This window comes from Diadema antillarum, unplaced genomic scaffold, assembly GCF_040938485.1.
Source record: "Diadema antillarum isolate AM-2024a unplaced genomic scaffold, OU_Dant_1.0 seq00001122_RagTag, whole genome shotgun sequence".
In the NCBI taxonomy this organism is placed as follows: domain Eukaryota; kingdom Metazoa; phylum Echinodermata; class Echinoidea; order Diadematoida; family Diadematidae; genus Diadema; species Diadema antillarum.
In genome coordinates, this window is record NW_027271936.1 from 351,558 (window position 1) to 423,646 (window position 72,089).

A 72,089-nucleotide genomic window follows, 5' to 3' on the forward strand; every position below is an offset into this window, starting at 1 on the left:
GTGATTGTGAATTTTGTGAACATCGGTGAGCTGCTTATAAGACATCATTTTGTGCATCACAAGCAATGAAATGCATCAAACAGTCGCCGATGATAGTCATTTAGGTTTCATCGACCCATGTAAGTATTCCTAGTAGTTTCTGTTGAAAAATTAAGGAAATATAGCGCCGCAAAGGCACCCGTTTGTTCAACATGAAGATCTTTTATGGGAGCACGGCGCAGCCGCCACACGCAGTGTGTGCGTGTGGCGGCTGTCGCAGTTAACTGGTGTGGTGCTATATAGAGCCTATTTTGATGACTGTACTGATGTAGTCTAGAGGTGTCTAGACTCTAGTCGTGTAGACATATCAATACTAATTAGACTCTACAAACGTCATGTAGATCGGGGGGGGGGGGGGGGGGCTTACCTATATCCTATAATAACACTCTGGATCAAGATAACTATACACTGTACATGTACAGTTGTACACAGCCCAGTCGCTGTATAAATAGTGACAGTGACAGGGCGCACGCATAATTTGCTGAGTGGTCAACGCGCTATTTTGAATTCTGCAACGATGAACCCCGACGGTCGGGGATTGCGCTAGAAAGTGCCATTTTTTTTGTTCAATGGACTTATCGTGAGGGCTCTCTATGGATTTATGACAGTATGTACCTTCTGTAATATAAGCATGCACTTTACTAGCCCCGGAGACCGCGCCGCTATGATGCGGCGGGGTCCTGGCGGCTACCTCGCAGTTTCGCTAAAGTGAGAATCACGAACAACTCCCTATTGCCACATACGGCGACTTCACGAATAAATCATGGGTAAATTTCTATCATAAACACAGTGACAATAAAAAATGAAATATACATTACCCCATGCCTTGGTTCTTTTCACCAATTTATCTGGAAACTGCAAAATTTTCCACATTTTTTAGGAGTAAGCGGCCTGCCCTAGTGGGAGAGCCGTGCTACCATTTTGAACGTGTATATCCATTAGTAAGCATCTACGCATGTAGCGAGTAATACATAGCTTTTGTCAAGGCCCTCTCGCTGTATGGTGTAGAGAGCCCAGCCGAGTAAGGTAGCGCAAATCGCTTCGCTCGTCCCTTCGCTCGTCCGTTACAGCGAGAGGGCCTTGACAAAAGGCTAGCATGCAACGTTAGTGAGCATCGGTGAGCTGAAGATAATTCGCCTTATAAGACAACATTTTCTGCATCATAAAGTAACGAAATGCATCAAACAGTCGCCGATTTGAATCATTGAGGTTTAATCGACCCATGTAAGTATTCCTAGTAGTTTTTGTTGAAAAATAAAGGAAATATAGTGCCGGAACGGCACCCGTTTTGTACAACATTAAGATCTGAATGCAAAAACGGCACAGCCCCAACACGCTGCGCTGCACGTTGGGGCTGGTCGCAGTTAGCACTTTACGTGAGTAACGTACAAATGTCTATATAAGTAATGTATAAATTGATATGTTCTGTAGTTGCGTTGTGATTCCCCACTTTGATGGCGAGGCTCCGACTTTGGATCAGGATATTTTTGAATGACAAATGTTTTTTTTTTTAAAACACATCTAGGTATGTAGAAGGGTCTAGACATCCATAGACATCCTATTCAGATCCAGACCAGAGTTAGTTGATGCTTGAAGTAGACCCGGTCCGGTGCTTGGTCATTGCCAGACATACATGTAGGGTGTCAAACTTTAAAAAGTAAACTTAATACAATATGTAGGTTAATATTTCCTCTGAAACTTAACTAGAACTAGGGTGAAATTTCTAAACCAATTTTAAAGACCTGTGTATATACACTGGATTTTTTTTTTTTAAACTCGATGTATGCATGTATAACCCAATAGAGATTCTCTGGGATTTTTTTTTTTTGCCAAGAACGTCAAAGGTCAAAAGGTCAAAGATCAAGTGAAAGCGCTGAACTTCTTTCTCCATATCTCGGAAGTGGCTCAAGTTATCTTGAAACCTAGTACATGCTGAATTAATATATGTTCTGCCTGACAGTGATTCTCTTATAAATCAAAGGCCAGATGAAAATGATAACAATTTACTGTTCAATACAGAAATTGCGCTTTTTCTCCATACCTTGAAAATTACTCAGTGCATAAACTTATGAAATGGTCAATGTCAAGTTAAAGTTCTTAAATCCCCAAATACATGCTCTCCTATTCATCCAATTAAACATAGGTCAAGGAAGGTAAACATTCAATACATTTGTGACAAACATGTCATTTTAATATTTTGCTAATTTTGTGAAAATGTAATCACACATTGTCCACATGTACTATAGACCTATTAGGAGAATCATGCATTATGGCGGAGGCATACCAGTCGCCATAGCGACATTTCTAGTTTGTTTTTGTTTTTTTGTCAAGCAATTTAAAGGTTTCCTTATTACATGCATATAAAACAATTTGTGTTTGAGTGTGTGTGTGTGTGTGTGTGTATGTATGTGTATATGTATATTAGTAATCTAAAAATACATGTATACTACTTTATTTCACGAAGTATACATTGTAGACACATTCAAGGAAAATAACATACTGGTAATATACAATTTAGATATCACGGTACACTTTACAACATGGCCAGGTAGTTGAGTATTGCGGAGGTGTACCATGTCCTCTTATGTCTACAAGCATGTGTCTGTTTTGATTCCAGAAGTTCTAGAAAGGAGTTAGTCACCTGGAGTGATGGGTCTTCTCTCCCAAGGCACCCCCTTGACATGGGAAGAGACCAAGAAGTACACAGACCACGTTCGCAAGCATGGCATCCAGCAGTTCATCAACCTCTACCACCGGCTCAAGGATCGTCCCTGTGACACCCTCAAGTGGGGAGATGAGGTACGAACTGGTGGTACATATACTGTTAAAGGGGAAATCCAGTTCAAATAAAAGTTAGTCTGTAAAAAAGAGTAAAATATTACGAGTTTAACGGTGAAAATTTGAATGAAATTGGATGAAAAGTAAGGAAGTTATGAAGTTTTCATAATTTCTCCAAAACAGATCATGTACAGTGTTGGATAGGAATATGCATATGAGTGAGCTGACCATGTCATACTCTCACAATTTTCCATTGATCGTGTAAAAAAAAAAATGACAAAAATTGAATGTTTCTGACATTGAAGTCTGAAACATGACTTTTTCCTGGTTGAATAACTTTAGAATAGTGATCAGTTATATGAGGATTTGAGCCTCGAGCATAATTGCGTTTGGATGAAAAACTGGAAATTTCAAAATGACATGCTCACTTTGCCATTTGCATATCATATTGACTGTTCAAAAACTGTTTCCCCCAAAGTAGCGAAATTTCAGAATATCATAACTTCCTTATTTCTCATCTGATTTTGATCAAATTCATACTGTTGAAGTAAGAACTTGTAATATTTTACTCTTTCTTATCAGACTAACTTATATTTGGACTGAAGTGATATTATTATGCAAATGACAACTTAAAGGTGAAAAGGGAATTGAACGACATCCATACAGTTACTCTGATATGCATACTTAGACATGATGGGCAACCTGCTTTACAACGTTGTGTCTGCTCTCTAATACATTCTCATAGATTGAGTACATCCTTGTAAAGCTGGACCACGAGGAAAAGAAGGCTCGAGTTCTCCTTGCTGCCGAGCGTCTGCTCCCGGTTCTGCAGGAGAAAGAGAAGCAGCAACCAAGGTAGGTGTCTTTACCTTTCTGTTTCCATGGCGATGCTCATTTTATCCTGATCAATGAAAAGTGTGCTTGCATCAAATGTTGGAGCTGGAAAGTTTCCCTGATGAACCATTATCCTATGGAGTGTCACGATTCTCAGCGTGTCGCAAAAAGCAGAATGTGTGGATGCCCACATACAACTGTATATTGCTTTTTAGAGCAAATAGGTACTGAACTCTATGTACAAATGTAGGTAACAAACTGGGGCAATAGTGACATTTTCATTGTTGTAGTGTTTGCTTGTGGCAGTGTCATCAAGAAATTCATTTCAGTCTACTGCATATAATGTGAAAAGCACACTTTTGAAAACATAGAAGAATTAAATCTTCTTCCCATTTCTGTGGCAAAACACATTTTTCTTCTTTTTTTTTCAGATCAGTAATGGTTTGCAGTAGATTATGATAACTGTCTTCATGCATTCTAATTTTCCCAGATGGATCTTTAGAACTGTGTAGAAGTCTGTCTGTGTCTTGTGACACAAATTTATGACTGCCTCGCTAATACTGAGGGCAACTTAAGATCAAGAAACAACAACAACACACACACACACACACACACACACACACACACACACACAAAATGACATTAGAGGTGTTTAATTGAATCCTTTGCTGTAAATCCTATCCACCCTATTTTTCTTAGGCCACATTAGCTGGTACACTCTGTGTTTATAAATTCGATAAAGTATTGAAAGTGGCATTGGAAGGATTTCACTGCGTAGCAACCAGAGGTTTCTTGCATTATCAATCTCTTCCAATTAAAGGGGACAGAAAATTTCACACTCACCAGTACACTTGTAATATACAGTTGTACTCTGTGACACTGCACTTTACAAATAAGTTGATCATGTATTCTTATGAGAATGAATTTCAGTATGAAATGAAAGTGTGATGACACAGCTTCTGTCATAAAACCCATGCATGGGAAGACATTGTCAGACGGTGTCAGACCTCCTAACCATTCTGGATTTGAAGGAAAGAATCTGAATTGTGATCATTCCTAGCTCTTGTTTTGATAGAAGTTTACTATTTTTCTTGATAATTTTAGCATGCACTGCTTGAGGAACTGCTCTTTCTTTCCTACTTTTGAGCCAAAATCATTCATATTTTTCAGTCAGAAGGGTGGGGAGGCCTGTGTCCATTGTTTTCACAACCCAACACCTTACACGGGTGTAAATACTTTGCACATAATAAAGGCCACTTGCAGCCAGCTCCAGTGGTTTTCAAGAGGATGGCTCTGGATGGTTATAATAGGAGCTGAAGGGCTAAAGTAGTACACATTAACTCCTTCAGGATTGCAGGAATTTAGCTCCAGAATTTGATAGGCTTTGTTATTTTGTCTTGCTTGAACAAACTAATCTTTTGACATTATGTAAAAATGTTTTTCATCCTCTGTACAGCCCTACAAAGGGTAATTAAAGCAAAGCCTAGGAGAGAGCTGTATGCATTCATTCATTTTATGCCATTTAAAATGTTTAATATCACAGCACAACTAGGGTGTTTCTTTCAACCAGAAAGCTTTGGAGCTTGCCCATCAAAACAAATCAACCCATCCCATACTGAATTCTGAAATCCCCATAGTGTTAATACATTATAGACTATCAGGTTCCCGTTTGAAATGGGTTAACCTGTTCCTCCTGCAATTCTCTGAGAGCCTTCCTTGCCCCCAAACAAGATTCTTTACCTTGTTCCTGGGTCCTAAGTGTAAAAAATAAAGAAAGTCAGGAGTATCAATACATTTCTTCATTATTGTAGCCCTTTTGTTTCATCTTGAAGATAATTAGCGAATGTGTACTGTTAGGAGAAAAAGAAACAGCCAGCTGTACAGTGTGCAGTGTCGTGTTGTACACATAGACTGTGAGATGGAAGGAAGTACCTTGATCCCACCTACAATCATCAGTCAAAAAGACTTGTTCATGTTTATAGATTGATTAAACCATTTCTCACGAAGGGGTTTGGATGTAAACAAATAGAAATCAGCATTTTTCGGATGCTCTCAAGCATTAAAGTGCATTATACTGTGTCAATGGTGGGAATAAAATGGATCATGAATCAGCAAAATTCCGGGTTAAAAAGTCAAGTCCATTTTTTCCCCCTTTTTTTTTTCTGCTAGCTGTCAGAAAGGTGTAGCAATGTTGTTTCCTGATAATAGTTTGCCGCATGCTACTTGAATGTTTTCATGGGTATCTTCAGACGTACGTAGTTGGTATACAAATGTGCATCATGTTCATTGTAATTGTCCATCAGACCCCTACACTGTTTACATGTTTGTTCAGCCAGTCGGGAAGTACAAAGTACAATGTATTTGCTGTTGTTGTTGTTGTTGTTGTGATGTGTTTTCCATGTATTTTTAATGTTTGAGATACCGGCGGTACCGACTTCTTATTGTATCACAGGTCTTTTGAAGGAATTGAAAATGTTCAAATTTGCACACGTCTCTCTAGATACGTATGCATTGCATACTTGTAGCATTTTAGATCTACAAGCCTGTATCATCATATTTGTTGTGGGCATTACACCAGTAGTAGATTGTGCTATAGAAACATTGTTGACTCTTGGCTGTCTTTCTACACTCTATGCAATGAGTGTTGTTAATTTTTTGCCTAGTCATGAGTTCTGCATTGAAATGGTAGTGAAGGATCTGGCAACACTAGTCCTTGTCATTATTAGCAATGATCACCACAAAGCGTTATCTACAGAGCTTTGCATGACATGATGCAAAGTTTACTAACCCTACCTGCACTTTGTCCGCCAATTAACACACATGCTGGCTTCACTGATTGGCATGAATTTAGAGTAGATGTCTGGAAACTAGCAGTGATTATCAATAAAAAAAAGAGATTAGCTGTGTAATTCCCTTAGTCCCTACTACATCGCCGCACAGTCTTCCTCTTGGATTGAGATACATTGCAACACCCAAGTGGGATTTGCTAGCATGTTCTAAAATCATGTTGGTCAAATTAATGGATTACACTGTACTTTACTGAGCACTGATGATTTAAAAAACAAACAAACAAACAAACAAACAAACAAAACAATGCGTGGCATGATAAGCTACACAAGTTCCTGGGAGCACAGGTTGCAAGTGTGTGTACCTGGAAGGGATAATTTGAAATGTAGGTACAATTGTAGATTGTATCCTGTGCTTGTGCCACTATTAGAGGTGATTTTGATATTATGCGGGGTGCAAAGCAATCTTGGATCCATTGTGATAACTGTACAATGTATGTAGGGCCTATGGTGTATTATAAGCAATGGTTTTATAGTTGAAAAAGAAAAAAATTAGGAGCTGTTGTTGCTCAGTCGATATGACCACAAACTATTAATCATGAAGTCCCTACTAGTTCAAGCCTGTTTTAATAGTGGCTCAACAGTTGCCCTTCTGCAAGATACTCTCTCCTCATTGCCTAAAAAGCTGTCAGTCCAGTGGTTGCTTGCTTTCAGTACCGGTACTGTAGTACAGCAAGCATCTAGTGCTTCTCATGTGGTCATTTGAAGCAGATTTTATATCCTAACATAAAGTTAATCTGACCAGAAATATTAATGACAGTGCTCAAGCAAAGAAAATAGGATTAAATCAGAAATTAGATCAGAAGGCAAATCTTGATTCAGTTCAGTACATCTGTAGATTGTTCCTCCTACAATAGCTTGTGCTGGCAGTGATTCATTCTGAATAGTGCTCTACTTCAGCTATAGAGTGATGTCCTCATGGAAGAATGCTTTCAAGTTTTGCTAACATTACATAACCACTGTTTGCTTTGTCCGCCCCCTGCTGAACCTCAAAGGGAGTGGATGAGGGTGGAACCTGCCTTGTGATGTCAGCCCAGCCATGACTTGGCACATTCTGTAATGGCAAAATACTCGGTACCGTTAATAGTTCCTAGTACTACAATTCAAAATTGGTCTGCTGTTGAACTTCTTTAAGATTATGAAGTGGACTTTCCTCTTTATGTAATATTTGTGTTGGTTGCAACTTGAAGAAGTTTGTAGCTTGCAATGTGTGTCATTTACATACATGTACATACAATTGTCATTTTCTTTTCTTTTTTTGATGGTTTTTAAGCAAATACATATAGTTCTGCTTGTATTAAGTTTTTACAACTTGTACTTCTTCAAACTGTGGTGTGTGTCAAGATGAAAATACATGTATGTGTCCCACACTTGCTCTGTAAGAAAAAAGAAAAAGGAAATTGAGAACTTATGAATTTTTAAATTTGGCATTCATTGGTATTTGCTTTGTAAAAACTCATATGATACCTATACATTTTGTAGATTGATCATGCATAATCCATGTACCAATAGAAGTGTAGGCCAACTCACAGGATTTACACGTTGGTGTACCATACATATGTTATGTACAAGCTGTACATTGTACACTGTGCTGTACACAAACATTTCCACATTAATAGCCCATACAGGAAATACAAGTTAATTATATGATGTATGTATGTTTCATTTGATCTGTTTTTCAGGTCAGTAAACATTCATTTTTGACCAGGAAATTTGTGTAGAATGAAGTACAGAGCTTCATGGTTTAATGATTACAATGTAGAGTCTATTGAAATCATACCAGTGTCCTTTGCCGATTTTTTTTTTCTTCAAACCTCTCAAATGAAAAGAAAAAGAAAAAGAAAAAATGACAAAAACAAACACACCCTACATAATTGTAAGTTGCCCTTTGCACTACATTATGAGAACTCTAAAAACAGAACATGTGTTTGTGAAAGGAAGAAAGAGAAACAACCGGAGAGGAAAAAAAGGCTCAAGGTTGTTACAATGAATGACCTGACCCAGAATACTTCCATGACAGGCATATTGACTTCACGTTACATGTATTTGCCATACAATACATTATGTGCTGTTTTCAGGCCTATTTAACAAGTCACTGGACATAAGTACGAGCAAAATTAAGAGGTACTTTCGCTATATAAATTTAGAATTGCCTCCCATGACAGAAACAGAGTCTATCCTGGTTTATTGTCTCCATGTTGACAAATAACTTTTTTTTTCTTTCTGTCTTGAAAAAGTAGTCTGTATTGTTTTTAATAAATCAGACAGTTTGATTCTGCAACTGCGGACATAATTTGTGTACAAATGTGCATACACTGTACACCATGAAAAGCATAAATTTCTATCTTTTTTCAAATCAGTAAAGGTACAGAGATACCAATACGCTGTTATTTTTGCGTACAGATATTTTCGCAAATGAAGAAGACATTTAAACATTTTGCGAATTGACACCGACACTAATTAATGTGAATGCAATATCACTCAAAGATTTCACTTGACCCATTTTCTTTGCCATCTTCCCCTGCAGTGAAACCAAAACGACATGGGCCCCGGAGTATGCCAGCTACATGGTGGAAGGCGTGCCAGGCAAGCCATACGGCGGGCTGATGGCGCACTTCAATACGGTCGAGGCGAATATGCGACTGCGGTAAGTCTGATTATTGAACATACAGTAGTGTCTCCTTTGTGCTCAGGCAGTAGAAATATGCAAACCTGTAGTCATCCATCACTCATCAACAGAAGGAGATGAAAATATAATTTGTGATAATCCACGTCAAGTATGGAGAAAAGTTTTTCGTTCTTTTCTTTTCGTGATCACTGCTGTGGCACTTGAACAATTGATGTGTTAAAAGTTATTGTAAGTTGCAATGACCCAATGATGTCTAGACAGATATACAATCTGCCAGATGGTACTGCTTTTATAATAGAAATGATTTGTATTTGAACATTTAACCCTTTAGCAACTGAAGATCCTTTATAATGGCCTGTGGTTTCCTTGAAGGAACGCTCGATATTGCTCCCATTTCCTCAATTTTCTAAATGATGTAAAATAGCTCACTGCATCATGTTTATTTCTATTGTCTATTAAAAGTAATCAATGTTTATTTGAAAGCCTCATAAGGCTTTACCGAGAGAGCAGTGTGTCACAGAAATAATTCTGACATACAATGTACTTTTCTTGACCTTTGACCTCTTCCAAATTACGTGGTTATACTGTATATATGAAGAAAAAAAATATAGAGCTTTAAATAGAACTATCCAAAAAGTGGACCGGCGATTTTGGGTGGCATTTCAGTTACAAATGGGTTATAGTAAAACTGGTCTTGTGTGTGACAAAAGAAAATACGGACACAAAAGGGTTTTGGCTGAATATTGTTAAGCCGAATATTTCGCGAGGTTTTTACTTTCGCGAATTTCGTGACTCGGGTGCTCTTCGCGAAATTAAAGACACGTGAAAATATTGACTCTGATCCTGATGTGAATGTGATGTACATGTACCTGTGCACACTTCTCTGTTCATTATAGGACTCCATGATCGCAAATTTAACCACTCGCGAAATCGTCGGGCATTCCCGATTCGCGAAAATTTCGACTCACGAAATATACATGTATGGCGTATAGGCCTACAGTATTGTCAGGAATGAATGAAAGTATAGAGTAAAAGTGGATGTTATTTATGTCATCTGTTACTGCTGTATTTTCGTGAAATAAAAGAAATGTTTTGAAACTGCTACAATTGTCTGAATTTCACACCCACACACCCACACACCTACACAACCACACACCCACACACCTACACAACCACACACCCACACAAAGTCTATATTAAGCCATACAGGTTGTACATGTATGTTGTAGCAAGTGATGTTAATGTAATGTGTGTATGGACTTCTTCCGAGCATATTTTTATGGCTGCACCATTTCTGCTGGTTCTGTGCATTCATTATTTTGTAACACTGATCATGTGTGCATCTAACCATTATTTATAATGTACCTTGTACATTGTACATTGTAGTTTGCTGTTTGGCGAGCTTTTTCATATAAAGAAACCACACTTTTCTGTATCTAACCACAAATTTTTGTATCTTTTGTGTGATTTTTATGAAGCTTCCTCTGTCCTTGTTGGTTTGCTCCCCTTTTGTTATAAAAATTGTACGGATTTTTTTTTCCAGCATTGTACAAATCGGATAGCAACCTCCCCCATAATTGCTTCACGGAAACCTGCTTCAGCCAATGGCTGTTCTTCAGCTGGTCTGTGCCCGATAATCATCATACATTGTACAATAACAAGCATATCAAACAAACAAAACAAAAATACAATACATGGATTAAAATAAAAAAAAATAATACAAAAATACAAGAAAGTACCAAAAAAAAAAAAGCCAAATGTTTACTCTCTCCCATCCCCCCGCCCATTCTTAACATAATACTGAATATTCACATGATATTTTATCCATATGTTTCATAAATTAAATCCATTTCAGTCTTACACCCAAAGGAATCTCACCTGGCTACAAATTTTGCTTGTTTTCATCTCATTATTAAAATTAAAAATTTTTGCATGCATGAAACTTTTGTGATATTCACAAGGAGCCAAGATTCACAAAAGTGAAACAGACACAAAAATGTTTATCTTCTCAATGCATTGAATGCCAGTGGCAGTTTGTGAAGTTTTTATGCAGGGAAAAAGTCTGTCAGCTCCAGTTTGCACAAAGGTGTCATGCCACATATGTTTCTAGTTTTACTCTGTCTCATTTTCTCTGTCTGTTTGTGTTTGTTTGTCTGTTTGTTTTTTAATCTCCCAAGGAGACAGCAAGTTCTTAGCACCTTGGACAGCGCCAACGGGGAATCGTGTCTTAGCATCACTGTCTTTCCCAGGTATGGTATCTTTCCCATTCCTTCATTCGATGCAGACACTCTGTCAAATGTGCCCCACCCTCCTCAAGCCCTGAAATAAATGTGACACACGAAGAGAGTGCAAGGAAAGGCCTTTCTTGATTTCTTGACTTCACAGTGATGTGTACACTGGTATCTTTAACTACAGTAGTTTGCTGATTTACTTTGATACCAGTACAATATTTACAGATCACATGGCATTTTCATTATGAAAGTTCTTAGTGTTTCTGATTTTTTGCCTAATTTCATGTTTTTTTTTTCTTTAGATGTTTGTGCTATGCTCTACATACATGTATGTACATAGATCTATCTAGAATGGTACATGTGTACTGCCAATAAGGAGATGCCAAGTACACTGTTTAGACACTTGTACATTGTATCATTCTGAATTCTCAGGATATTCTTTAAATATATTGCTTTATATTATTGCATTGATCCATATTCAGTGACTTTGCTCCAAAGTTGCAGCTATCTCTGATATATGTAAGTTTTTGTTTTTGTTTTTTTACTTTGTTGTGCTTATCTTTTACTCTCTGTTCATTGTAAGAAAATCACTTTTCCCATGATTCATTCTCATTTCCCCTCCTACTCCTCCCGTGCAATAAACCTATCTTCAGTTTTTTCTTTCTTTCTTTCCCATGGTACTATAAAGTAATTTTGTTTCATGTTTAATAGCTCTTTGTCTGCCTGTATTCCTCTGTGAATTAGACTTGGCTGCCCAGACTTTTCGGTGCCGTCTCATATTCCCAACCCTGTGGATGAAGGAGTGAGCAAGAGTATTTTTCTTCCTGATGAAATTATCCATAATTCTCATCCAAGATTCAGGTAAGCAGTGAGGATGTCATCTAGTTTTCCTTTTTTTTTGTTCTTTTTCTTTTTTTTCAAAGGATTTTTTTATTGTTGGTGATGATTCAAAGCTGTTTTATATTTTTCCACTTGTATTGCTAATATGTATTATAGTTCTCTCTTTTTTTTTTCAGCGATATTTAGTATTTCATATCTGGGATTATCCAGCAATTCATATCTACAACATGTATGACCATCCACATTACATACAACAGTGTACACTGCAGTGTTAAACATCAACTAATGCCTGAAGATTACCTGCAATATCATAAGCTTCGTCTCTCTGTGTTCTATAATCGTTGGTATTGGAACAAAGAGTTATTGATATGAAGCAAACAAATGTATTAAAGCAAAGTGTAAAACATTGGCATTATGATAGTATGATGGTGATTAATATTCTTGTGATTATTGCACATTGATACTGCGCATTGAAGCGGAAGAAATCATCTAGAAGCATTACGGCCGACAACCTTGCACCTGTTGTGTGTTGTTGAATCTCAAAGTGGTATATACACATGTGTGAATCATTAAATTTAGAAGATAAAACAGATGTGATATTAAATGTTGCCTGTCTTCTTACAGAACACTCACAAAGAATATCAGGAAGCGAAAAGGAGAAAAAGTGGCAATCAATGTTCCAAGTAAGTCAACAGCTGACAATGTAAAAGATTACTAGTATTTTAACGATCATTGTAACTTACTCCACATTATTAACATTTAATAAAACAAGCAGAAAAAAAGTAAAAACATGCCTTACATTTATCACAGTTAGTCAAACAAAATATGATGCATTCAAAAAGATTTTATTTTCATTTATTCTTTTGTTATGTTTGATAATGGAAATGGCCATCTACTTGGCATAAAAATGGGGAGGGGGGGGGGGGGGTGAGAGAAAACCCAAAGAACTACGTAGCTGTTGTAGCCTATGTTAGGTCACAGATGCTATAAGCAGTAACTTGAAAGTATGTCTGTGTGAGGTTGCCAAAATTTTGTTGATGTGTTTCAGCCTGACACTTCCAAACCTGTGTTTATGTCTTCACTAAGTATGTAAATCGAAAGTAAAGTTTTGTATTTTTATTTGTTGCAACCGACAAAAGACAGATACAACGCAACAGTTTTATGAATGAATCCGGGAGGAAATAATGTCACATTAACGTGCATGAAGACTTTATCCAGAATCATATTTCTCTGAGAATAGAAATTTTCACAGGAGCAATTTTTTTCACATTCTACCAAGTAAAATTCATTTTGTGTGTTTTCAATTCTGCCTATTAACCAAAACATTAGAAAGTGTTACATATGGCAACCAGAAATATTTGTGTGCTTTTATTTTCACAATATTTTCTGGTTGGGTGAAATATACAAAAATTTCCACACTGCAAAAATTCTGATCTTACAGTAAGCCGTAATATTGCAAAGGAATTGAAGAGTTTGTTTGCAAAAACCGATAAGTCCACATTTGCCAAATGGAGATATTTGCAATTAAAGGTCAAGAAAAATAAAGAGAATAATGAGAATTTTTTTGCTTCTTTTGACCATACATTGTAACTTCAAAAATGTACCTTTATATGTAGTGATCAATATATCATTTAAAAGGTATTATTTTGTACTTTATGACAGAGACCGTACTTCAAAATCTTCAAAAATGGACTTATCGGTTTTTGCGACCAAACTCTTCAATTCTTAAACAATTTCTAGGGGTAGTGATGCCTTTTTAATAGTTGTTGCCAGCAAATGCACGAGGGCCCTGTTTCATAAAGCTGTTCGTAAAGTTACACATTACTGTACAAACGACTTACTGTAAAACACAATGTTTTCGCTGCATGAAATTTTCGTGGGTTGCCTGTCACATTCAATGCATGATAGTCCAGACAAGATCTTTAGTGTGCATTTTAATTTTGCCAAACTCAGCTCCCGCGAGTCATTAAAGTAAAATTCACACAAACATTTCTTGTTTTACAGTAAATATGGCAAGCCTAGTTGGTTTCCTAATCATTGTAAATTTCAGTAGCTAAAGTTGAAATTTGCAAATAATTATTGACATTTGCAATAATGATGATTCTTACAGTTTAACACACATTTTAATTGAAAGTGTATATTTGCCCCAATGTAGATGAAATATTGACATACCGTCGTACTTTGTTAAATTGTAAGGAAACAAATATGGGCACACATATTGGCACTTCATATTCCAGTCGTTCGTAAAGTCATGCATAACTTTGTGACGAGCTTTATGAAACAGAGTCCAGCTCACGTTTCTGTTTCTTGACCTGCAGTCTACATGGACAAGAACACGCCGAACCCGTTTGTGGAGACGTTCGGCAATGACCACGACGGCGAGTCGGCACGGGCAGCCAAGGAAGACCATATCTACATGGACTGTATGGGGTTTGGGATGGGCAACTGTTGCCTGCAGACCACCTTCCAAGCCTGCAACATCAAGGAGGCCAGAGAACTCTACGACCAGCTGACACCACTCACACCCATCATAGTAAGACACCTGAACACTTTACAACCCCTCATAGCAAGACACCTGAACACTTTAACACCCCTCATAGTAAGACACCTGAACACTTTAACACCCCCTCATAGGAAGACACTGGTATTAACCCTTTATACAATTGTAATGATAGACATGTGAACATTTTACACCTCTCATAGCAACACATCTCAACACTTTACACTTTATATCTCAGTAACACATTAGAAGACTTTGCACCCATCTGAAGACACTTGACTGCATTGCACCTGTCACACTAAGACAGTGAAACACTTAACACCCCTCATAAGAAGACACTTGAACACTTTACACCCTCATAGATACCTGAATACATACGTTGTAACACCCCTCCTAGTATTAAAGATGCTTGAACTTTTATTGCCCATCATAGTATACATGTATGTCACCTCAAGACTATACACCCCTCATAGTAACTTAAAGACACCTGAATACTGAGCACCCCTGACAGTAAGACACTTGAACACTTTACACCCCTCACATGTTATCTTTGTACAACTGTTTCAGCTATTTTAACATTTCTCCCTCCCATTATAATTGAACACAATACACCTCATATTCCAAAATAGGACACTTGGAACACTTTACACCCTATAAAAGACTCTTGAACAACTAACAACCTCACTGTCAACATTGGACACCCAGATATACAACCTGTACTATTTAAACACCGCTATAAGACACAAAGAACACTCTACACCCTACATTCTTTAACACATTATGACTCTTGAACAATTAACACCCCTCACTGTCATACACTGTAATTGGACACAATACACCCTGTATGTATTCCCGCCACTATAGGACACTTGAAACACTTTTATACCCCCTGCAGTCTAAACACAGTATAGACTCTTGAACTCCTAACACCCTCATAATCATAATTGGACACCAATACACTCCATGCATACTGTCACAACTACAGGACGCTTGGAACACTTTACATTTTACCGAATTATGTTTTCTCATGCCAGAGTGATTATTTAAACATGAGATAAATCAGTAAAGCAATTACCATGATGGCAATCTTTCCCCTTTCAGATGGCACTTAGCGCTGCATCTCCCATCTTCCGTGGCTACCTCGCAGACGTCGATTGTCGCTGGAACATCATCTCAGCTTCCGTTGACGACCGGACCAGAGAAGAGCGGGGTCTCGAGGTACAGTTCTACTCCTGGTCACAAATGAAATGTTTGGTGGCACTATGATTTGTCTGCAGCTGAAGAGTTTGATTGCAGTACAGATCAAGCAACCATTTTTTAAACATCTAAAAACATTTTGAAACATTTTTAAGCACATACCCAATGCATCACCTCTCCTATTCTTTCGTGGTCCATATTCAATATTCATTAATCTCCAGTAAGGAAAGTTGACATGAAGGAAGTGCATTGTCAATTGTGGAGGGAATATAGAAGTTAATCGTAAAAGGAAATATTTTCGCGTTCGTAATTTTTCGTGCCCGGCAGGGTAAGGCTTTCATGTTTTTAGTTCCACGGAATCAGGACATTGACAACTGTAAGTATTGGAATATATGGCGTGCTTTTATTATATGTGACCGTGCACCTCAAAATGAACATAAAGTCGCACACACTGATTTTGCGTGAGGACTGAAAATAAGTGAAATGGGTCAACCTAGCCGAACTTGACTTTTTCATATTTTCTGAAAGAGCGGGTCTTCTTTTACATCATGCTAAAATTTGGTATCATAAAATGGGAAGGAAAGTGTGTTTTTTTTAGCAGTTTATCTCGAACATTTTTGATAGAATAGTGTGATTAGGTGTGTCTTTAGAATCCCTTTTTCATTTCTGAAAAACCATGTCCACACTCTTAACTCTAATAACTTTTGAAACGGTAGGGCTACTGCTTTGAAAGTTGGCATTGATAATGGACAGAATGTGTTAATGAGGCATGCTTAATTTCAGTTTAATCTGATAATCCCTTCATTGTTATTAGTCTGGAGGTTTACTTCCTGTTTTTGTCCCATTCATCGCACAGCCAGCACGGTTTGGTAAAGATTAAGCGCTTGAATAGACACTGTACTTCAGAGCCTCTTTTCTCAGTTCACACTTTTCCTGAGTTTATGCTTTCTTTACAATATTTAGATAGGTTAGGAGAGTCCATTTGATTTGAGTTATACATCATTTTAAAGCTTAAAGTCTGCTCTTTCAGAATATGGTCTTAACTAAAAATTCATGTCTGGCGACATTTTGTTTGTTTTGAGGTGCAGGGTCACATATATTCTATAGTAAGCAAATTGCCTTCATACAAGCTAAAAAAATGTGTTTTTCCGCACTATTTTGGATCAAACAGGAGCTGAAGACGAATCGCTTCAAGATACCAAAGTCACGTTACGACAGCGTGGACAGTTACCTGTCACCACAGGGCGAGAGGTACAACGACACCGATCTCATTCTGGACGAGGAGCTCCTACAAGATATGCTCGATGCAGGTGAGGATAATCAGAAAATTCTGTCTTTCATGTTGAGCAATTTTCTGTGTTCTTTAAAATGTTGATCAGCAGTAACTGTTGTGATCTTACAAATAAATTCCTACAGAGGGTGACTAATTGATAACAAATCTGCCATAGCACATCTTCACCAATCTGCATTTATAATGACGTCCTCTTTCTTTCAACCTTCTTCTTTGTTTCTGATTGCTTGCTGCTGGGGGGGGGGGGGGGGGGGGGGGGGGACTGGGCATCAGCCAGTCCCGGGGTATTGCTTCAGCAGGTTTTATAACACCTTGCTTTTTGTGATGAATGAATGAAGTGGGATCTTTTACGTGCCTAAGTTGTGACTCCCTCACACATGGATCCTCCATTTTATGTCCTTTATGTACTACAGGGTAGTACAGAGTACTTTGCCTCGTACTAAAGGGGACAGGTGCAGAATTACACACCACATAATACTTGGCTTCATGTAGGCTTGATGAGAATCAAACCTGAGCTATATGATGTGCTACAAACAGAGCCACATTACCCTCGTATGGAGCAGGAAAAGGGGGGAAGGGGGGGGGGGGGAAGGGGGGGGGGGCAATGGTTCCTGTATGATAAGTTACATAGTATTCGGAAGAAAATGTTTTATACAGGGAACTTTATCCCGTTGAAGACGAGTCCCGAGAATACTCGGGCACGCGTCTGTGGGAAATGTATGTTATAGCAAAATCAGTCCGTTCTCAATGGGTTAATCAGATGGGGAAAGACTGTAAGTATAAAGAATATCACAACAAAATTAGGCTGCCACCGGCTTGACTTGCTAGCTTTTGTCTGCTACTGTGGAATTTGTCAAGTCTACTGATTCCTACACCACCTTCCCTGCCCCTCGGATGATGCTTTAAGGATCAGTGAAGCATAGATGTTGGATCAAGATGAGTAAATCTGCTTTGAATAGGGACTCTGGATACACATTGTCAGCTGTGTGCTCTAGTGATCCCAAAGCATTTTGTTGTTTTGTGTGTATGTGTGGTCTATATATTTTCCTATTTTTGTAAGAAGTAAAAAGCTTCAAGAACGTGCTTTGTCTTGGTAAAAAGTACCATTGCTACAGTGACACAACACAACAGTGGTATGCAACTGCCATATAGATACAAGTTTTTTCCTTGTTTGTTTGTTTTTTATTAGACAGTGTGCAAGATTTGTATGTCAGGTTGTAGGGGGAGACATATTTAATGGGTGAGACCATTGTCAACTCATTTGTTTTACATTCATATGTTGTAAAAACTGACACTGAATTACTCGCTCCTGAAAACGTTTGGATCTGAAGTAAAGGAACGGCTCTCATTGGTTTCTGTGACTTGCATAGGGTATCTGATCATTGTCTGAAGCCTACTCATGCATCAAAATTCGACAGAGCATTTTTTTTTTTTTTTTGCTTAATGCAAGCCTGAGGAACCTTTTGGTAAGAGCTCTTAAAGTTCATGTACATATATCTCAGACAGGTGGCTTACGATCACAGTCTGAGCCCATTAATTTCAACCCAATATTTTGAATGCCTGTCTGATATCAACCAATATGTCATCCCCTGTCACTACACTTTGGCTTTGTTTGCTTTATACCACAGTCAACTTTTTGTACGTACCTGTATGCATAATCTTTTTTCTGAGCCCTAAGGTAAAGATAAGTGCCCAGGGTTTATCTTTATCAATAGTGGCCATTTTTCAGTGATCTACCCAAACTGAAGCAATAAAATGCAATTCTGTATTGGCTTTTATTGTGAAGAATTTTGCAATTTACTAGATTGGACGAAAAATGTACATAACAACATTAAAAAATGTTGCCAGAGGTAAATTGTGGTCATGTAGGTACTAAATAAATATGTTATATAATTATTATTTTTATTATTATTCCTAATTACGGATGACAAAGATTTGACGAGTCAAGATAGTGTGCATTTGTGTGCCAGGGCATGTAAAGGGTTGATTTGAGTATAACACTACTGTATCAATGAAAGAAGAAGAAGAAAAAAAACAAAACATAGCAACAGAGCTGGAGCGCTTGAGCACTGGGTATTATTGGGAGATAAAGAACATCAATCAGTCTGCACTTCTTGTCTGTAATACCTCTACATAATGAGATATTTTGATACCATGTTGACAAGGTGCGGGCAAAGGTTATTGTCATTTCTGTCTGACGTTTTTGTCAATTCATCCGAGACGACGGAGGTCATTAGCTGCTAAAAGTGGCACCAAGACGGTGCAGAGTCCAAACGTGGCTTCAGAAATTGTTTGAATGGGAATGATACAATATGATATGATGCAGGTTTGCTTTGTAGTTTGAAGTATTAAAATCAAATGTAGCAAACGGACCCTCTGTTATGTATGGGTATGTGTTTACAATAGGCTCGTGTAAACAGCATTCCTGTAATCCTTAGTGTGCTCAGGCTCTTGGCTTTAAAGGGATGGTGAAGTTTAAGTTGAGATGGGGTTTGAGGTTTCCAACATTTTGATGATTTTTTTGTTGTTGTTGTTGACATAATGAGAAACCTCTTATGAAGTATGAAAGAACATAAATTCTATGAGGAATTTGATGTTTATTTCATGAAAAAATGGTTTTTGAAATGTCTTGAGATATCCAAAACAATTAAAGGTGGGACCCACCTTTAATAGCGTGATTGCCTCATTTTACTTTGCTTTTAGATATCTCAGACATTTCAAACCTGATTTTCATCAAATAAACATTGAATTCCTCTCAGAATTAGAACATTTGTAACATTTTTAACACTTTAGAAAGTGGTTTCTATTAAAGTATATTTGCACAAAGTTAAAAGCCAAATTCTCACCTCAACCAATACTATACCATCCTTTTAACTTTCAAAGCTTTTTCATCAAAATTCAGTAATTCAAGTAATTAGGGATCCCACTCAGGCACAGGATTGCACCTTATTCCAGCATCGAACCATGGTGACACAATAGGGATTAGGAAGATTAGGTAATCTCTATTCATTGACAGTTAGATTTCAGACATCTGTATGATTCGGTGAAGACAGCACTCCAACATGCGTGCCATTAGGTAAACAAAGCACAGTGTGGGTTGATACAATGCTCTGTGTAAACTTAAAGCCCACAGAGAAATGCAGTGTCATGATTACTGTGATCAGATTTTTACTTCTGAGTACCTTCCCCCTTCTCTAGGTGACATGCAGTTTTCACGTAGTTATTAAGTTTTATACAGTGGAGCTGTACATGAACAGTACAAACAAGTACGAGAAAATAATATAACAAAAGCATGTACATTGATGAGGCAAATTTGTGCTGTGTTCGCAGTAATCATTACTGCATTTTGTGGCACGCATGAACATACATACGGTGTATCACTTTTGTAAAGTTATTTAAATCATTTGCTAGTTATTGACAACATGATTGCACAAGTTTTTCCCCCTTTGTAATTTTCTGAATACAATACCTCTTGATTCCATTTTTTCCCCATATTGCCATGATTCCTGAATAATCGGTCTAGTTCACAGATATTAAACAAATGAAAAATTACATTGCTTTATCACTTTGATCATAAATTATGTTTACAGTCTTTTGAACAAGCCCTTATGTGACCAGAATTATTTTTGATACTAAAATAGTATTTGTGAGAATGCATCAATGTCCATTTTTTATGCCTCCGCCACAAAGTGGTGCCGGAGGCATTATGTTTTCGGGTTGTCCGTCCGTCCGTACGTCCGTACGTACGTCCGTACGTCCGTACGTCCGTCCGTCCGCTTTCGTTTACGCGATAACTTGAGTAATATTCACTGGAATTTTACCAAACTTGGTCAAAGTATGAAGTATGATGGGGCAATTATTTGATTAGATTTTGGGTGAAATCGGCTAAAGGTCAAAGGTCAAGGTCAAATCATGAAATTGTATCCGTTTACCAGATAACTCGAGACTGGATGGAGTAAATTTCACCAAACTTTGTTGGAGGATGATGTATGATGGGACAATTACTTGATTAGTTTTTCAGTGAAATCGGACAGAGGTCAAAGGTCAAAGATCAAGGTCAAATCCTAAAATTTATCTGTTTACGTGATAACTCAAAACTGGATGAAGCAACTTTCACCAAACTTGGTCCAAGGATGATGTATGATCGGACAATTAGTTGATATGATTTTTAATAGTGACATTGGCAAGAGGTCAAAGGTCAAAAGGTCAAGGTCAAATGCTACAAATGTTGCAATTTCCCCCATATCTATGCAATGCCCAAAGGTATTTTCTTGAAACTTGGTGTGGACATGCACTACTGTGTAAAGATTCTCCAGAGAGAGTTTCATGTCATAAGGTCAAAGGTCAAAAGGTCAAAGATTAGGTGAAAATGTTGCAATATCACTTTTCTTGCAAATGGTTCAATGTATCTTCATGGAACTTGGTACATACGCATGTACTGACTGGCAGGGATTATCTAGGGAATTTAGGGGTCATGGGTCAATAGTCAGGGGTCAAAGGTCAAGGTCAACTCCTCAAAATTTTACTATTTCCCTCATATACTAGTATATGCAATGCTTGCATTATTAGTTTCAAAACTTATTACATGCATTACCTAATGGAGATTCTCTTGGAAATTTCCAGCCAGAAGGTCAAAGGTCAAAGGTTAAGGGTCAAAGGCCAGGTTTCAATGCCCCCCCCCCCAAAAAAAAAAAAAAAAAAAAAAAAAAAATCCATTTTGTACCGTCATTACACTCTTTCTTCATACCTTGGAAATTACTCAATGCATAAACTTATAAAAAGGTGTGTCAGAATTCAAGTAAAAATTCTCAATTCCCCAAATATGTGTACCTGCACTCTTAGAAAATTAAAGCAAACCCAGTTGAAGACATTTCTGACAAACCTGTCATTTCAATATTTTGCCAGTTACGTGAAACTGTCATGGATCACACATTGTGAAGACATTGTACTATACGCCTATTGGGAGAATCATGCATTATGGCGGAGGCATCAGTCGCCATAGCGACATTTCTAGTTTTTCCATGGATCAGCGTACACATTGTGAACCGGTCTGAGTACACCAGTAGTAATTGTGTGCATATTGTAATTATGGAATTGTTAATCCACGAGGCACACCTATCAGAAAGTGTGTGTGTGTGTGTTTTTTTTTTTAAAAGAAATTCTGTAGTTACTGCAAGCATACTTTTCATACTGATGCACAAAACAACACTGGCATTGTTAATTTCATATCGAATGGTGGAAAAAACAAAATTGCCAGAAATCCATTGTATGTAATTGTTTTCCCAATGATTACTAGCACTTTGCAAATTGCTTTTCCTTCTTGCTTGCTGTACATGCAACTGTGCATAAAGTAGTTACTGGATGCACTAATTAATTGAAGGAATGGGTAAGGCATTGACGCATGGCTAGCTATCTCTGGCTATTAAAAGTGTGTGAACTCTTGCTGCTTTATATTACTAAATGCGGGAACTCTTATGCTGCAAGTGTGCGATAGTGTGTTTACAGTGTCTATCGCCAGTGATTGCAAGGATTATTTGCTATCATTCTACAATATGATGCTAATCTTTGACTTGCTTCTGACAGATTGCAGAGGCATCAACTTCCTTACTGCTACTCATGGCATTATTTTTTTCGAATAATAATCAAGGTACTTAATACTGCGGCTGTAAGAAAATATATTTCCAAAGATGCTTTTAATTTGCAGTTAACAGATGGAGAAGAGGTAGGAAAATTGTACTTCAGATAATATAAAATGGATCTTTGACTTTGTCTAGGAAGTTGAGATGTCTGGAAATTTAGCCAATGATAATTCCTTGCATGTAAAATTATTGAATGAGGATACAGGCATAATGATATACCAGGCCCAACATAAAGTCATTTAACCCTAAGAGGTCCGGGGAGGGGGGTGGAATCAACCCCCCCCCTCCCCCCCCCCCCCCGACATTTTCCGCGACCATTCTGCCATGCAAATTTTTTTGACCGCGCTGCTCTCTGACTTTTTACTTTCAAATCTCGCACATCTGATGACACCATTTGCGCGTAAATCAGACATGCCGTTACGATGCTGCACGACCTTTTATACATGCTTGTCGGACCGAAAATGGCTCAAAAAAACGTGATTTTGTGTACAAAATCTATGCAAATAGAGTTTTCTCTCCTTATTCAAAAAGATATGATTATTTTCACTTTCAATGGCTGAAATCAATTAATTTCATCATAATTATTTTTGAAATAGGTTCTGTAATAAATTTTGTGGAAAAAAAACCCGAAAAACACAAAAGGTTGAAAAACAGAAATACATAAAAAATTCATAAAACAATAGAATAGATAAGAAATTAATTTTGATTCCAGATTTTTTTTCAAGTACATTGTTAGGAATCCTACAAGGAATAATATTACCAAAAATTAGGATGCCATTAGCTTTACTTTCTGAATTAGAGCAAAATTTATGATGTCACGCATATTAAATATTAAAAACATGTGAAATATAAAAAAATGAAAAATTCAATTTTTTTCTTTTATGGTAGATTACGCGATATGTATGTATGTGCCATATTTTAGGGCGATTGTGCGATCAACGGCGGAGATTTCGGAGGGGGAGGGGGTTGAATCAACCCTCCCCTGGCCAAAGAATAGGCCAAAAATCCCTGCCTGGTTAGGGTTAGCAATCTAAAGTTTTGATCATTGTCTGAATGAAGAATTCTCAGCTTTATGAGGGTATGAATTAACTCATTAAATTTTGACTTACCAAACCATTAGAAAAAAATGAATAAAAGCATATCAGCTGTAGACGGCAAACAGATTAAAACCGTAAAACGAGGAATGTTCGTGTGCATGTTAATTTCGCAAATTTTGTGAGAGCCAAGATTCGCGAAATTATAATGCATGCAAGAGTTCTTGTCTACACTATATGCATTGAATGTCAGACATTGGTGGACAGCAAACGGATTTAAAACCGTAAAACAAGGAATGTTCGCTTGCATGTTAATTTTGTGAATTTTGCGAGAGCCAAGATTCGCGAAATTATAATGCATGCAAGAGTTCTTGTCTACATTATTTGCACTGAATGTCAGAGGCAACTTGCGAAAATTTCATGCCACAAAACAGGCCGTCAGCTCCAATTTGCAAAAATTTCATGCCACAACAATATTGTGTTTTACAGTTAGTAGACCTCCCAGCAAAATGACCTGTGTGACTCTGTGGCTTTTGTGATGAAAGGTCACCAAATGTTTGCCTTGTACGGACATTGGAGTATGTTGCCTGAGCTCAGGCGTCATGGCACAAGTAGAAGATGAGTGCACTATGGGTAAAATGAGGACAAATACAATATTTATATGTATGTCATTTAAAAAGAGAAAAAAAATGGCCAGCTATTATCTGATTCATAAATTGATATCAATCATTTGCATGTACGTGTACATGTTTTGATGCCCAAATAAACTGTAGATGTATGAACACTTGGGGATACTTATATTGTACAAAACTACTTTCAGGTATGTTGCTTTTTCCTCAAGTCAATATTCAGGCCAAAACGATACTCTGTAAACTGACCGTGCTCATGAGACTGTCGATTATTTCCCATGTCCAGGTATTGACCGCCAGCTGGCCAGACACATAGCCCATCTTTTCATTAGGGACCCGGTCTCTCTTTTCAGCGAGAGGATCAACCAAGATGACCGCAACGACTCGGACCATTTTGAGGTAAGAACACTTGACTCTATGTCACAACATACTGACCCCAAACTATGACTTTCTAATTTTTAGTGATGTCAATTTTCACTGTTGCACTGTGGCGTGGATAAGACTCCTAGCGTTCATTGTGAAGGTCTCAAGTTCAAATTCTGTCAAGTACCTACATCCATGGACAAAACATCCTCTGGTTAATAAGTGGCCACTCAGAAGAGGTTACCCTAGATAAAGAAGACCATATCATCATTATTATAATGTGTGTCATGCTTCACTTCGCTATGAACCAGTAAATCTATGGGGGGGGGGGGGGGGGGGGGGGCAGATCTATCAAAGATCAAATCTTGGGAGAAGTTGCCTTGTACCATGATGTCCCTCTTGACCCAGGTGTACAAATGGGTACCTGGCAACACTAAGATAATGATACTGGCAGGGCCCTCTGGTTGATAAGTGGGAACTCTGAAGAGGCTACCCTAGATAAAGAAGACCATATCATCATTATACCCCCGCCAAACGAAGTTTGAAGGGGGTATATAGGAATCAGCGGACGGTCGGTCGGGCGGTCGGTCGGGTGGTCGGGCGGTCGGGCGGTCGGGCGGTCGGGCGGTCGGTCGGGCGGTCGGGCGGTCGGTCGGGCGGTCGGGCGGTCGGTCGGGCGGTCGGTCCGTTGCAAATCTTGCGTCGCGAACTACTTCCTCAGTTTTCAACCGATTCCCATAAAACTTGGCACAGATGTGTGCCTTGGGTTGTAGATGTGCAAGACGTATTTTTTGACAGTACCCAAAAGTATGTTGCCATGGTAACGGCATATTATGGGCAAAAATGGGTACAAATCTTGCGTCGCGAACTACTTCCTCAGTTTTCAACCGATTCCCATAAAACTTGGCACAGATGTGTGCCTTGGGTTGTAGATGTGCAAGACGTATTTTTTGACAGTACCCAAAAGTACGTTGCCATGGTAACGGCATATTATGGGCAAAAATGGGTACAAATCTTGCGTCGCGAACTCCTCCCACAGTTTTTGATCAATTTTTATGAAATTAGGTACAGATGTTCATCTGAATATGTTAATGTGCAAGACACATATTTCCGCAGTGGCAAAAAGTGCGTTGCCATGGTAACGGCATGTTATTGGTAAAATATAGGGCAAAATGCTTCATGGCAAAACTGCTTCATCAGTGTTCTTCCAATTCTCATGGAATTCATATTGAATGTTTGTCTTAGGATGTAGGTCAGCATGACACATTTCTTGACAGTGACAAAAAGTATGTTGCCATGGTAACAGCTCACATATTATGAGCCAAAATGATGGAAAATTTTGTGTTGCAAACTACTTCCTCAGTTTTTGCCCAATTTCCATGAAACTTGGTACAGACGTGTGCCTTTGGTTGTAGATGTGCAAGACGCATTTTTCGACAGTACCCGAAAGTACGTTGCCATGGTAACGGCATATTAATGGCAGAAGATCAAGGAAAGATCTTGCGGATTTAACTACTTCCTCAGTTTTTTGACCTAAGCTTATCAAATGTTGTTTTGACCAAAGCTTATGAAATGTTGTTTGACGGGGGTATAACCAGTCGCTGTAGCGACATTTCTAGTTATTATTAGATAAAGAAGACCGTACCATCATTATTATTACGTTTGCTATATTTCACTATGAACCAGTAAACCTCTCTGTTAAAGATCAAATTCTGGGAGAAGTTGGCTTGTACCATGTCCCTCTTGAACCAGGTGTATATAAGATATTAAAGTGGGTACCTGACAACGCTAAAGATAACGGTATTGGCAGGGCCCTCTGGTTAATAAGTGGCCACTCAGAAGAGGTTACCCTAGATAAAGAAGACCATATCATCATCATTATAATGTGTGTCATGCTTCACTTCGCTATGAACCAGTAAATCTATGGGGGGGGGGGGCAGATCTATCAAAGATCAAATCTTGGGAGAAGTTGCCTTGTACCATGATGTCCCTCTTGACCCAGGTGTACAAATGGGTACCTGGCAACACTAAGATAATGATACTGGCAGGGCCCTCTGGTTAATAAGTGGGAACTCTGAAGAGGCTACCCTAGATAAAGAAGACCTTATCATCATTATTATTAGATAAAGAAGACCGTATCATCATTATTATTATGTTTGCTATATTTCACTATGAATCAGTAAACCTCTGTATTAAAGATCAAATTCTGGGAGAAGTTGGCTTGTACCATGTCCCTCTTGACTCAGGTGTACAAATGGGTACCTGACAACGCTAGAATAATGATATTGATGGGGCCCTCTGGTTAATAAGTGGGAACTCTGAAGAGGCTACCCTAGATAAAGAAGACCTTATCATCATTATTATTAGATAAAGAAGACTGTATCATCATTATTTATGTGTGTTATACATGTATTTCACTATGAACCAGTGAACCTCTCTATTAAAGATCAAATCCTGGGAGAAGTTGGCTTGTACCATGTTCCTCTTGAACCAGGTGTATATAAGATAAAGTGGGTACCTGACAACGCTAAAGATAACGGTATTGGCAGGGCCCTCTGGTTATTTAAAGTGGCAACTCAGAAGGGGCTACCCTAGATAGAGAAGACCATATCATAATTACCGCCGCCAAGGGAGGAGGTTAAATGTTTTCATTACTGTTGGTTTGTGTGTTTGGTTGTCCTTGTGCAAAATAACTCAAAAAGTAGTCAACGGATTTGGATGAAACTTGCAGGAAAGATTTAGAATGATACAAGTAACAGATGATTAAATTTGGGTAGTGATCCAAGAATTTGGGGGAATTTATGAATGATTTCTGATATTTTGGCAGGTAGGGTCAGTGAACTTGGGGGTTCAGGCTGCGCGTATTTGAGATTTGCATGCGCGCACTAAAGTGGATTGTGCCATGTCCCTCTTGACCCGGGTGTATATCAATATGAGTACCTGACAACGCGAAGATAATTATATTGGCAGGGCCCTCTGGTTTATAAGTGGCAACTCTGAAGGGGCTACCCTAGATAAAGAAGACCATATCATCATTATTATTATGTGTGTCATTTTTCACCATGAACCAGTGAACCTCTCTATTACAAATCAAATCCTGGTAGAAGTTGGCCTGTACCATGTCCCTCTTGACCCAGGTGTATATCAATATGGGTACCTGACAACGCGAAGATAATTATATTGGCAGGGCCCTCTGGTTTATAAGTGGCAACTCTGAAGAGGCTACCCTAGATAAAGAAGACCATATCAAAGATAAAGAAGACCATATCATCATTATTATTATGTGTGTCATTTTGCACTATGAACCAATGACCCTCAGATCAAATCCTTGGTGAAGTTGGCTTGAATGAATAAAATAAAATTAAACCAACACAATGACAGAGGTGTGATCCTGCCCATATTCTGCTCATTTGCTTATATGCTTCCTACCAGTAACTTTACTTGTTGAAAACATTTTAGTACTGCAAAATACCATAATTTTCTCTTGTCCAATTTCATTGAAAGTCTTATAATCCATGTCTTCTGACTGATTTTAGTTTCTGTGTTGTATTATTAAAATCAATATGGATATTATATATGAATTGTTCTTCAGAACTAAATGCAAAAGAATTCCCAGCAAGAATCACATCTTCAATAGGCTTTATATGAAGGAAAGTCTCATGATTACTTTTTGTACTCTGAACCTTTATAGCATTTCATATGGTTGATGCATACCATGCCCTCATTTTGAAATCTTTACTTTGGCATGTTTCATTTCTCCATAATGTTTAAAACCACCAGAGTGTATGACATAATTATAAGTTTTCTAAATTTCACCATGCAGCAAATTAAAGCCAATAATGTATTGAATAAGAGAAATTGTTGATAAAGTGAAGGTCTTGTATGTGTGGTATTCTGTCCCTCTTTCTTCCTCACTACCGTATCTATTTCTCTATAGTTGCGGTCAGACTGGCTAAAGATCGAGAAGTTCAAAATCTTGAAGTTTTGCCAGTGTGACAGCAAACTGACCCCAAACTTCCCGTGAAACTTCTCGATCTATTTACGCGCGGTGTCTCTGAAGCGCGAGGCCATTGTCATGTACAGATATGCATTGTTACAAACGTCACAATCACTGGCTATCGGACAGCGCACTCTTTCTTGCGTGCGTACCAATGGCTCAAACTCCGTGATCTTAAACTTCTCGATCTTTTGCCAGTCTGACCGTGCCTTATGTCTCTCTCTATAAAAATAATATCTATCTCTGATATCACTCCCTTATCCTTTGTAATAGCTTGTGTCAAAACTTGAGCTTTAATTCCAGTGCCTCTCTTCCTCTTTTTCCGATACATGACAGAACATCCAGTCAACCAATTGGCAGTCGATGAGATTCAAACCACCACCAGTCAACTCCAAGATTGGCTGGAGAGTGGAGTTCAGGCCCATTGAGGTGAGAATGATGACTACATTGTAGTCTGAGATGTGACCCTGCATCACACAACTAACAAAAAGTCGCCAGACATAGATATTTCATTAAAGGTAGATTCTGAGAGAGCAGACTCTAAGCTTTAAAATAATGTATAACACTGTTCAAATGGACTCTTCTAACTAAATCATGGAAAGAAAGCACACAATCTAAAAACCTGTTTACTGAGCAGAGAGATGAGAAAATTGACTTGGTTGACCCATTTCATTTATTTTGAGTCCTTATAAATGTAAGATATCTGCATGTTTTTTTTTTTGTTCGTTTTGTGATGTGCAGTCACATACGTGTATCAGCTACAGTCTCTGTTTAACTGTGGTCCAGTTTCAACCCGTTACAAAATTGAGTCATGTAAAAATACTGACAGGTAGGCATGTATTTATTGAAAAAAGTGTTCATTCTTTGAGAAAAATGATCTGATGTACACGTAGTAGACGTATGGTGTAAGACAGAGATTTGCTAGTCTTGGATTAGGATGTTCTGAACAGGTGACTCCCATTGAAATGAAGTCCACAGGACTGGCGGTTTGGTTTTGTTCCACCAAAATGTTGTTAAAATCAACCAGACAATAAAGTCTGTTGTGATTTATTGGTACGGGTAATCATCGGGATCTAAACTTTTTACTTTGTTAAAGTGAAATTTTGTTTTAAGTGTGTTTTCTATATAACGGGAATGAACTGTGTTTTCATATCTTCCCATGATGACAGGTGCAATTGACTGACTTTGAGAATGCAGCCTTCGTGGTATTCCTCGTCCTCCTCACCCGTGCAATCTTGACATTCAAGCTTAACTTCCTTATTCCAATCTCAAAGGTACGTGAGGAGCGAGCAAGCCATATCGGCTCGCCAAGAATATTGTCAATCTTTTTGAAGATACATTTTGATTGCAAGTGTCCAAATTATGTAAACAGCTCGGTAAAAGTTTGCATGATAAATGACAAGTAATGATTTTGCTCAAATGGCAAAAGTGGTGTTGGTCAGTGAAATCATCTTAAAGATATATTGTCAAAGTGGTAGCTGGGTGTTGGGACAGTGATATTAATGTCACCCAAAGAAGAGTTGTGTCTCTGTGTTCACCCTCTAGCAAATGTGATCCCCCATCACCGTGCTACCTTTGATGGAATCACAAACTTTGAAGCCAAGGAGTCTACAAAAATATTTGTTGTTGTAAAAAATAAAGAGAAAAGAAAAAATGTACGCCAGCATACATTGAAGGTGAAAGTTTGGTAGCTTAAATATGTCTTTTCATGATGTTAAAGTTTATGAATGTTTTCATATTCAAAAGTTTTTGTTTTGTTATGATACATGTTAGAGTATTTTTAGAGGACTTTAGAAAATAGTCAGTTTCATGATTGTGTTGCTAACAAGCATTCATTTCTTTTTTTTAAGGGATCATGTAAAACAGATCAGCAAAACTCAATTTCAAGGAAAATCAGGAAAATCATTTCGTTGTGAGCAATGACGTCAGGGTTTAAGTTGTACACTAGTTCTGCCCTGTACACAGTGTTGATAGATCTCATGCCTTCCTGTGCCAATGGTTCACTTGGGCACAATCTTTAGTAGACTGTAGTCAGCATTGTTTCTGTTTATTTTGCCTTTTGTGTATTTTACATACATGTATGTATATTGTTCCTGTGGTATTTAAAGTTTGACAAGAAGTTTGTTTCACTGTCCTACAGTATATGTTTAGTAATGTGCATATTTTTTTTTGAAGAAAATTGCATGCTGATGACACGCCTATGTATATTCCCATTCTGCCTTTAGGTTGATGAAAACATGAAAAGGGCTCAGAAGAAAGATGCGGTCCTGAACGAAAAATTCTACTTCAGAAAAGACATCCATTCATGTGAGTATGACTGCACAGTTACTCGTTAGTCACATTTTACAGAATCATTGAAAGTGAAATGCCACTTCATGTCCAAATAATACTGTAAAACATAATATATTCGCGGCACGAAATTTTCGCGAATTGGAGCCGACGGCATTTTTCGTGGCAAGAAATTTTCGCGAATTGCCTCTTGCGTTCAATGCATATATAGTGTAGATAAGAAATTTCGCGTGCATTTTAATTTCGCGAATCTTGGCGCTCGCGAAATTCGCGAAATTAAAATGCACGCGAACATTTCTCGTTTTACAGTAAACAAAAGGGATTAAAGAAGTGGAATTCAATCAGGTGTAAAATAAGAAATAAAGACTTACTTTAATCCTTGTTTGTGACAGGGTCCAGGGGCAGTTTCATTCATGAATGAAACAGCTATAGAGCGTTGAGCGGGCGTAATAGTCCCACTAATAGAGCAAAAGCGGGAGTTACTTGAATTATGTTATGGGAAGTGAGAGTACTCTCACACCTGATTGGGCAGTTTCATCGATGAAACTGCCCCTGATGCTATCAGGGAAAATTAGTCTGTATGATGTCAAAATTTGGCTTGTTTTCATGAAGCAATGATTTCATACAAAATGGTCACAGGGGTGAAATCTTGTTTCATTGTAGTGTATCAGAGTAAACACCATGTACCATTAATTTGTTTTATGAAACAACTCTGGGCATCAACAAAATGTGGTCCACAGCAAGCTTTCATTTTCTATTGATGAGAAGATTGCTGGATAGCCCATTTTCAGTTGTATATATAACTGGTCTTCTGTGGGGTCCAGTTGGATGTGAGGTGGGACTACTTCACTGGGTTATGCATCCTGCTGTTTGATACAAAATCTAGACATTTTTTTTTTTTTTTCAGTCACAATTCTCACCGCACAATTTCACGTCTTTTTGCCAAAATTTGCACAAATTTGTGCAACTTGGGTTGCGACCCAAATTTTGCAAAAAACACAAAACAAAACATGCAACCCCCCCCCAAAAAAAAAACACACAAACCCCCCCCCCCCAAAAAAAAAAAAACAAAAAAAAAAAACAAAAAAACAAACAAAAAAACAAAAAAAAACATGCGTAGCTACAGCCTTTCAACTTTTACCATTCACAGTATCCAGTGTATGGGACCACTGAAAACAAAAACTGCCGAATAATAACATGACAAAAAATTTATTGTGTGCCCGGTAAGTAGGACAGAATTGTATGAAAGTGACAGACCACTAATACGGGAACGAAAGAGTGAGACCAAGCTCAGCGCATTCATGGAGTGTACACCCAAGTAGGAACAACAAGTATGGCAGCTTTAAAAAGGTTTACAAACAGAAAAAGATATCTCATTATCAGGAATAAAAATACATCAATATAACAGGAATAAGATCTGCAGAATTGCCTCGTTATATCAGGTACATTGTATCTCAACTTCTGTATATGCCATCCTTTTATAAAGAGATTCCACTCTGAAAGAAAGAAAGATATTATTCGGAGGGGTGAAGGTTCAGGTGCGAGTTTCTTCACTTTGTCTCCCTCTACAAATTAAATTTGTTAAGATCGCAACTGCTGATCTGTAAATTAACAAACATGTCGGAAAAAAGGTACCAGCGGGACTCGAACCTGTCATCTATGTACTGCTTTCCGGGCAGTGACACTACCACCAGGCTGTCCCTGGTAGCTGGCAGTGATGCGATGAACATGGAACAAATACCCAAGCTCCGAAATTCCGACATTGTATGTTAAGTAGCCCAAGGCAGACAAGGCATATTAAATGAAAGAAAGAAAGATGATATTCAGAAAGAAAGAATAAATATTAAAGGACAAGTCCACCTTCATATACATAAGGATTGTGATAATGCAACAATATTAGTAGAACACATCAGTGAAGATTTGAGGAAAATCGGACTATCCTTCCAAAAGTTATGAATTTTTTAAGTATCTGCACAGTCACTGCTGGATAAGAAGACTAGTACAGTGTATGATGCCACATGCGTACAACGATCTAAGGAAAATAAAAAGAGAATTTCACAAAACTTTACTTTTTTGAATAAAGTGCAAATTTCTTTGACTTGCTACTGACGTATGTTAAGGGTAATATTATTCCCCCTGCCTTCTGAAAGAGAGAAGATGAGTGTTCTTTTGTTATGCGAGAAAAATGGAAATATGTTGAATTTTCTTTATTCTTTCTTTATAACGTTGTACACATGTGACATCACAAGCTATATTAGTCTTTTTGTCCAGCCATGACTGAGCAGAAACTTCAAAAATTCATAACTTTTGAACGGATTGTCCGATTTTCCTCAAACTCTCACTGATATATTCTTCTAATTTTGCTGCATTCACTCAACCCACATGTCTATGAAGGTGGACTTGTCCTTTAATTCCACTGTATTTTCATTTCCATCCAGTCAGTGACACAGAGATAACCACAAACGTTGGGACGTGTACAGACATGAAGGAGTACTATGGCTGCATGGACATCAATACCATCATCAACGGCGGACAGTACCCAGACTGCCCCCAGGCCAATTTCCCCGGACTGGTGCCGCTGGTCCGCCAGTACCTCAACACGCAGGAAGGCGTAGACGTAGACACACGGTGCACGATCATCCACTACCTCAAACTCATTTCTGACCGGGCGGCAGGTATTCAATCGGACCTTCAATCGCGTCAAAGCTTTGAATCAGATGCATATTAGTGTTATTATTTTTTGTTTTGCTAATCCTTATGTGGCCGACACCTAGTTTTAAGCCTCTATCTCTTGTTCTCCTCTTTTCCTCTGAAAGCATCCAGTTTGCCTGCCAGAAATGACTGCTTGACCATGACAACTAAAACATCAAATTTTGTAGTTGCTTTTGTCGCTGTTTGGATACTCTGTTATTGAAATGCAGAAAGCATACTAGGAACTTTTGCACAGAAAATTGATACAGTTTCACTACAGAAAGACTTTTAATGCTTTTTTAGTCTGTGCTAAATGCTAAATGCTAAAGACATGGCTTGGGAAATGCAGGTGAATGAAGCTATATTGTTGGTTTCTGTGTAATGTGTACAAGATATAGCTGGTTGTGAATACTTGCAGGGTGCATTGGGAAGTTGTTTCCTCTAATCCTCCCCCCCCCCCTTTTTCGGCAGTCTTTGTCCAGAAAAGGAAAGTAATGATAGAACGATTTAATACTGTTTCTGCTAAGGTTCCCCTGGTGCTACCAAAATCTGAGTTGCGATCCAAAATGAGCTCTACTTTTTGAGTGAAGTTTTCCATAGATATGGTTTGAAAAAAAAAGAAAATACATGTTAATATTGGACAGGGAAAACTTTTGGGGCAAGAAATCTTGTTGCATTGGTGCTTGTTTCATCAGGGTTCTCCTAAAACTTGCCTTTTTGCCTTATGTATGTAGGTCGCCTGAAGACAACAGCACGGTGGATACGTGATTTTGTCCTCAGTCACCCCGACTACAAGCAGGACTCAGTCGTCTCTGAGCTGATCAACTACGACCTCATCCGCGAGTTTGATCTCATCTCAAGAGGAGAGATGGAGGCACCCGATCTCGTCAACACGCAGATCTCCCGCTCATCTGGCGACATTCCGGAATCCATTCAGAAGGTGGAATTCCAGAAGGATACCAACGTGTGACACGAGCTTACACGTCATAAAAATCTGGGGGATGTTTCATCAACGTTTGTCGGCGCTGACAACTTGAATCACCATAGTAACAGTCGGTGACCAGAGCATCTCAGCCAATCAAAACCAAGGATTTTGCTGAAATTGGTCAGCGGCAACAGTTGTCGGCGCTGACAAGCATTGATGAAACACCCCCCTGGAATTTTAGCCAATTCCTTCAATTTTTTTAGCAGAACTGGAAGAAGGTAAAGATGAAGAGATCTCATCATTTGAGCTTTAGAACTTCCCTGCAGCCAACAGTGTAGTGCCAACAGTGCAGTGGCCAAGAAATGTACTCGAGGACAGTAGAAGCAATCATGGGTAATGGTTCATTGGTGAAAATGTAAAAGAAATCAGTAGCTTTGACTTCTCATTGCCACGTTTACGTGTACATCCCTCTATGACAGAGAATATGAAGCAGCGATATGAAAATGTTGTCGCCGAATCTGTCAGTGGTGACACTGGACATTTCGAAATAGATGTAGACATAGTATATTGATTTTTGTATGCGTCTGATGACTGTGGTACAATCATACATTGTATACCGGGGTATGTAAATAGTGATTTCTGTGATATAAAAGCTATTTGGTACTGTACATGTTGTCACCTCCGGAATACAATGCTAGTGAAATTGTATTTGTAAGTTGGAACTATTCATAATGTGATTCCAGTATATAACAAATACATCTTCCAAATGAAGTGGAAAACGATTGTGAAATTGAAGATATCGTGCCCTCCACGACACTTTCATGTACTTTAACATTCAATAGATATGATTATATTTCCTTATGTGTACAAAGAGAAATGAGGGAGGTAAGGAATTGAAAAATCAATGTGTTAATTAATTTATTCATGTATGTATGTGTAAGTATGTAATGTATAAACAAAATTATTTTTAGAGAAGTATGCTGTGCATGCTGGGGTTACGTTTTCTTTTCTGTTAGGAAAATGTGCCTTTACCGTATGTCAGAAGAATGTAATTCACTGCATAAATTCTATAAGAATGTGATTATAAATCATGGAAATGTTTCTAAGGTAATTTTTAAAAAAATGATCTTTGTGTCAAACTGTGTAATATCTATGTCATAATCAATTGCAGTAATGAACAGCTTAACAGTATGTATGTTGAGGATAATAATTTCCTAGAAAAACAGGAAATTTGTATTTTGAAGTCATTGTGTTACCTCATTTTCCAGACTGTATGACAGTTTTGCAGTGATGGCACTGTTGTTTAAGTTTTATAGTTGGGTCCCTCCCCACCCCACCCTTGTGGATTTGAGTCACTCAAAACAGTTTCCCTAGTTCCATTATTTACGTATCAATCTCACCCCTGTAATTCCTGAAATTCCGCTTCCCATCCCCTCCTTCAAAAATAGAAAATACACTTGTATATTCAAATATATATATACAGTATGTCCCCCCAAAATTTACAATTGGATTTTTGCATTGATAACTTTCAACTGGCTGAATGCTATTTCAGGGTCTAAAAATAAAACATCTTGCCTATGTTTTGCAGAAAACCATTCCATTTGTTTAAGTTGCCACAGAGAAATGTGGATCATTGTAAAGGATGTCATCTGTCTGATTCTTCCAAGTTTAGCACTTGGTGATGCTCTTGGCACTGCATATTAATATGTGAACACAATGGACAGAACTTTGAGAGAAGGGATTCCTGGCATGCTCTAAAAAATTCTCTTTTCTCTTTGACCACTGAAGCAAATGGGATGGGGTTTTCTGTAGGATGTGGGTAATAAGTTATAGTTTCATACCCTGAAATTTTATTTGGATTGATTCACTATTTCAAAAGTTACCGTAGTGGAAGGTCCTGTTTTAATTTTTTTTTTCGGGACTGCCGACATACAGTATATGCAAAGGTAGAAAAGCATTCAGGAGGGCACAGACCTTGGCCAAACCTCTTCTTTCCAGTGATAAAGAAGCCTCCTGTCATGTCTCATTTGCATAATCTATCTCATCAGAAGCTTACAGCACGCTGCTCCTCTGGCCTGGGCTCAAGTGCACACATGCACACCTCAAACAGAGCTGCCAAGTCTCCCTGATTCTGCAGGAGTCTCCTTGAAAATGTCAAAATCTGTTCATGTCTGAATAAGAGAATATTAACATCTCCCTGATTTGGGACATTATTTTCACTCATTGAAATGCATGTAACACGCAGATATCTCCCTGATTGCTGTGTGGAATCTCCCTGATTTGGATGTGGGAATGTTGGCAGACCTGTTCAAATACCGTCAGCTTCAGCTCTCTCGTTTGTTGTTCCATTTTGCCAATGCTAATCCTTAAAAAAAAAGAAACTTTGTTAAAAAGTATGCTGGATCCAAACTGTTTTCTGGATCACTACCAAAATTTAATCATTAGTCTGTTCCTTGTGTCTTTATCATATCGACTTTTCCTGTAAATTTTACCCGAATCCCTTCATACCTTTTTAATTTGTTTGTAAACTGAAGGACAAACAGACAGGCAGACAGACAAAGCAATGCCGTCAGAAGCATTACCTCTTTGGTGGAGGTAAATATCGAAACGGAACAGACAAATTTGTGGTATTTTAGGGCTTTGTAACAATCATGATCCTTGGGTGTTTGTTTGTTATTTTTTCTGTGGAAACAGTTAGTGTGTAACACTATGATTGTTATGGTTCAATATGTGTATTGCCTACCTTTGTTTTTTAACGTTTTTTGTTAAATGTCTGATTATTTGGTGTAACGGTCTGTTATACGTGTCAGTAGGTATGTCAAAAGCAGACTGTGCATAGAGCAGGAACTCCATAATCTTTAATGTAATAGTATTTAGAGTGAAGTGAAATGTTTAGAATGTATTGCCCCAAGATATTCTTCAACTTTACTGTTGTCATAGAAAGGGTAAGTATCAAATACGAAGGAATTTTGTAAAATAAATATTTTGACAAGAGTAACTTTGAATGTAAACTTTAAGATTTCCTACAACTGCTCTGTAGCTCTTTTTGCTCTGTATGTAAACAGTCTTTCTCAAACTATGTCAAATTATATCAATTTATTCCTGACTATATCGATATCATGGACCTCAATAGCTGATCCTTGCGGTCCCATTTTGGACATGTTTGTTATACTGTAAACTAAATCATGATATCATGCATGATTGTTTTTAAAATCATTCAGAGAGAGAACCTTAAAAAGGGGGTCTCTGTGAGGTCATACTACTGCCAGTGTACTAAAACTTTTCATAGACGATGACTGCAGCTGTCTTTGCGAAATATCGAGGGACCATGTGATACAATTTGACCTCAAGAGGCATTTGAATTTTGGGCAGAGTCCTGCCATTTGACACCAGAATTTGTGCAATTCCACATTTGCTGTATACTCCTGGGCGCTATCATTTAAAGGGGTTCGTATAGTTTTGGTTGAGACCTAACTTCAGGTTTCTTACATTTTGGGGGGAGTTAATGAGAAACCTCTTATCAAATATGAAAGAGCGTGTAATTCTAAGAGGGATTCAATGTGTACCGGTATTTGATGAGAAATGGTTTTGAAATGACCAAGATATCCAAAACAGAGCAATCCTAATAAAAGATGGGACCCACCTTTTTATTAGAATCACTTTGTTTTACTTTGTTTTTGGATGTCTCAGCCATTGCAAAACTGATTTTCACCTAATAAAGATTGAATTCTTCTTTGAATGGTATGCTCTGTATTATTTCGTAAGTGGTTTCTTGGTATCGCGCCAAAAGTTAAAAAGCCCAATCCTAATCTCCACTAATACTATATTACCATCCCTTTAAGGCTCATGGTCACTGTCCCCTCCAAAATTTTGTCCCTGGTCAGACCCGACAAGTTTTACGGGCACACCGCCTGATGTCCCAGTGAGCGTCCAGCACACTGTGGTTAAGGAAGGGAAAGTCCTAGGACACAGTGTTGGACTTTCCCCGTGATGCGAGTCCTGGTGTGAATATGGGGTACTATATTAATGTATTTTGCCTTTTTTGTTCACGGTAAAATGTTCAATATGACATCAGACAGATTCGAAGTTATATATAAAACAACCACCACAGTCAGCTGCTCTCTATATTCAAAGTTCTTATATTAAAGTGGAAAATAATAAGATGCATGATCCTACAGTCTACCTGTGGCTTTGGTGGTCCCATGACATTCAAATCAATTCAATCAATTCAATCATAGTTAATTTCCAATCATCAGAAATCATAAAACATAGTACAAAGTATACATGTGATGAAATAATATTGTTCAAACGTTTGCTCCTGAGACAATAATATTGAAATAATATTGTTCAAACATTTGCTCCTGAGACAATAATTGCTCCCATGAAATATGTGCGCGCTAGGCTAAACATAAATTCTACCTACAAAGATGACTATAACCCAAATCCTAATCCTCACCCTCACATCAAACTATAACCTAAATCTTAAAACCCCATCACAAACCTATATAAGCCCGAAGTCCTTGGAGAAAAGACTGGAGCACTTGTCACAGGAGCAAATGTCTTGTCACCGTCTTTGGTATTGGTCTATCAAAAAATGCTGAAGCAACAAATCAAAACAAAATCTGGTTGAAAATTACCTTAATTTCTGTGGGAAAATACAAATTTGAGTAATTGAATTTGATACTATGCAGAACCCCCCCCCCCCCCCCCCCCCCCCATCATACAGTATAACCTTTGGAGTACATAATATGCTCTGTAAATGTTATAGCATGGACACACACGTTTGTCCATAGGTAATAAGCCACTTCGGGGTGAGCTCATGGGCACATGGGTACAAATGACCTTTCTTCTTTCTCAGTTGATTAGGCACTCCACTAGTCTCGAGCGACAGAAGGCATAAGTTTGCCCAACGTATATGGAATTCATCAGCCATGTTCAAACGAAGGATGAACTTGCGTAGACCAGGTGACCAGAATGATCCTTCCAATGGCATTTTGGAAAGCATCCATTTCATTATTTTGCATTGAATGTATTAACAATCTCTTTCTGTTGATATTGTCAGATACCGCTTTTGCTGTCGGGTGGATGTGCAGGCAAGCACCACTTATAGGGATAACTTGAATAATTATTACATCACAGATGCTTATCTCAGTGAATTTAAAAACCAACATGCTCTGCTGGTACAGATGATCTTTTTCTGCTTATGCTCAAAGTGGAACCCGAACTGGCTTATTGTCCAAACTTCTGTGTGATTGAGTGTTTCTGCATTCATTTCTCAGCACCACAGAGGTCAGTCAGCAGAATATGAAATAAAGTGGTTCTGAGAATTCCACAGTTTTGTCTGTAAAGAGTTCTAATGACTAAGTATCTCTATATGAACAATTATATATGATTGATTAAATGACTGATTGATATGATATACCAGTCTGTATGCAAACTGGGAAATCAATATTATCATGCAAGTGAATAAATATATCATTCAATCAACTGACAAAGTTTCTGGTGAAACATGGTTTCAATCAAAAAGAAATATACAACATGCCAACACTCGTATCTCGATAATATTATATGTATAGGTATAGGTATATATAGATATATATATATATATATATATATATATATATATGAAGAGTTTGTTCGCAAAAACCGATAAGTCCATATTTGCCAAATGGAGATATTTGCGATTAAAGGTCAAGAAAAATAAAGAAAATAGTAAGAAAATTTTTGCTTCTTTCGACCATAACTTCGAAAATGTACCTTTATATGTAGTGACCAATATATCATTTAAAAGGTATTATTTAGTACTTTATGACAGAGACCGTACTTCAAAATCTTCAAAAATGGACTTATCGGTTTTTGCAAACAAACTCTTCATATATATATATACGTATATATATATATATATATATATATATATATGTATTTATACGTATCATATATACATATATATATATATATATATATATATATATATACGTATATATATATATATATATATATATATATATATATATATACGTATATATATATATATATATATATATATATATATATGAGAGAGATTTAGATGAAAATGTTAACAAGTTCAATTCTTATTCTGTTTCATTCATTCACGCTCTTAATATAGTCACATAATGGAATGGCATTGCTGATGACAAGTTGACGTTGCCCAATCCAGTTATCCTCTCGCGAATGCTGTTCTGATATCCTGAATTTGAAAAAAAAAATTAAAATAAAAATGGGAAAAGTTAGTGGAATATGAACAGTTAATTGGAACTTCATTTGATTTGCGAAGGCCAGTGGCCATGCGTACTCGTGACAATTTCTATGCATAAAGATGGGGCCTATTGTATGCATGCATCAGCAAGTAAATACATAATACCAGATGAGGGAAAAATATTCATTTTAAGCAAAAATGAGCGAGTCGACGAGGCAGCATGCAGATATCTAGCAACGGACAATTAAAGAGATCGCCCAGTTTTTGGTTGAGACCTAATTTCAGGTTTCTAACATTTTTTTTTGGGTGAAATAATGAGAAACCTCTTATGGAATATGAAAGAGCATGTAATTCTATGAGGAATTCAATATTTATTTGATGAAAATTGGTTTTGAAATGGATGAGATATCCCCAAAAGAGCGATTCTAATGAAGTGTGGGACCCACACTTTATTACTATCGTTCTGTTTTACTTTGTTTTTGGATGTTTCAGTCATTCCAAACCTGGTTTTCATCAAATAAACTTTGAATTCAGGCTCTTAAAATGGTATGCTCTGTACTATATCATTAGTGTTTTCTTGTGGTATCTTGCAAAAAGTTAAAAGCCCAATTCTCATCTCCACCAATACTGTACTATCCCTTTAATTTTAGATGATTATTTTTGGTGAAATAATTATGTATTATTGTGACTGATTAATGTCCGTTCATGAAAGCGTTTTATACTAATGGTTTTGTGTATGTTACGACGATATTACCGAGTAACTGCTCGATTGAAGGCGTTCAGGAATGTACATAGGGCCTACATGTATTATAAGCATGACTGTTTCGTCATCTCTTAGGCAGAAGCGGGCGAATTGCATGTATTGGCGGAAAGAACTTTACTTGTTTATTGCACTGAGTGATGCACTCGATCACAGCATGCAGGTATGATAAGGATGTCTGCAATAACCTTCAGAAGTGAAGGACGTGTCAGGGGATGTGGGCGAAAGAAGAAGAAGAAGAAGAAGAAGAAGAAGAAGAAGAAGAAGAAGAAGAAGAAGAAGACAAAATGTGATCGTGCATCACAAAACTAACAAAAAGCCTCCAGACATTCAATTCAATTCAATTCAATTCAATTCAATTCAATTGATTTTTAGTGAAGAACAGAATCTGAAAGAGCAGACTTTAAGCTTTAAAATGATCTATAACTCAATTCAAATGGACTCTCCCAACCTATATCTAAATATTTGAAAGAAAGCACACACTCCAGAAAAGTGTGAACTGAGACAAGAGGCTCTGAAGTATATACAGGGTCTATTAAAGCGCTTAATCTTTACCAAGCCGTGCTATAGCTGTGCGATGAATGGGACAAAAACAAAATAGGATGTAGTAAGAGAGAGAGAGAGAGAGAGAGAGAGAGAGAGAGAGAGAGGGAGAGAGATGGAGAGAGAGAGAGAGGAAAGGATGACTGTACAAATGCTACTCAACGCGTCCTTGAAAAGAGTTACATCTGTCAAAGGGACATTTATACAAAGTGAAAGTAGGGGCAGGGGTCGTGTGCGAAACCACCGGAAGAAGAAGAAGAAGGCGACAAACTTGAACATTGAGTTAATAAAACAATTTAAGATACACCGTTGTACATTTTGCCTTGGAATAGAAATCTTCATTAAGGGGCTTTAAAGGGGATGGTTAGTAACTGATCAGTGGGAATCAGTGGGAATGCTGGGGTGATTGTTTCAATCCTAGTGGGATTCATTTAAGAGTACATTATATATCTATTGTTGTGTGAAAATTATTTGCTTCAGAATGGTCTCATATTCAAGTAATGTGCAGTTCAATGTTTCCAGGTTAGCATACTTGTACAGTGACGGGGCATTAAACTGCACATTACTTGAATATGAGACCATTCTGAAGCAAATGATTTTCACACAACAATAGATATATAATGTACTCTTAAATGAATCCCACAAGGATTGAAACAATCATCCCTCAGCATTCCCACTGATTCCCACTGATCAGCTACTAGCCACCCCCTTTAATATAGAAAATGTAGGATGTGATAGGGGGCGTGAGAAACCAGAAGAAAACAAACTTAAATTGACCAAAAGTGTTGAATGAAAATGAAGGAAATAAGATACATGTTTGTACAATATACGACTGTTTTCCAATGAACTACAGAACAATTTTTAAGGACCATGCAAATGGCGTTCCCACCATAGTTGATTTTTTTTTTCCTGTCGGAGAACGATCTTTGTTTCAATGATTTCAAAAGTATGCTATTAAAAAAAAAAACCCCTGACGACAGTAAATAAGAACGAGGCAAATCATAAATCATGAAGCTGTCACCAATACACTTCACTTCACCTCTTATAGATACAATGGTCGGGGAGATTTTAGCACTTGAGGTGCATGACCACTGTCCAGCGCTTTAAACTCGTATTCGTACTTTCGCTTTTATTTCCCTCTAAGAAGTCTAATGTACGATGAAAACCTCAATTGTCGACACACTGTCAACGTCCTCGATTCGGCTTTCCCCTCTAATTAAAAATCATACTACTTTGAATTCTGAACAACAGTAACAACAACATAACACACAGAACCCCCTCCCCCCCCCCCAAGAAAAAAACCCACAAAAACAAAACAAAACAAAACGAAACGGATGGATATATCGCGTTAAGCCTACTTCAGGCCGAAGAACACTTCGGACGCTATACTTCTTTACAGTTATGCGGACAATGCCTAACTTCTCGCTACTGTGTAAACGTCCCTCTTGATATCTCGCGTATGTCTGCTTCTAAACAGTGTGGAACTGCACATTCCTGTGAATTGTTATTCATTTGACGACCAGTGAGTCTCTTGAATACCTGCATAAGGATTCCGATTTAGTTTTTCATCTTCATCATCTTCTTCTTGTTTGTTTCTCTTTTTTTATCTAGTCTCAAATGGGCATCCGAAATCATATCTTCCAGGCACTATTTGTCACTTTGATGTTAACTGCTTGGATAACGTGTAGCCATGGCGAGGGAGCAACATGTACCCGGAGAGTTGCGTAAGTACTTCCAGCAAGGCATCAAACATACTTCCTCGGTTATATACTTCCTTCAATATTTAACCTAGATACTAGTATTTCATTAATCATGAATGTCTTATAAAGTGAAAATTTGTAGGTGTTAGACGAGTGAAAAAGTAGTGAATAAGTACGCCTACTGTGCTGTATTGCAGGTGTTATGAGCCTCATGGTGTCATGGTATAGAAATAATGCTGAATATTACACTGGTAGTATATCGAAGAGTAAAAATTTTGCATGTTACATAAAGGTGTTGGCCTGATAAAATCTGAGTAACAATATTGAAGACTTGTTGCCTCTAGGTTGCCACTTTACCAACAAATCGTCTGCCGAAGTAAAACAAAACACGTCAATGACACTGCTCGATCAATACAGAAACAATTTGTTCACATACTTTATATTGTATTCGAAAAAAAAAATTGTCCCTATCAGATGAATGAAAGACAAATCGACAACTTGTACCACTTTGAATGTTTTCTTTTTCTTTTTGATGATAGAAATCAACAAACTATTGAATTGAATTGAACTAAATTGAATTGAATTAAATTGAATTGAATTGAAAACAAGAAAATAACAAATGTCATCGTCGTAGGCACGGCATGAACGACCCCCCCCCCCCCCTCCCCCATCAGCATGCAGGTTTGGGGAACGCTACTAATTCATATCTCTGTACTTATATTGCGAAGCTCATCTGTTATAGCCAGGAAAAAAATAGGTTCATTGTGTGTGTGTGTGTGTGTGTGTGTGTGTGTGTGTGTATACAATATTCTTGTTTGTGTGTGTGTTTGTGTGGAAATATTAAGTGATGTATGTTTTGATTGTCCTCTAGTCCATTATAGATGTTCCATAAAATTATTGCGTAATATGTTTAGATCGGTTTTAACACATTTGAATTGTATGCTCATACGTTTTACACTAAGTTTGTTCCTGACTACCTATACTGAAAGAAAAAGCACAGGAAGAAGAAAAGGAAAACGAACTTGCAACGATGAGAAAAGAACAAAACAAGAAAAACAATAAATTGATAAGAAATTGGAAAAAAATACAAAAAAGATGACAAGAAAGGGAAATGACAGTAAATTATAATTATGTATGTCTCTGTATGTACACCAGTTACAAGAAAAATTTTAATCGTTTGTACGCTGATACATCGTACAAGATGATTTTAACTCGAATGAATGCAGCAAAAAATTAGATTAAGTACAAACAAATTCAATGTTCCAAGTACGCTCATCAGCAGATTTTTGAAATGCCACTGAAACTGTCTTCCTGTATCATTCAATATTGAAACTGCTTGCTGTTTGTGTTATAATTGTGAATTACCGAAAGACAGCATAAGACAAGAATCGTTTAATTCAAATCCCCATTTGACGAAATTGAATGGCAAGAGTTTGATAACGACCGGGAAATTATAAATCATAACATATTATTTTAAATGCTCCCGCTATCACCATCAACTGCTATAATATAAATAGTTATTGTTATGATCAATTATCATGATGATTATTATTATCAGACTATACAGGCTAGTGTATTAATGATGATAATTGCGATGAGCGTTGTAACAATGATTTTAATCCGAATAAGTTATTTCTTAAAATTCATTCAATATCGACTGGGGCAGTCATCAATGCATGAAAGAATTTCAATAGTTTCCCCGTTGTTTCTATTGCAGGCGGGTACATTTGGAGCCGGCTGTGATAAGCAAAACAGTTTCAAATGGTGCAAGGTAAAACTATATTATAATAGATAAAATCTGCATCTTGAAAAATCGCTCAGTACTATATGGGATAATCCCACGAGGCCTACGCCCCGGGTCGTAGAGCCCGCGAGTTCGACATTGAGAAAAATAAAGTCCATGAGTCGTACAGCCCACGAGTTCGACACTGGGCAAATGAGGCCCTGAGTTTAACACTAGGTAAAGCAGCTCAAGAGTTAGAGTTGTGGGCCTTGCATGTTTGCTTAATGTCGAACTCATAGGATATTTGACTCGTGGGTGTTAGCCTCGTGGCGTGCACCCGATGATGCAAGCGGACTTCATTATAACGAACAAGGATGCAGAAAGATTCTGTTGTAACGTTTGAAAGACAAAAGTATATCGAATATGTCATTATAACTGAGTTTGACTGCATATTTCGTCTTGATTAATCAGTGCATGAAAAATATAATTTGCATATCTACAGCATTGTTTGAATAGCAGCATGACATTGCTAAATTCTATTGAATATGATGATGTGAATTCATAGTTATGATGACATGGTTTCATGTTATAAAACAGTATATGAGAGGGAAAATAAAAACAACAGGAGATGTTGGGAAAGTGAGAGGGAAGGATTACAACTAAGCAGTAACATACGACATTCTCATAGTCCTCTTCCTCGTCATTTGCATGTTTATCTTTTTTGTTGCTTTGTTTGAGGATAATATTGTTATCTACACATGTAACGCTGTTGCCTATATGAAATCTTTTTCAAAGAACGAGAGTTGTGTACAGCCGCGAGTACGTGTCCCGACTTCGTTACAACATTCAATCTGTTTGCTGTCCGGGCTTTCGCCGAGGAACCAAGGATGAATGTGTTCCCATCCCGACAACTGCTACACATGTACCAGGTATCTATACTATTTTCCTTCACTTCAACTCGTCTTCACATCCACTTTTCTTTCTTAATTCTTCTCCCATCGTCTTTGACGATATATATATATATATATATATATATATATATATATATATATATATAATGTAAATCTTTGCTGTTTGCTTTGTTTTGATCAATAAGCTGTTTGTTTGCTTGTTTTGTTTTGGTCTCGTTGTATATAAAACAAAAGTTTATTGATGAGTATTCAAAATGTTTGTTGATTGACTCTTCAACCATCAACAGAACATTCATGTTTAGATTCTAGCCCGATCGCCCCCGGGCTAGAACTTTTACCCCGCATCGTACCTCTTGAATAAAAGATGTATAGAAAAAGGTACCGGGCAAAAATGCTGAGGTATAAATGACAACAGTAGGCCTCACGTGGGAGAGAAGAGCAAACAGTGAAGAAAGCTATGCATGGGTGTGAGTAACACGTGATTGTTAAACCGTATTTTCAGATAGAATTTGCAACGTTTCTTTGTTTGTCCTTGTGCAAGATAGCGATAAAAAGTAAACAAAAGAACGAAAGACATCGCTGAACAAAAGAAGCAACAAACCACCATATTCATAATGTGGTTTGATTATTTTGTTGATTGCACAAGAAAGAAAGAAAAAAATCCCCGATGATTAGACAAAAACAAACGGTCTGCTTTATCACAAGGATGGTAGAAGCCGAATAAGAATCAAGCCTTTAAAGACATATTGGTCTCTTAGTTGCTGACAAGAACAATTGCCAACCTAGGTTTTACCAGTGTTTACCCCAAATCTTGGAGAAACAAAGATAGCAATACAAAAGCATAGGGGCAAACCTATGCGTATCAATAAACCTTTTATTCATGATGACTCTTTCCCCCTACAGTCTATATGCTTTCATGCTGTTTTTATCTCTTCTCCCTTAAAGGGATCGTATAGTTTTGGTTGAGACCTAATTTCAGATTTCTAAATTTTTTTTGGTGAGATAATGAGAAACCTCTTATGGAATATGAAAGAGCATGTAATTCTATGAGGAATTCAACGTTTATTTGATGAAAATTGGTTTTGAAATGGCTGAGATATCCAAAAAAGAGTAATTCTAATAAAGTGTGGGACTCACACTTTATTACGATCGCCCTAGTTTTACTTTGTTTTTGGATGTTTCAGTCATTCCAAACCCGATTTTCATCAAACAAACTTTGAATTCCTCTTAAAATGGTATGCTCTGTACTATATCATAAGTGTTTTCTTGGTATCTGCAAAAATTTAAAAGCCCAATTTTTATCTCCACCAATACTGTACCATCCCTTTAATTGTAACACTCTAGAAAGACAATTATCGTATAAACACGTACAGTAAAACCCGCACACAGGCATAAATGAATCATGATTAAAATGCATAAACACAAAATCACAGACAAACAGGCACTCTCACACACTCACAGATACAGACACACACATACACACAGATGATGCACAGTCATTTATTCTCACTCTGCTAGGGTACAACATTAGATATCTGCTATGCTCCGTGTATGTCGGATTTTTTTCTCTTTCTCTTTCTCTCTCTCTCTCTTAGACGATCAAGAAATTGAGTCGACAGTGAGAGGAGCTGTGAATTCAGAAATCACGACAAGCTTGGTGAAAATGCCTCTGCACAACACCGGTAATATTTCATCATTGTCGTTTCATGAATATTCATTAGGATGTTGATACTCGTGCTGGTATGCGAAAATACAAATGAAGTACAGGACGAAAACAAATAACAAGACTTCTGCTGCACAATGATATGCAAGTTGAATGATGATATCTCAAGTGATAATATTTCATGATAGAATCTGTTGGTGGTCATAGCACTTTGATTTCCAAGATAACATTATTATCTCCATTGTCTGCCTCAACCACGCATAGCTATTTTGTACAGCTGGGATTTTAGTGTGTTGCTTTTGAGTGACTTGTTTTTAACCACACTGAAACTGGCGATGTTCTGTCTGTGTGTGTTGAGTACTTTATCTTATAACGCACTTAGCCGAATCTCAAGTAAAAGAGCTATAACTATCATGTACTTTCGTTTCCACTTTTGCTCCTTGAATCATGAATAGAGTCTGAAAATACTTGCAGTATAAGTCTTTGTCATGGTCAATATTTTGACGATGACTGGTAATCGAACTGACTTTCGATACAGTACATTATTTATAGGCTTAATTGAAATCAAATAATATCAGACATTTCTTAGATAATGAAAAAGGATAGAAAGAAGCGATTAATACATGAAGTTGCATTAGTTGCAGGGACGACCCACAAATGGGATCTTGGTCCTCCAACTTCGAACGAGGCGGGACATACCACGATTGCTGCAGCTGTTGAGGATGAGACCACGCCTTCGGTATCTCTTCGCCCCTGGCCAGGTGTCCCTCTTTCCCCGAGGGGCGTGGTTTTGCTCTGCATCTCATTGGTAGTCACCATCGCCTCATGCATAGCTTTGTTATCTATCTATTGGCTGTGGCGCCGGAACAAACTTCAAAGATGCCTCGTGAAGTAAGTTAATGCACACGCCTATAGTAAAGTGTAGCAGCAGTGACGAAAGCGAATAGAAACATGAAGGTCGTATTATGTCCCTTGTGCAAACGTCACGAAAGTTTGCATGGTTGAAGAATAATGCCTCCCACATCATGTTTGAAATCTTATGAAAACACAACACAGAGTTTCTTTAGAAAAAAAGGAATGCAAAACTAACTACATGTCACTAGAGAAATGCCTGTCCTTTTGTACAGGTAATGATGCTTGAATTGTTGTTGTTGTTTTTTTTTTTAGTCAGTGGCGGATCCAGAAGGGGGAGCAAGAGGCGCACGCCCCGTTTATTTATCAATAAAAACAAAAGAAATAAAAAGAAAAAAAGAAATGAAACCCGGAAGTGGCACCAAAAATATTAGTTGCGCACCCCCCCCCCCCCTTTACAGAATTCCTGGATCAGCCCCGAGAGTCATAATAAATTCACTGCAAATCTAGTATTGTTTCGCTCTCAAACATAGAGAAGTTTCCAGCTTTATTTTCCAATGAAAGGTCTTAATCAACTATATCTACAATAAATTTATATCTTATGAAAGGAATCTAATTTCAGGGTTGTAAAAGGGACACACGAAATTATAACCAAACATCAACCTACCATCTATATACAGGTTTTGTTTTGGTTTTTTTTAAAGGTGGACGCGCTTTTCGATAATCATGATAATAGAGGGGGAAAACTCTTATAGAAAAGCACAATAAAAGGTAAATAACTATCAAACAAACACATGGACGCACACATAGACGAAAACACACTGAACAAATTATTTTTTTTTCTGAGAACAAAACAACTCACTCTGGATATTGATTTGGTTTTCGGAAATAATCCTTTCATAAGTTTGGCATACCATGTATCGGACCTAGTACGTGTTGATTCTGATTATTTACAACGCTACTGCAGTGGGACACTTCTACATTTTTTTTTTAGGGTTAATAAAGAAATACATCAAACATTACAATTACTCCGCCGCACAAAACACTAAGAAATGAAAGCAGTTTTGACTTATTTGTCTTGTTTTGCTTTTTGTGCGCACGAATTGAAGGAAAATGTCATAGATAGGGCCTACTAACGTCAGTCACAATTGATAAGAACTTAATCATGCACTGAAACTTTAGACGAACACATCTATTTGCATCACTATTAGCTACGGACATTGTTTGAGAACTGAATACACTCATTTTCCAACCATATAAAAATGGAATATTCTGAACTTTCTTAAGATGTCCATTGCAAACATTCTGAATTATGGCAGTTACGTCATCTAAAGTTATGACGTACACATTGTTCTATTATACAAAACATTGTAATGATACGTAATTTCCAGTATTTTTCTTTGTTGTTTCATTGAACGTTTTGAAAGATTTAAAAACACGAAATGTTTGTATGGTTTATTGTGTTTGGAAATAGCCCTGTAATTTTTAAACTGCCGATTGAAGCACTAACTGTCTGGTGGCAATACAGTAATTATGATACTATTATAATAAGTCTTAATTTTGTAGCGTGGTGTGCAATAATACAGTATACTTACTCTAATGTTTAATGAGATTGTTAAACTAAAACAACAGATACTGTACATAACACATTCAACAGGCTGACACCTGAACTCCTTGTGGAAGTTTTGCACTTCTTTATTCTATTGCTGTGGCATTTTCCTTTCCCATGTTATGATACATCAAGTTCTTTCTGTTATGGTGAAAATGGATACAGCATTCAAATACACCATATTGTTCATGCAGAATTGCCCAAATATTATTCAATATATATAGTACATATATAATAATTATATATATATATATATATATATATATATATATATATATATATATATGAGTGTGTGTGTGTGTGTGTGTGTGTATAGCTATGATAAAGAATATTAACAAATTGATAATACTATCATGATAATCATTGTTATCTGGATACATTGTATACATCCCCCAGATCAGATGGAAGGGAAAGACCGGTGCCAGACTTAAGTTACCAGGCACCCTACCAACTAACGAGTCGAGAAGGCGGTGCAAGTGCATATACGGCCTTGACTTTAAACACACCGTCCGCCGCACTTGTGATGTCCAATGATGATCGACACACGTCAAGTGACGAGGACAAGCCAAGCGCCTATCATATTACTCGTAAGGGTGGAGTCTGTCCTAGCACTTTTCCTCCCACGTCCACATCTGTTGGTGACTGCTTTTACGCAAGCAGCCAGCCACCGTCTGAAATCTTGTACGAAAACTGTTGATCACTCTTCAATATGCAAGACGAAAGAAAGAAAGGAAAAAATGCCCTAGTCTTCAGTAGTGTGCAGCGGTAGAAACGTAATGACACAAAGTAGTAGCAGTAGTAGTAGTAGTAGTAGAAGAAGAAGAAGAAGAAGAAGGAGAAGAAGAAGAAGAGGTTAGCTTACCTGACATGTGAACAAATACTATTATGTGCTGTCTTCAACTATCAGGACAATCGGGTTTTTTGTTTTTGTTTTGATGGATGAAAAAAGGCAAAATTGTGACAAAAGTTTGTAAAATAAAAAAAAAACACACAAAAGCATTTCAATTTACACTCCAGAACAATTTTAAAAGAAAGAGATTGCAGCAGAAAGCCCATATTTCCTTGGTAGTAAAGAAATGTAGACTTACATGCCGGGGAGCGTTAAGACGTTTTAACTTTTTAATTTCACTTGGTCCGCAGGTAATCATCTTTATTTGCAAATATGAGTAAGATAGATTTTGATTTTGATTTCTAGCATACTCAAGCAATTTGTGGTACATCCATCATTAGCCTTGGTACAATCTGAGAACAGTAATGAAGTGTAGCATTGACCTGTAGGCACGGTAGGCACGTGTGCTTATCTCTCCGATGTAAACTCAGGGGCGGATCCAGGAATTCTGTAAAGGGGGGGGGGGGGGGGGGGGGCAACTAATATTTCTTGTGCCACTTCCGGGTTTCATTTCATATTTTTTTCCTTTTATTTCTTTTGTTTTTAACGAAAAATAAAGGGGGCGTGCGCCGGTTGAACCCCCTCCCGATCCGCCACTGAAACTGGAAATATAAAAGTTGTCTGTTTTCGAATAGGTTAATGATACGAAACTAGGATTCGCCCACTATGTGACGGCACAATACCTCTTATAATGGAATGATTATTCATCTACTTCAATCGATAACATGGATGGTTGCCAGATAATCTAGAACAACGAGAGTTCTACGGTTACAAACCATGATAGCAGCAAATGTGAATCATATAATGCTAAAAGCGGTGATGATGATGAATACAAACAAAGCAATGAATACATGAAGGATACACAGTGAAAGCTCAGGGTCCGTGAGCTTTTATTTTCTTTCTTTTTTTATATGTTGTTCGTGGCTGCGGGAGGGGTATGTCAGTGGCAGTTCTTGTGGTTGAGTCTAGGATCAATAAATGGTTACTCCCCCCCCCCCCCCCTTCCGACTCCGCGGCCCTGTAGCTTTATGTGTTTCTTCAGATACGGAGTTCTGAGTTTAATAATGCAGTGATATCGAATATGGAATATCTGAAAATAAGAACGGTCCAAGTCCAAATTTGGCCCTATTAACTGGAAAACCTTGCAAAAAAAAAAGGTGTAAACTAATCATTTGTCATTAGTTTGCGTGAATAAAATTCTCATAACTGAAATGAGAAATAAAATATCAGGATGTTTATTCAAGGAGTTTGATCTTCAATTGAGTTAACTCTGTTTGCGTCAAGGTGAGTTGATGTTTCCTTTTGAAATTGCTTAAAAACAAAGAAAAAATAAGAAATTATGAGATATTACAATCATAACTTCAAGGATATTCCATGTTATGTTACAAGTGAAATATCATTGGGAAGGGTTTGTTGTGCTCTATCGTTGGATGGCCTTAATGTGAAATGTTTAAAAATGGTGCTAATCCCATTTTTTTGATCAAACTCCTCATTTGTTTTCTTATTTTGAATTTTGTTGACGCTCTTTGTAATGGACTTTGGTCTTTCTTATATTCAGGCATTCCATTTTTTCATAATGGATTAGATAATATTTTTTTAAATTGCCGGCATAAGAATGATGACTTGTAACTTTTTTGCTACAATGAAGACGCAACAAATTCTTGAATATTCGTTATACAATCATGCATGACAAAATGTTACATAAACACTACTACTCTTGACTTTCTTTGAAACAGGAAATAATTGTAAGCAATATAGCATAATTTAAATTTATAACATTTATTGCGTCGTGCTGTTTTATTGCAGTGATAAAAAGAAATCGTTGGGATAGAATCATGGATCCTACTAAAACATTGATCAATTCCGCGCTTATCTACGCCGATGTAGGGCAAGTCATTAAACAGTTGAAAAATATACATGAATTGAACAGATTACAGAACAATAACGAAACATTATAATGATGAAACTTACAGAAGCCTACGATTATAACAGATGGGGCTGGGAAAGTCCCATCTTCCTAGCTATAGCATGCATGCAGTCACATTTATTATGGTAGCATGCGTGCACGCTTGGCAGAGTCTTCGCTGAGACGAGTTCGGTATCGAGACTTGTGAATCAGTTATGATGAATCATTGCGGCAAATACTGCCCTCTCTTGTTACTGGCCAAGTCTTCATTAAATAAAAACACAAATAAACAAACAACCAAACAAAATAAACAAACGCTACCAAACAAAAACAAAGAAGCAAAGTAACTGCATATAAGCACACACAAGGAAAAAAAAGTTCTAGAGGCACACCTTTGGCCGACAAACGAGGGAAAAGATAAACGAAGTGAAATGAAATAAAACAAAGAATGCTACACAAACAGATTAAAGAATATTTAGAATCAACAATAAAAACAAAATGACATCTTTGATACGGAAAGAGACAGTGATATTTTTTTGTTTGCTTGTTTGCTTGCTTGTTTTTGATAAAGGTGGACGTCACCTGGTGTCCTATAGCGAACAACAAAAATCATGAATCATTTATCTTATCATCATAAGAACAAAAAAAAAAAAGTTATATATTTTGGACCGAAGTGAGGTCGTAACATTGCAAATTTTGCAATCTTATAGTTTGAGGACATTTTTTTGTTTGTTTCATGTGCCTGAACGCAGCCTTAGGGTAAGTTTGATGTGGGGCTAAATTGCCACTTGTTTGAACTCACTTTTTGTCTAATACCCATTATGTTTTGTGGTTTAAGACCTGTGTAGACCAATTGAATTTAGCTAGATAGTGCTTGGTGATTCTATCTGCAGTAATAGAAACGCCTGAATTAATACGACAATGAACGAAGTGGTGCCCGTGAAGGCACTTGACTGGCGCCACTCGATTAATGGTCTCTTGAATTCAGACGTTTCCAACTATATTAACGAGCACCACATACAAAGCACTGAGGAAGTAAAAACACTTCGGTAGATATGACTTTGCTGGTAGCGAAACACTCGTAAGTGTTTTTTACACGTATATGCATACCGATGATCGCGGGTTGCTAATATCTCTGCGCTCAAATTACATGTTGTTGGTCTGCAACTCACAGGACTAAGTATGCAGTGACTCCATCAACAGCTGCTTGTCTCTAACTGTAATGAGAACATTAAAGAGAAGTGTATATTCCGTTTAGTGTAATAGTAATTCTATGCTCATGAGTATTGTTAGTTTTCATTCATATCAGTTTAAGGGACAGAACTGTTATAGTTCACTGGAAAATGTACGCACGTCGATCGAAGCGATTATTGTTGGAAAATAAAGATCGATATGATTTAACCTTCGAGGGTGTGGTGTAAAGCAGTGGCGGATCCAGAGGGGAGCGCAACCGGCGCACGCCCCCCTTTAATTTTCGTTAAAAACAAAGAAAATAAAAAGAAAAAAACTGCAATGAAACCCGGAAGTGGCACCAGAAATATTAGTCACGCCCCCCTCCCCCCTTTACAGAATTCCTGGATCCGCCGCTGTAAAGCATTATGTACCCGCGTGTTGTACGTACGTGCTGGTGTCCATGATGGGTATATATGCTGCTGGCAGTGTCCGTGTATGCAATGCGGTCTCTGGGTCATAAACATAGCATGAGGAGAAATCTTTTAAAAAAAAGTCAAGTTGGAGACATTTCATTATCATTCAACTCAATACAGAATGATCACTTGCAGTAGTTTTGTTTTAGGCTGAGGTAAACGGAGATTATTTCAATATCCTATATGCAAATGATATCAAATCTCTTGTCTTCTGGATACGGTATTTTAATCCACACTGAAATCAATGTGATTTGTAGTGCATGTATAAGACCCTGGCTTAATAAACGCTAGAAAGTTTTGTTTTGGTTGTGCCGATTATACTGTAGAGTACATGGTATCGTTTTATAATCAAAATAAGGTTTAACACAATAGCATATTATTATCAACTTCAGTTCAGTCATGTTCACACGTTGCCTAAGCAGACCTATAACTACAATCAGTCAAATAGTTTGATGCTAATTCTTCGATGTGAACAACCCACTGCGATTTGTCGTCAAAAGATATTTAAAGCTTTTCGACTCAAAAAAACATTTTCTTTTAATTTTCAACACACAATTTATTTTTTTTCTCAAATTCACTTTATCTATTTCAAATTACCTTTTATACATCGTCGTAAATCAACCCCCCCCCAAAAAAAAGTCAAAAATAAAACAAAACAAAACAACTCGGGGTAAGAATTTCATCAAATTAGATAAAAGTCTGTGTGTTTGTCTAAAACACGTGAACGTTAAATTAACAACAAAAAGAACGCTTTCATGAATAACAATAAAGCGGAATGGTTTGTGGAAAATATGAAATGACATTACTATATAAATAGTTTTTTTTTCATACTGTACTCTGCGTATTTAGGCCAAAGATCGTGTGCTTCATCAAATATTCTGTATTATTACATCACTGTATACATTCATCCGTACGTATGTGCTTTTTTCTTTTTTGCCCTATCATTACATCCATAAATTTCATATGTCATATTTTGTAACGTTGACATATACATGTATGTATAGGTACCTACGTATATCTTAATGTGAAAAAAGTACTTGTATTTACAAGTTCTGTTGGAGATGGAAAAAATGAATGAATGAATGAATGAATACATGCATGCATGAAAGATCATGAATAACAAGTGAAAAAGAAGAAACTACAATTGTAGCGTCGAATTTGAACAGTGCGTCGTTGCCTACTGCTTACACCGGCCAGCTGCACTGCCCTAAAGCCATTTCAGGGCAATCAGTGACACGATGACGTTGAGGACCCCTGCATGCCTTTCTTTCTCAATCCTTTTCCTTTCCTCCTTTCTCTATTAAACCTCCCTCTCCCATTCCGTACTGTCTCTTCTTGTTTTTCTTACGTCCTTGTTTACCGCGAGCGTCTTGTGCCTGTGTTTTTGGTTTTGTTCCTGTATATATTATATATATATATATATATTTTTGTATTTCGAGTTCAATATTCTGAGTGGCCCACATCTAATTTTCTTCAAGCTTGTCTTTTAAATGGGCCTTTCTTTTCCAATAACGCAGTTATTTCGAAGATTAATTTCACATGTATGTATCTATACTGTAAAAACATCGGTGTTAGATTTAACACCACGGGTGTTAAATCTAACACCGATCAAACTTCAATAAAGGACCACACCCACAGGTGTTAAAAATGCACTGTGATGGTGTTGAAAAGTGTTCACCTGACACTTCGTGGTGTTGATTTGACACTGTACCTGGTGTTATTTTGACACTGTACTGGTGTTAATTCAAAAATGACACCACATGGTGTTGATTTGATATTTGTTGGTGTTAATATCAATGGTTTAACACCCGTCCAGCTTCAATAAGAGACCACACCAGCTGGTGTTACTGTGGTGTAAATTTATTTTCACATTTTTTCAAAAATCTAGTATTTTAATGTAAAATTCTTGATCGTCTTGTTTAAATCAAAAATCAACAAGAAGTGCAGTTACTAAGAAGCTCTTCAAAAAAAACAGTCTAAAATTTGGAAATGACACCCGGGGGTGTTAATCTAACACCATAAATGAGCACCGAAAATGTAACACCAGCTCGGTGTTCACTATTTAACACCGGACTTTTTGCAGTGTAGTATTGTTGTAAACATTGATTTTCCCTTGAACTTGTATCAACGAAAATGTGCTATTGGATTTGGAAATAAAAATTCATTTGAAATTGTAATTGAAATTGAAATTGACGTAGGGTCAAACACCCCATAACAGGGCAATTACCCCATGAGGAACAGTAACGCCCCACCCCTCCCGCTAATTTAACTTATATCTGGTTAGTGACAAGATTAGAGTAAAGATTAGGGTTAGGTTAGGTTTAAAGGTAGGGGATACCTTTTACAGACCTCCCAAAATGCAGCAAAACATTAAATATGAACCTCAGGGGACTTGTTTAGGCCACTGCTGAGAAATTTGGAAGTCAACAGTTATCTACAATTTGAATAATGCACAAAACTCAACTACTCAGTAGTTCTGTGTGTCAGCCACACTTAAGCCTTTTTGTTGCAGTCTTCTGTATTTTTTTATCTATAAACACAAATCTAAAAGTATAAGAGCTGATGTAATAACATATAGAGTGTGTGGCAAGAATGTATATAGAAATGTTTGTAAGTTTTGATGAACTTTCTTCACAAAACATACATGATGGACACATATGCAGTGCATGGGTCTGCAAAGGTAGCCTAGTAATGTACTGTAATTTACGGTGAGCCCGAAAAAAATTCAATTCAAAATCTAACGGTCAATAAAAATGAACTAAATGTTACCTTCCACTTTCAATACTTTATGGGAGTTTCTAAAATGATACTCTCTTCAACATACCACTGTATTTATACAACTCTTCATTTGAGGCATGCAAATGGGATTCCCTCCAACCTTTAAGGTTAGAGATTGGGTTAGGATTAGGTTCAGGTTAGGATTAGGTTTAGGAAGGGTCTGGGGTAATTGTCTTTAGGGTAATTGCTCTAGAACCCGAATACCCAGTGCCTCACCTCTTTTTCATTCTCTCCTGCTCATAATTCATGAGCCTCCAGAAAGGCGTATTATACGTGGGGGAAGGGAATTGTTTACTTTCGAAGAGAGTATTATCATGAAGGTTTTTTTGTTTGTTTTTATTGTTCCTTACAGATTTAATATGCAGATAAAGCACATAATCTTATTTACTTAGTATAAAACAAAAACCTCAAAAAGAAAGCTCTTCTCTGTCCCAAATGAAAATCATTTGGATTTGAATTTGAATGTCAGTTTTTCATTCTTGATAAGATTTTCGCTAATGCTATTTGGGCTATGCTCCACTTATGACTTGTAAACAAAGACAGCAGCAGCAGCAGCAGCACCAACATGAACAACAAGAACAACAACATAAACAACAACACCACCAAAAACTACATCAACAGCAAACAACAGCAACAACAACAACAGGAACACATTATCTGGTGAAATGCCACTTTGGCTGACTGGTGAACCAGATTCTGTTTCGGAGAAATATTTTGCCAGTGCACCCAACCCGTCCACTTGGCTTCCCCTCAAAGCGAGCCGCAACCTTGGAAAGTACGTGTATATGTGACTGAAACAATAATGATAATAATAATAAGATTAGCCCTGATTGCGTGTTTGTAAGGGGTGTATATTGTATTATACTGTCTGTACTCCAATAGACCGTTTCTGTAATGCATTAACATTAAATGGATGTTTCTTTTAATACAGCCTTGTGACGAAACATTTTATTCCCCTGCTCCTTCCCGGGAAGTTCCATAGCCAGGAATTCACTGCATTGCTGTCAATGGGGACACACATGACAAACACATATCGATCTGTTCTTGATATACAACTACGCAATATTCACAGTATCAGGAAGTCATTATCACACAAAGTTGCAGCCTCTGTTATTCATTCGTATGTTTTGTCTCGTATTGATTATGGAAATACATTATTGTTCAAGGCTTCATTATTACCAACTGGCCAAACTACAGCGTGCTCAGAACTCTGCTGCTCGGGTCCTCAGTGGAACATCTTTCTTCTCCAGCAATTACCCCAATTCTTAAAAATCTTCACTGGCTACCAATATCCAAGAGGATAGAGTTTAAAAATATTCTACTTACATGGAAAGCAGTACATTCTTCAGCTCCAAAATATTTGGAGAACCTCGCTTCAGAATACGTCACCGGCAGAAATTTTCGTTCATGTAATAGTAAACAATTAACAGTTAAAAGAATAATCTCGACTCTCGGAGAAAAAGCCTTTGTTTCTGCAGCCCCATTTCTCTGGAACGCTCTTCCACTGAGGATCCGATCAGCAGAAACCATTGAAACATTTAAACAGCTTCTGAATTCATATGTTCGCATCCTTGTTTGGTTGAATATTCATTGAATTGCTCATTGGGTATATATTTCTACCTCTTTCTTCTTCAACCTTCTTATGTACAACTATAAGAATATAATGTATGTTATTCTCTCTATAAGTATGTCCATTTGCGCCTCAGAATAGGCTACTAGATCGAAGGCGCTTTACAAATACTGTACTTATTATTATTATAGTTGATGCTACAGGTATAAATAGGTCAAGCCTCCGGCAAGCTCTGTTAACAAAGTATGAATAAAGTCTGAATACAATACAGAAACGTCCCATTCCACGGAGAAGGCGCAGATTCACATGCCTGGTTTGTTTACAATACTGATATTGAAATCCACGCTAAAAAAGAGAGCAGTCGGGTCTAGGCAAACTAAACAAGGGACGGGAAATAACGGGGGAATTCCCCATAAGTAAATGTTGACACCGCATCCGGGCATTGGCACCATTGTTATAAGTCTTCCCTACGCACATCTGCGGTAAGATCCACACCTTTAAATTGTTTAGAATAGAAATGACGTACTCGCCAGTGGCATGACAAGGCCTATTGCTTGTGTTATGTCCACAAGGAAGGCACACGCGATGTATTCTCGCCTTTTTGTTGTAATATCCAAGTTAAACTTGTATAAAGGGACAGATCAGAATGAGCCAGTGACAGTAATACAGTTGCATATAAAGGCATTGCTATCATTTCATGTGGTCTTTTTTAGATGATGCCAGACCAACGTTTTAACTTTGATGTGGAAATAACCCTCAGAGAGTAATTTCACTGAATGCAGACAAATACAACAACAGAACTACTAGCAGGAGAACATTTCTTCAAAACCAGTTATATATATATATATATATATATATATATATATATATACATATAGAAGAAAGAGTCTCAAGTACGCCATGGATCCAACGAGAAGTTTTTGTATCATTATATATTATATATTATATATGTCTTTACATATATATATATTCATGGATATATATATAAATATATATATATATATATATATATATATATATATATATATATAAATATATATATATATATATATATATATATATATATATATATATATATGATTTAGCTATTACTGAAAGAGAAGTCAACCAAAACCCCATGGTGCCATGGTTGCTCATGAAGAAACTAAAAAAGATTATTAAAACAAAGAAATAAAAACAATTCTCAAAAGAAATGACAAATTCTCTTGCAGATCGATATACTTCTGAATTGCTTCATGGGATACTATCTTGACATTAAAGTAATTACAATGTACCCAATACTTACACTGATAGAAATGAAAAATAGGTTGAAACAAAATCAATAAAAACGACCTGCTATTATCTAATTTTGCCGTTAGCCATGTCCTTTTTCTGTTCTGGTATTTCTTTTGTGTGTATGTATGTGTGTGTGTGTTTTAGGGGCGAACAGAGGTTTTACAGAATTTCTGGCATCAACACCGTCACTTTTGGTAAACTAACACTCATTGCCTATCACGAGATTTGCATGACCACATCGAGAAGACCAATAGTTGATGGTGTTGTTTTTTTGTGTTTTTTTTTTTGTGTTTTTTTTTTTTTGGTCGGGGATATTCTTTTTCAAGTCATTTCCGTATAGGTTTTATCAGTGCTTGTTGTGGCTACAAAGCGGAATGATTTGTATATTGAAACGTTGCTGAACGTCAGAACAAGCGGAAGGACGCAAAAACAAAACATGGCTGAGAGAAACAATAAAAAAGAAAATGCAAAATGCCGCTGTTTCGCATACCTATTATAGGCAAACGCAGAACTTAGATGCCAACCTCAAACTCAGATACAATGCAACTTCAAATTCAAATTCAAATTCAAATTCAAATTCACTTTCACTTTCATCAAAATTGTGAATAGAGAAATTCATCTACAATGTATAAGCAGAACTTATTTTTTAATGAAAGTTAAAATAGTATATTAACACAATACATGTGATAATGAGTAACAAATGAAGAAAACATAATATGATTTTTTTTTGCACATATACAAATGCATAATACATATGAAGAGTTTGTTTGCAAAAACCGATAAGTCCATATTTGCCAAATGGAGATATTTGCGATTAAAGAACAAGAAAAATAAAGAGAATGATAAGAAAATTTTTGCTTCTTTTGTCCATGACTTCAAAAATGTACCTTTATATATAGTGACCAATATATCATTTAAAAGGTATCATTTTGTACTTTATGACAGAGGTCGTACTTCAAAATCTTCAAAAATGGACTTATCGGTTTTTGCGAACAAACTCTTCATATTATGCAATTCAATATGTAGGATTCTGAGTTTGTCTCTCTTTTCATGATGGAAATGAAAGGTTCAGGGCATTCCATTTTTTATGTATCTGTGAATCAGCTTGTTTCACTTTAAACCTCGTGCTCCTTCCTGTTGTTATCGCTATTAGTCCTATATCTAAGGTCATCGCAAAACTAAGAACAAACTGGATATGTCGCTATGGCGACTACTCTGTCGTAATGCCTGGTTCTACCAATTCATCTATACAGTAATGTCTTGACAGTGAGAGACGTATACGTTTCACATCATTGACAAACGTGACATGCTCGTCACCAATGTGTTGAGTGTTTTCTTTCCTTGATCTGGATTTCGTTTGGATGGATGGCTAGATTTCTTCGCGTGGTGTTTATTCCGAACAGAGAATATAAATTATATATAATTATTATTATCATTTTTTTTTTTGGGGGGGGGGGGGGTTGCATGGGGAGGGGAGTTGTGGCTGGTTAATATCGAAGAAAATGTCTTTATCCAGTTATGTGTGTGTGTGTACGAGCCATTATTTACAGATGTTGAGCTAATCAGGTTATTACCTATTTCTATTGGAATGTGTATCATAGTTGGATTCTAAACCAATGACAACGCTGTAATTTTCCACCAAGGACTTTAAATAGCGCCAGATGATTGTAACTTTGATAAGATAGACTGGGTCTGCTCTAGCTAGTCTACTTTATCACAAGATCCCACACATCTAAAAGCGAGTAGGAAGTTTGACGGTAAAATTTGGCACAATGGAATCAGCCAAACATTTCGCAGCAGTATCCGGTTAGAACATAATAGACATACAAACAGCGTCTGGGTGAAAATTCCATGAAAACATAAAGGTGGCACTCTGCTTGTGTGTATGAGTATCTTGACAGGAGTGGTAGAAGAATATAAGGATTCAGAAAAAAAAAAACTTCAGAGGAAGTCAGAAAAAGATGAAGAAAGAAGATAAGAAGGAGACTGAGACGGAACGTTATAAGAAAAGGAAAAAATGAGAAGATAAAAAATAAGAAAGAAAGTGGCAGAAAACAAGACGAGTGAAAACAATAAGAGATAGACAGAGAAAGGGAGGGACGGGGGGGGGGGCAGGGGGAGAAAAACTAATACAAGAAAATTCACTGACGAATGGGAGGAAGAAATGAGTCAAATGCGACTGTTGACAATTAAATTAATATCAATTCAGTTTCATTAATAATGAGCTCGCAAAAAACAACAACAACGTACAGATACATTCATACATCCACCATGTGAAGGTTTGCAATAACAGTTATAAGCTTTAGAAAATCGGTATCATTATGCCAGCTGTGATACAATAATGTTTCGTTTCATGAGCGTTGTTGTTTAAGCAGGGTGTATTTACCAGCACCTCATAACCAGCGACTTGGCGTAACGAAATAAAGACAAATAACTATAGTATTGATATATAATTGTCAAGCGTGTTTAAGCCTTGAAAACTAGGCCAAAAGCTAAAAAATTGCAAGCGGGACACGTCACTGATTGTCATTCTTGGCCTAAATCCCTGTTTTTTTAAGCCACTGATTTTGTGGTTTGTATCAGTTTTGCTTAGTTTTCTATCCTCATAGTCATACGAGGCCACTTTGATGTCCACTACACCAAACTAATATATCGCATGAATATAATAACAACATCAGTAACTTTTTTTCGCTGTCATTTCCGCTTGCTCTTTGTGGAAATACGCTGCACTTCGTGGTTGGGGATCGAGCGTCAGTTTTCTAAAGATCATGTCCCGATTGGCTGGATGTGACTGCCTTGTTGGCACGCCCACATGACGTAGGGTCCGACTAGCGGCATAAACTGGGCATGATAACTAGTCCTCAGCAGTCGCAACGCATCACTTCTTTGATCCGGACCCAATGCAAAAGTCCCAGAGTACTGGAAGAGGAAGATTAAAAAAAAGTCCGAGTATCCGTGCAACTACCTTGTATTTCTAACATGGCGAGAGTTTTGCTGACAACATCACTCTTCTTGGTTTGGGCAGCTCTGACTCAAGGTATGTTATGTATACCTTCACAAAGTGTTTTCTTTTTTTAAAGTGTGTGAGTCTGTTACAGTTGTTACGAAATGCACTTGTTTAACCTGTTTGTAGACTTAACAATTTACTAAAACATTGGATATAGTCTGGAAGAATCCTGGATGAATCACTGTGAATAGTGACTATTCTAAATTCAGTGAGATCCGTCTTTATTCCATAAAGTTGCGGGTTTCTTTTTTCAACTTAAACCCAATGTATGAAATTAGAATTTTGGCCAGGGATCAATGGTTGTGTTTGTGTGTGTTTGTGGGCGCGCCCTTCTTCCCTTTGAAAAGTTATAACTAGCGTTTTTTCCCCTTCAAAGTATACTGAAACCATACAATAAACAAAGTTATTCAATAAACTGATGAAATAGAAAATTTCACCATTGACAATTTGCCCTGATTGACGATGGTGTTTGATTATCAAATGAATGTTATTCATTTTTATACAATACTAGGATTTTGCTTGATTTTCCCTGTGTTTTACTGGGTTATAAACTACTTTTTTTCTTGATTGTACTATATCTTGTGACGATGCATTCGGTAAACTGGCAACACGGCAAATATATCATTCATTTTATACTCTGTGTTGTTGACAATGCTTTTTTTTTTTCTCTTATGAAGGAAGTTACAATGAGTGCCCGATGGAAATGGGTATGTACGGACCGACAAGCGAAAACATCCCGATCATCACAAGCTTCATTTCAGCGGATGGTCAGGGGAACGGTTCGACGTTTTGTCGGCTGCAGTACGGCGTACCGGAGAACGCCACCCTGTGGCAAGGGATGCTTGCGGCGTCACAACAGCATGGCATGAATTTCACGTAAGCTGGACATTTTCTCCAGACCGTAGATCATAGTTTTCCATTGGAAACATGTCTGTATGCAGTATGATTTCTTTCTTTAATGACAGTGGTCTACGGAGGGGTAAAGTGATATAATCCCTCCTCCCCTAGTTCTTATCATTATTATACCGTCAGAGTTAATCGGGGACATTGACAAGAAATGACTGGATAACTGATGAAGTCTATGATTGTGACCACACTCTTATCATGATTATACAAAGGAAACGATTTCTTGCTTTTCCGAGTCGGGTTAGGAAAGCGTGCATAGACACACACAATGTATCCACTCTAGCGGGACAATAACATTATCATTTCATTGAAAAACGCATTCAAATTATTATGTTGATACCGCCATGATCACTGTTTGTGACATATAGTGGAATCCGATTATAACGATGTCCTCGAGACCAGCAGTTTTCTCTCGTTATATCGAAATTTCGTTATAGCCGAACAAATGAAACAATACAGATTCATAGAGCTGAAAATGTTGCGGCCTGAATTTTGCTTCGTTGTAACCGGAATCTCGCTATAACCATGTTCGTTATAACGGGAGTGTTTACTGTACCGTAAAAATATATAAACTTCAGATTGCTTGATATCCACTTCAAATATACCTGAATGTCACATAATTGGTAACATTTTGTTTGCATGAAAACTTGGCGTTCCACTTCATGTACGACACTTAAACATAAGAAATAAAATGGAGTGTATGGCTTTAATTGACTTTTCCGCAGCTTTGAGGCTCAACTTAATGCTACGTACGGACATTTCGTTACAACTATCAACGGCCTGATGGGCAACAGCGACTATTTCTGGGGTTTATACGACGAAATGGGTGCTATGACGCCTGTGGGTGAGTAATCCATGCTGGAAAGAACACAGTGTCCCACAGTGTGTTCACAATGTGTTCACAATGTGTTTACATAGTCGACTATGTGAAAACCAGTGACGGATCCAGGGAGGACCGCAACCGGCGCACGCCCCCCCCCCCTTATTTTTTGTTGAAACAAAAGAAATAAAAAGAAAAAATGGGGGGAGGGGTGCGTGCGCCCCCCTTTGATTTTGTAAACGTGCCCCCTCTTTACGGAATTCCTGGATCCGCTCCTGAAAACACTCTAATTTCACAGTGTTAAGATGAATTCACACTGTGGTGTGGTTTTCAGAGAATTCACAAATCAATGATTTATTCCTTACTGCATGCAAATTGATGATTCGCAAGCAATGTATTCGCATTGTTAAATCACTCGAATTTGATAATGTGAAGAGATTTCACACTGTGTTCACAATGTGTTCACACGGTGGGACACTGTGTTCTTTCCAGCCCAACAACACAACTTGACTTGTACCACAATATTTATGATTTTTATGAAATATAATACTGTACCACTGCTCATTTCCTTTGATGTTTCCATGTGCAGTCTGATGTGCTTATCAATCATTCAAATTGTGACGTTTGAATTACACTGAATCGTGTCATTTTCATTTTCGTTTCTATTTTTCCCCATCAAATTTACTCAACAACATTGTAGGTATTATTGTTCTGGCTTTAAAGGGTTCGTATAGTTTTAGTTAAGACCTATAATTTCACGTTTCCAGCATTTTGGTGAGATAACGAGAAACCTCTGATGAACTATAAAAGAACATGTAATTCCCAGAGGTATTCACCATTTGTTTGATGAAAACTGGTTTTGAAATGGCTGAGATATCCAAAACAGAGCAATCCTACAAGGTGGGATCCTTTTATTAGGATCGCTTTGTTTTACTTTGTTTTTAGGTGTCTCAGCCATTCTAAAACCGATGCATCAAATAAACTGTGAATTCTTCTTAGAATGGTATGCTCTGCACTTTATTGTGCCCTTCGTGTACTTTAAAAGTGTACTTTATTGTGCCCGTCGCACAATTACCCCCCACTCAGTGAGTGGCAAGATTTTCTTTATGTATCTCTTTACCTGGGGCCATCTTCCTCGTCAAGCTAAGCTTATGATGATGGTCCCCTGCATTTCATTGTTATCATTTCCTATTGCTTCCTTTCATATATGATATTCGTTCTTGAAAAAAAGAAAATGTATTTAAGATCCAAACGTTACGAATGTTAGCTGTGTAAATGACTATGTAAGTATTTTGTTGATTTGTTGATTTGTATTGATTTGGAAATGCAGAAATAAAAACTGAACTGAACTGAACTATTTCATAAGTGGTTTCTTGGTATCTCGCAAAAAGTTAAAAGCCCAATCCTCATCTCCACCAATTGACTATCCCTTTAACATGACATCATAGCAAACCAATGCTTGACACTATGGTTAGAGTCATATATTACATGCAAGACGTTTAGAAAAAAAAAAAAAAAAACTTCGATGTCTTAGTCGCTATTTAGGACTCGTTTAGCATTTGGGTAATCTGTCTCTGTAGCTACGTTTGAATTGTGCCTACCCTTTACATTCTCTCGCCCTTCGACCTTTCCGAGAAAGATCATTGGACGTTAAAGTTCAACAACCATTTTTCATCCTGCCGTCCACCAGGTGTTGACTTCCTGTATCCCGTAGAGGGCTCTGCTTATATATGGAGTTTCACCGAAGTGATGTCCAGCGGCAATCATAATCGGACTTACGAGGGTGAGTCAACCGTATTTGTGTCAGAAATTATCATCTCATCCAAGGGAAGTTGAATGTTTATTATCTTTAGTTTATAGTTGTTGTTTTTTTTCGGGGGGGGGGGGGGGACAGGACCAGTCCTTCTGAACGTCATTGGTGTTGGGTTTTTTTTTTTGCGCCATTTTTTTTCAAGACCTAAAAGAGAGGGGATGAGAAGCGCAACCCCTCCCCCCACCTCCCCCCCCCACCCCCGTTCAGCGGTCATCCTCATCAATCACTGACTCTGAATTTTACTGTGTACTCTGCATGGAACTGGTGAAATTCATTTTTAAAAAGTAAAGAAAAGCATATTCTGAGAATTCATCTATATATTCAATTATATATAGGGTTTCCTATACATATCACATAAACGTATCAATTCATTCATGAAGTCAAATCAACGTGTACGATTTTTCTTTTGAGCTTTTCATTTATTTCTTTATTTATTTACTTTGCCTATTCTTTATTTTTGCTCGAAAGGTGCAAGTTTGCGATCAAAGAGTCAGTGGCAAAGGACTGACTACATCAAAAATTAACTTATTCGACTTTCCAGTCTGCAATTGTCCTTTTGGGCTTTTATACTGTATCTATTGCGCTTTCTCGTATTCCACAATGTTCCAGGTGAATGTCTGAATGCACCTGATATTCAGCCGAACATGCCATTGACGTACGGCGTGTTTTACCTCACCGTGTCGTCGGAAAACACCCAGAATTTCACAAACGGCACCAGGTTCCAGCCAGTCTGTAAGCAGTTAGTCCTGTCTAATGTCTCCCAGGAATCGCTCCTTGATGCCGTCATGACAGCAAGCGAACAAGTTCCCATTAAAATCAGGTAAAGCTACAGGAACACTTTCAAAATGAAATGGTAAATCGAAATTTCTAATGCTTTTAACTCCTCCAACCTTTCTGTAAAGGATAATTTTTGTAATATATAATCATCATATATTGCAAGAATTATAATTATCAATTTATTGTACTATAATACTAAATATAACATTCTTCATGTTGGATATATATATATTTTTTTTGAAATGGTAGTTTAACATGTTGAGGGTTAAACATAACCTGTTTAGTGTGAGATTTAACATTCAACAAAAAGGCTAGAGAAGAGACTACATTCAGAATGTTTATTTAGCATTTAATTTCGTACTCTCTAAAAAAAAATCGAGTGAAATTTTCACTCTAAAAAGAGTGAATACAAAAAAGAGTGAATTTCGAGTGAAATTGGAGTGAATTTTGAGTGAAAATGCTCATTTTCACTCATTTTGGAGTGACGTCAGGGATCACTCGAAGATTTTGGAGTGATCCCTGACGTCACTCCAAAATGAGTGAAAATGAGCATTTTCACTCAAAATTCACTCCAATTTTACTCGAAATTCACTCTTTTTTGTATTCACTCTTTTTAGAGTGAAAATTTTCACTCGATTTTTTTTTAGAGAGTAGAGTGTAGGGAAAACATGAAAGAGAAAGAGATAGATCGGAAAAGAGACGGAAAGAAAGAGAAAGAGAAAGTAGTTTGATATAGTTATAGCCTTCAGTTGGTTGGTTGTTTGTAAAGGTCATGTCGACAAGTAAAGAATGCGCATGAGTTCGTTCTGTTTTAATATTTACTCACTCCTCTTTTCCTTTTTTTTTTTTTCCAAGCTCGGAAACACAGAATGACCAGGTTACAATTCTCAACACTCTCCCGAATCAAGACGGCTACGTGTGGACCCCGTACAACGCCACCAACGGCGAAAGATTACCTCTTGGTGAGTCCCCGTGCTTTCTGGAACCTGTCGTTTACTTGTCACTATTATTTTGCTCGCATCATTTGTTTTTGGTACAGTTCTGTTTTCTTTAGAGAAATGGCTCATCCATGAGCATCCGTAGTATTTGAGAAAGGAACTCCAGATAACTCCGTGAATAACTATCAACGATTCAGTTTCAGCATGCATGATTCAGGAATCTGACCTCGGAAAGTTTCCGAATTTTTCGTAAACAAATAACAATAAACCACTTTTATAGAACGCAAATTACATTTACGTCTCCAAGCGCTTTTTAAGAAACGTGAAAAGACTTCAGATACATGTATAAGAACACACAAAAACAAAAGAGAAAAAATAATATATCAAACTGCACCTTCATTAAAGTAAGAGTTTAGAAAACAGTGTCAATTACTTCACAAACAGATGAAACTTCAATGAAGACTTGAACTAAGTACTAGTGGTAAACATGCTCTCATAATATTATCATTAGGGAGCTGATTCCAAAGATGAGGTATTGGATATTGAAAAGATCGTTGACCATAATACTAATAGTCTTAAGGGGTATCTCACTGAGCGGCAAATGTTTTTCGAGCGCAGCGAATTCTATAGGGACTTTCAGAGTTTAACAGTTGTAATCAAATTCGTAAACAATTGCAATTAAATTCGCAAACTCTTTACCACAGTGGAACGAGTATGCGAATTTGACTGCAATTGTTTACGAATTTGATTACAACACTGGTAAGAAACCATGGCAAAAAAAAAAAGATAAATAAAAATGAATAAATAAATAAATCAAAATTCCCTAGAATTCTTTAAGCCCGCAAACATTCGCCGATCAGCGAGATACCCCCTTTAGTTACTACATAGTACGGTGTAATAATAATGGTTTGGGGCTTGATCGAAGTTGTCTGGAAGGTTGATATTCCTGGAGGAGCTGTTGCAAATAATGAGGAGCTAAATGTGACTGTGCACCTCAAAACGAACATAAAGTCGCACACACTGATTTTGCGTGAGGACTGAAAATAAGTGAAATGGGTCAACCTAGCCGAACTTGACTTTTTCATATTTTCTGAAAGAACGGGTCTTCTTTTACATTATGCTAAAATTTGGTATCATAAAACGGGCAGGAAAGTGTGTTTTTTTAGCAGTTTGTCTCGAACTTTTTTGGTAGAATAGTGTGATTATGTGTGTCTTTAGAATCCCTTTTTCATTTCTGAAAAAACCCTGTCCACACTCTTCACTTTCGACTCTAATAACTTTTGAAAGGATAGTGCTACTGCTTTGACAGTTAAAATTAATTATGGACAGAATGTGTTAATGAGGCATGCCTAATTTCAGTTTAATCTGCTAATCCCTTCATTGTTGTTACTCTGGTGGTTTACTTCCTGTTTTTTGTCCCATTCATCACACAGCCAGCACGGTTTGGTAAAGATTAAGCGCTTGAATAGACACTGTACTTAAGAGCCTCTTTTCTCAGTTCACACTTTTCCTGAGTTTGTGCTTTCTTTCCAATATTTAGATAGGTTAGGAGAGTCCATTTGATTTGAGTTATACATCATTTTAAAGCTTAAAGTCTGCTCTTTCAGGATATGGTCTTCACTAAAAATTCATGTCTGGCGACTTTTTGTTTGTTTTGAGGTGCACGGTCACAAATGATGTTGACATGTATGCATAGGTAGTTTATAAGCTAACCTACAATGTACCATGTTTGACAGGCAACCAGTGCAACATGAAGAAATAGAATTCGTACACAGTAGTAATTGATATTCTTTGCCTTGAGGATATCTGGACACCACAGAAAACACAATGCACATCATGGTTTGCTCCTAACCTCGACAGATCTGACGGAAACGCGTATCATGGATGGCGACCACATCCGGTTTCAATTCATGCCCATGGACTCGATGGATGACGATGTTACCATGGAGATGGAAATGACCACGAGCAGCAGCGCTCCGGAAGCACTTGCTGTGGCATTCTTTACCAAGCTGCTCGCTCTGCTTCCCATAGCTGTTTACATGGGGTATTGAGTGACCTTTGACACGTAGCAGTACAGGTTGATGCTGTCATGGAAACGCGTCTTCTCAACCTATAGTCCTTTATTTCTTTATTTCCCGACGCAAGCACACAAAAAATTACGATTGAGTTTGTCTCAACGACGGAACAGTTGAAAATGCGACTGTACCTCTGTCTTTCAGATGTTTTATTATTACTATTATCATTATTATTATCATCATAATCATTATTATTTTCGATCTATAGTTGCTGCTTCTGTCCCGTTTGACTTTAGGTCTTCTCCCCTCCCTCCTGGTGTGTTAATTATTTGCCTGGACGTCACCTTTCCAGCCAAACTTTGCTAATATTATGAAAGCCGCCTCTTGCACATTTTCTTTGTTTGATCTGCGTTTGACAAATTAATCCTTGATTATGGAAAAATATCAAAGAATGCACTGTATGAATTAAAATACATTGTATGGATACTATCCAATGAAAAGAAAATTGATTTATAACTCTTCAGAGAAATATCAATTTATATGTAATTTTGTAATATGCTGTTGTGTCCGATTTCTAGTTATTTACAATAATGAAACGAATAAACAAAGAATAAGTTATGAAACTGGATAATCTCCATATAGCTCTCACTATTGCTTTACTTGTACAGGCCAAGTAGTTACGATTACGATAAACATAAAGTTATAATTACTTTCAATTTGATTTTAACCAATGCAAATTCAGATATTGTTACTTTGTCCAGGAAAAAAAAAATGCATATCTAAATGAGTCGTTTTGGGTACCATCTTGATTAATAATTATCAAAAACGATTATACCATTCGTTGAGAAGTCCATTAAAAGGAGACGTGCGCACAAGAAAACATGGTTTACTACGGGCAAAGAACATTCCTTTTTTTAAAATGTGTTTCCCAATGCTACAATTTGTACTTGTGTGTAGGATCGTATACAACCTATCCCTGGAAAACTAGCCTTAGAGTCACAACACATCGTTTGTTTTTA

The 72,089-nt window shown here is 37.3% G+C and overlaps 2 protein-coding genes across 2 annotated transcripts; both read left to right on the forward strand.

Annotated features, from left to right (window-relative positions):
- Positions 1-2,661: 2,661 nt before the first annotated feature.
- Positions 2,662-35,742, forward strand: LOC139743928 (glutamate--cysteine ligase catalytic subunit-like). The gene is made up of 15 exons (XM_071654396.1): positions 2,662-2,838; positions 3,563-3,672; positions 9,025-9,144; positions 11,304-11,375; positions 12,102-12,218; positions 12,822-12,880; positions 14,516-14,730; positions 15,799-15,915; positions 17,066-17,204; positions 24,774-24,886; positions 29,184-29,276; positions 30,017-30,121; positions 31,073-31,154; positions 33,575-33,811; positions 34,562-35,742. Exons 1-15 carry the CDS (start codon positions 2,689-2,691, stop codon positions 34,795-34,797), a joined length of 1,965 nt encoding a protein of 654 aa, XP_071510497.1. The 5' UTR covers positions 2,662-2,688; the 3' UTR covers positions 34,798-35,742.
- Positions 35,743-63,657: 27,915 nt separating this feature from the next.
- On the forward strand, positions 63,658-71,106 carry LOC139743933 (uncharacterized). Its single transcript, XM_071654400.1, has 7 exons — positions 63,658-63,831; positions 64,479-64,677; positions 65,433-65,551; positions 67,218-67,310; positions 67,950-68,160; positions 68,973-69,079; positions 70,916-71,106. The coding sequence occupies exons 1-7, from the start codon at positions 63,774-63,776 to the stop codon at positions 71,104-71,106; spliced, it is 978 nt and encodes a 325-aa protein (XP_071510501.1). The 5' UTR covers positions 63,658-63,773.
- The last annotated feature ends 983 nt before the right edge of the window (positions 71,107-72,089 follow it).

Excerpts from the sequence above, each read along its gene's own strand:
- LOC139743933 (XM_071654400.1), top strand. The coding sequence starts at position 63,774 with ATGGCGAGAGTTTTGCTGACAACATCACTCTTCTTGGTTTGGGCAGCT. Across the intron at positions 63,832-64,478 it reads TTGGGCAGCTCTGACTCAAG|GAAGTTACAATGAGTGCCCG; the intron begins GTATGTTATGTA and ends TCTCTTATGAAG. Across the intron at positions 64,678-65,432 it reads CAGCATGGCATGAATTTCAC|CTTTGAGGCTCAACTTAATG; the intron begins GTAAGCTGGACA and ends ACTTTTCCGCAG.
- LOC139743928 (XM_071654396.1), top strand. The coding sequence starts at position 2,689 with ATGGGTCTTCTCTCCCAAGGCACCCCCTTGACATGGGAAGAGACCAAG. Across the intron at positions 2,839-3,562 it reads CCCTCAAGTGGGGAGATGAG|ATTGAGTACATCCTTGTAAA; the intron begins GTACGAACTGGT and ends ACATTCTCATAG. Across the intron at positions 15,916-17,065 it reads GAGAAGAGCGGGGTCTCGAG|GAGCTGAAGACGAATCGCTT; the intron begins GTACAGTTCTAC and ends TGGATCAAACAG.